Source organism: Tenrec ecaudatus, chromosome 2 (assembly GCF_050624435.1).
Source record: "Tenrec ecaudatus isolate mTenEca1 chromosome 2, mTenEca1.hap1, whole genome shotgun sequence".
Classification (NCBI taxonomy): domain Eukaryota; kingdom Metazoa; phylum Chordata; class Mammalia; order Afrosoricida; family Tenrecidae; genus Tenrec; species Tenrec ecaudatus.
Window position 1 is genome coordinate 135,939,732 of NC_134531.1, and position 72,089 is coordinate 136,011,820.

A 72,089-nucleotide genomic window follows, 5' to 3' on the forward strand; every position below is an offset into this window, starting at 1 on the left:
ACATCTTGTTAAGGTGACTCATTTATTTTCCAAATGTAAGTAGTTGGGTTCCGGTGCAATTCACCTAATCAAAAATAATCAGTTCTCAAAGAGACCATCTGAAGAAAAGTTTCTCAACTTTGGCACTTTTGACATTGGAGGGCAGCTGGTTCTTTCTTGGGTGAGGGGACAGGGCAGGGTGGGCTGTCCTTTGCATTGCAAGATATGAAATAACACCCACAGCCTCTACTTAGTAGATGTCAGTATGTCTCCAGCCATGGCCAGATGTCTCCTGGAAAACAAAGCCCTCCCCCCCTCAGTTAAGGGCCATCGATGTAAAGCAATTCAACCTACGGAGTCCTTGTTCAGGGTCATCAGCTGTTCTTGTTTCTGCAACTGGAAGTGCATTCTCTTATAAACCCCTTCACCAAAAACAGACATTTAGGCATGTCGGCTCCCTTGACCACAGCAATTTTGCAAGGCCTAGGCCTCCTAGAATGGTGGCCAAATTGCTGTGCCCACAAATTGTCTGGTGGTATAAACCCATCTTTTCCATCCCAGCAATCAATGAAGCCAGTGGACAGCTTGCTTTTCTCCCTGTGGTGCCATGGACACCCCATGCAAACCACATCTGGCTTTGTTTCTTGGGTCGACACTGCCCTGCTTGTCTTCGTTTGTGGGTTTTCCAGTTCCTTTCAATTGAGTAATATTCCCATTTTCTAGAGAGATGCTTTTTCCGGTAAAACATCTCTTTGATATATAATGTGTTACCATTTAGGATTTTATTTTGGTTGATTCGGGGCTTTTTCAAACACCTGCGTCTTTTTTAGCCCTGACATATATTCTTCCCGAGAGGACAAAAGGGTGTTTTTAAATAGTCTCAAGATTCCCTGAGGTTCTTTTGATTTACCTTTTTAGGTAGTCCTCTCATTTTTTTCCTTGCCCAAATACCTGCAATTGATACCCAATGCTTCTTCTGAATTTGAATTAGACCATGATAGAGTTCTTGTTTCCCTCTTTCATCAAAATGGCCAGTCAAATTGTACATGAGTCTAGTAGGCGAGAATGATTTGTAGCAAACAGCTACAGGTAAGGGCCGAGTTCCCTGCATTCAGGACTCACCTGGGCTGGTGAGACAAGCAACCGAAACGCCACCGCAAAGGAGGAGAGGAAGCAAGGAAATGAGCAAGCTGGCGCCACAGAAAAACCAAGGCTGCGCGCATGCTCTCCAGCCAGCATCCCCTGGTGCTGGACGCCGGCCACTGCACGGGTCCCTCTGCCTCTGCATGAACTGCTGGCTAGCTACTGTCTTTATTTTTTTTTTTAATCATTGGGGGCTCGTACAATTCTTATCACAATCCATACATACATCCATTGTCTGTCAAGCACATTTGTACATTTGTTGCCCTCATCATTCTCAAAACATTTGCTTTCTACTTGAGCCCTTGGTATCAGCTCCTCATTTCCCCCCTCTCTTTCCACTTCCCCCTCCCTCATGAACCCTTGATAATTTATAAATCATGATTATTTTGTCATAGCTTACACTCTCCGACGTCTCCCTTCACCCACTTTTCTGTTGCCCATCCCCCAGGGAGGAGGCTATATGGAGATCCTGGTGCTGGGTTCCCCCTTCCCTCTACTCTCCCAATGAAAATTGTTTTTTGATTCCGCAATCCAATACACCTTTTTCCCCTAACACTGATTGCAAGCCCACAGTGTTACCGCACTCCTTCCACCTCCTCATGGCGGCCTGCTTCCGGTCATCCTCTTTCTTCTCCACCCCAGCCTCCTAAGCTTTATCCCTGGGGAAACGCTGTCCTTTTGTCTCAGGTGGCTGGCTGCTCCAGAGCAGGGGTCGGCACATTTTTGAGACAGAAGAGTCAAACCTGTCCTTCACCACAACTTAAAAATCATTTGAGAGTCATAAATATTTTTTCTCATTAAACTTTGTTTTAAAGGGTCTCAAAATTCTGTGACAAATTTTTGGTCAAGTTATTTTCCATTTAAAAAGTCCTGATTTTTAAAAGGAGTAACTGCCGCACAAAAAAGAAACAAATGGTCCGCAAACATTCTTTTCCTTCTGAAAGCTTTACGATGCAGTGTCGTCAGCAACCAGTCTTTTCCTGTGAAACGTGAATGGCCAATTGAGACAAACAGTGCTGAGACCGTTCTTCCACCCCTGATTAAGACTGGAGTGGCAGGTGTGAGGGGTAATATTCATTTCGCCTTCTGAGCCTTCTGGGCAGACTCGGTGACCTTGCCAGCTCCAGCAGCCTTTTTGTCCACTGCCTTGATGACACCCACAGCAACTGTTTGTCCGCTGTCTCATACAGCAAAATGACCCAGAGGAGGATAGTCAGAGAAGCTTTCCACACACAGGGCTTGCCAGGCACCATGTCAACAATGGCAGCATCACCAGACTGCAAGAACTTGGGGCCATCTTCCAACTTCTTGCCAGAACAGCGATCAATCTTCTCTTTGAGCTCAGCAAACTTGCAAGCAATGTGAGCAGGGGGACAATCCAGCACAGGTGCATCTCCAGCACCGATTTGGCCTGGATGGTTCAGGATGATCACCTGAGCAGTGAAACCAGCTGCTTCCATTGGTGGGTCATTTTTGCTGTCACCAGCCACATTGCCACAGCGAACATCTTTGAGAGATGTTCTTGACATGGAAGCCTACATTGTCCCCAGGCAGAGCTTCACTCAAAGCTTCATGGTGCATTTCAACCAACTTCACTTCAGTGGTGACATTGATTGAGCAAAGGTGACCACCATGCCAGGTTTCAGAACCCCAGTTTCCACTCTGCCCACAGGGACAGTGCCGAGACCACCAATCCTGTACACGTCCTGCAGAGGCAGCCGCAGGGGCTTGTCAGTTGGGCGAGTTGATGGCAGGATGCAATCCAGAGTTTCAAGTAGTGCAGTTTCACTGGCATTGCCATCCTTACGGGTAACTTTCCACCCCTTGAACCAAGGCATGTGAGCACTTGGTTCCAGCATGTGGTCACCACGCCACCTAGAAAGTGGCACAAATGCTCCTGTGTCAGGGGTGTAACCAATTTCTCAATGTAGCTGCTGACTCCCTTAACAACTTCCTCCTATCTCTTCTGGTTGTAGAGTGGCTCAGGAGAATCCATTTTGTTAACACCAGCAGTGAGCTGTTTCACACCCAGTGTGTAAGCTAGAAGGGGTGCTCGCGGGTCTGCGAGAGACGAGCTTCCAATTCACCCACACCAGCAGCAACGACGAGGACAGCACGGTCAGCCTGCGATGCTCCTGTCATCATGCCTGTGTCTGGGGGCATCGACGATGGTCGCTTTGTACTTGCTGGTCTCAAATACCCACAGGGAGGTACCAATGGTGATGCCACGCTCCCGTTCAGCTTTCGGCTTACCCAAGACTCAGGCAGACTTGAAGGAGCCCTTCCGCATCTCAGCAGCTTCCTTCTCGAATTTTTCGATGGTTCTTTTGTCGATCCCACCACATATGTCGATCAGGTGACCAGTTGTGGTGGACTTGCCAGAATCGACATGTGCAATGATATGGGTCTTTTCCTTTCCCGTTCTGGCTTAGGTCTGGGGGATGGTTTTCACCGACACCTATATTCTGGTGGCAAGCCTATTGCAAAAAAAGCCATAAATATATTTTTACAAATAAATAAAAGCACCATTATCTGAATAATATCCTTTCTTTTTGTTCCATTTTCTTTCAGAGCCATGCGTACTGACTGAAAGAGCCTCATATGGCTCTAGAGCCTCACTTTGCCGACTCCCTCCCTAATGGATGCGTGCTTCCCGGTGGCGGTGCTCACTCTCCAGGCTTGTCTCTCAGTTGGCTGCAGGATGAGCCACAGGCTCGTGTTCAAGTACCATAGAGAGTCTCTAGGGCTCCATCAGTTTCTATCAGACCAGGAAACCTGGTCTTATGATTTACAGTTTTGTTTCCATATTTTTCTCCCAATTTGGACTAATTGTTTTTTAGCAGCTTTGATTTTTTTCACTCTTTTTTGCTCCAAGTAGAGAGGGGCCAGGAGTTTCCCATTAAATGGCCACTTACAAGCTTCTAAGACTGCAGGATCTGTTCACCAAAACAAGATGACTAACCTTGTCTTTGTGAACCATGAACTAACTCTGATGGACCCTGAGCCTCCATGTCCAGTGATTCGTTCCCTCAAGATGTCTGGTTGTAACCCAGAGAAGAGATTGGTGTTAGAGCTTAAATGCTGAAGACTCGGTTTGCAAAAGGCTGCAGATGGCAGTGAACGCCCCAAACCCATTCGCAGGGCCCACCACGTGGATTAAGCCTCTTTTGAATCCCCTCTGACTGCGGAGCAGGGATGGGAAAGCCCTTGTTGTCAGACAGAGCACAGTGCAGGGTGGATTACTGCAGTTACAGTCATTGAGATCCCTTTTGATCCGATGTAAAATTATTCCAGTTTTCAATATTGTCCACTCAGTTTTCAATTGAGGTTTTTCTCCATTTCGGTTTGTCATTGTTGTTGAGCCGTCTGTTTGTATTTTGTCTTGGTTTTGTATGTTTTTGAGTATATGAACCCCAGATTAGGTAAACCTATAAAGAAAACAACTGGATTAATGGATTCAAAGGGACACGACAGAGGAGGCTGGTGGGGACAGGGGAGCTAACGACAATGAGGACAAGGAAGTAGACGTGTCCTGGAATTGATTGTGTGACGGCTGCACAGTTCTTATGAATGTGACTGGATGATGGAAAGTATGGTACATGAATTTTATGTCAGGGAAACTGTTAAAAATCAACTAATTGGGGGACAAAAGCTACACTAAAGAAAAAGAAAGACGCTTGGCTGTGGGTGAGAAGTTTTCATAACTGTGTCTCCTGTATGCTCTACTACAGTCATGTAAACATTTGCAGCTCATACAAATACATAGATAGAAATATCCTGTCAAGCACGTGCATACCCATGGGTGCAAGCCCATTCACCTTCCCACGCCTTCCCACTCATAGACAAATATTGTTATTGTTTTATTGCAACGTTGTACTGGCCAGTGCCTTTAATACCGCTGTAGCAGTGGCATTCACCCTACAATCTTGTCTTGTCTATTTGACTGAAAGAGGAGGCACAAGGGTAAGTTCAGTTCCCGGCTTACAGGGTGGCTAAGGACCATGGTCTCAGGGTTCCACCGGTCTTCATCAGACAGGTCAGCCTCACCTTTACATGATTTTGAGTTCATGTGTCCCTCCCAATGTCTTCCTTTGCTTTGATCATTTTGTGTTGACCTCCCTTCTTGTATAGTACCATTCCCTCCACCCAAATTACTCTATGTCTAGCCTCCAGGTCATGATTTCCCTCCTACCCTTAGTAACTTTCAAGAATGTTTCTTTAAGTGTGTAAATCTTAATTTGGCTTTTTTTTTTGAAAGATCATTTTATTGGAGGCTCTTACAACTCTTGTTGCAATTCACACAACAATTGTATCAGATATATTAGTACATATATTGCCATCATTCTTTTCTAGACATTTACTTCTTTTGAGCCCTTGGGATCAGCTCCTCTTTTCTTATCATTATATTAGGGGCTCATACAACTCTTATCACAACCCATACATACATCAATTGTGTAAAGCACATTTGTACTTTCATTGCCCTCATCATTCTCAAAACATTTGCTCTCCACTTAAGCCCCTGGCATTAGCCCCTCATTTTTCCACTCTCCCCTCCCTCATGAACCCTGGATAATTTATAAATTATTATTTTGTCATATCTTGCCCTGTACAACATCTCCCTGGGGGACAAAAGGAGGTTATATATAGAGCCTTGTAATCAGTTCCCCCTTTCTATCCCACCCTCCCAGTATCACCACTCATCATATTGGGAATGAGACGGAGTATGGAGTAAAGACCCAAAGACCATCTGTAGGCAATTGGATATCCCCTTACGGAAGGGTCGCAGGGAAGAGATGAGCCAGACAGGGTGCAGTATAGCAACGATGAAACATACAACTTTCCTCTAGTTCCTAAATGCTTCCTCCCCTCCCCCACCCCCCACCCCCACTATCATGGTCCCAGTTCTACCTTACAAATCTGGCTAGACCAGAGGATGTACACTGGTACAGATAGGAACTGGAAACACAGGGAATCCAGGGCGGATGATTTCTTCAGGATCGTTGGTGAGAGTGGCAATGAACTTGACTTCTTATAGTAATAATCCCATAAAATATTTATCCTTTTGTGATTAATTTAATTCAACAGAATGTCCTCCAGGTTCATCCCTGCTTTGAGCTGTCACGCACTCATGGCTATTCTGTGGCATTGGTAGTATTCCATTGTGCACATAAACCATAGTTTGTTGATCTGTTCTTCCATCGATGGACCCATACGTTGTTTCCATCTTTTTGCTCTTGCAAACAGCGCTGCTAGGAACAAAACATTCCCCTCACCCAAATTAGTATGTGTCGACCTTCATGCTTCTCTTATAAAATGTGGGTGCTTATGATGTCACTATGTGCTAGGGATTATCCATTACCCAGGCTGAGGCAGGAAGGTTAGCCCTATGCCTTTCCAGAATAAGGCAAATCTAATCCCAGAATCCTATCCGAAGGGTCTGCTTCCTAAGGGCCCTCTCAGTGCCAAAATTGTAGTCTCAAGGCGGGGAACGTGGCTTGGTGTATCTATAGGGCTTACCTTTAAACCAATCGAGACGTGTGGGAAACACAGGATGGAGGAAGCCAGCTAGCCGCTGTTCTCAGCCATGGTCAAAGGAATAGGCACAGAAGTCACCAGAGCCCAATGGGAGGGAGAATAAGGTAGAAAAGAACACAGCCCTTGGAAGGAAAGAGCCAGAAGAATGATGAGACTAACCTCACTCTCTCCCTTCCTATCTCTAGTTGGCATATTCATTAAGCCTTACTCTGACAGTAATCAAACCAATCTGTTTCCTAGGACAGAATATAAGGTGAGTATGCTAATTTCAGATGAATAGTGTCAGGAGAAAGGTGACGTGCTTTTTACTCCTGTAAAGAGTTACAGTCTTGGAAATCCACAGGAATGGTCCTGCCCGTCCTACAGGGCTACTGGGAGTTGGGATTGACTCAATGGCTCATGAATGATGGAGGAGGCCTGGTGGCATAATGAGTTACATGGTAGGATGCTGACCGCAATGTCAGCAGTTCAAATCCACCAGCTGCAACTCTGAAGAAAGAAGAGGCTTTCTGCTCCTGTAAAGATTGACAGCCTCTGAGACCCAAAGGGACAGTTCTGCTCTACCCTACGTCGTCGTCACTGCAAGTCTGAAATTACTCAAAGGCAGTGAGGATGTGCAAACAGATGACATTCTGCCTACATATGTCCTAACCGTCTCCTTGCATCGACCCTTTCCTCCGCACCCCCACACAGCCATACTTCCCAGAAGCTAGACATCCTTTAAAATAAGATGTCCTTCCTGCTTAAAACCCTGCCAATCTTCCCTTTCCACGAAGAATTCTTAAATTGCCATCTGCAAACCTTGTCCTTTGAGGTTCCCTCCACAGAAACTGGGTCACACCCGTCTCTGACCTTCATCTTGTTCACTTTCTCCTTGTACTTTATGCTCCGGCGTACAGACCTTTGTCCGTTGCTAGGAAACACTCAAAATTTCTCCATCCTTCACAGTTCATGTTTCCATGCATCTATTTCTTTACAACCATCAAGTCTCAGCATACAGATCACCTCCACAAAGAAGCCTTTCCAGGCCTCCCAGTTGCAGTCATTGGCTATTTCCTTAATTAGTTACACGCCCATCTGTAGTTATTGTATGCACTCGCTTGTTCACATGCCTCCTACCTGTCTGACCTACTAGCATACCTACAAGACCAGCCCGCCATGTCATGCTCAGTCCTCTTAGTAGGGCCTCACGGAACAGAGGAAAAATCCAGGGTGCAGTGTGGCATGGATGGACCACATGACCAGCCTCCATTTCTTTAAGATTTCCTCCCCTTACTATCATGCTCCCTACACGATGTACCTCATTGGTCGTGTTAGACTTGTGTATGTTCTTTTGAACATTTAAGACCGCTCAGTACCAGGTAGTCAAGATAGATGACCTCTTAGAGACACTCACAGGAGTAAGGGTTCCCTGAAGGTACGGGAAGTAGGTGGGGGGGAGTGCCTAAGGGGAGACAGGCGAGTTAATAGATGAATGTATAGCCCCACCCAAGGGGATTGAAGAACAGAACTGTATGGGAAGGGAGGGGATATAATGGAATGAGTAAGTTATGTTAATAAAATATTATTCAAGAAAAAACAACTGAATAAATAAAAAATAAAACAACCTTTAAAAAATATTTTGTCCTGCTTACGACATACCAATGTCTAAGTCTGTGTGGTGCGCAACACTGCCATCAGTTTCCCTCACAGCTCCATTTCCCATAAAAATCTTTCAATAGATGCTATGAACATGTATGGGTGCCCAACTGAGCATATAAATGCAGAGGCCTGCACCACATGGTAATTCTAATAGTACCATGTCCTTGGATACCTCTAATGATGTGGTATCCAAGACTGTCGCTGAAAGCACTAATGTTGAATAGCCAACACAGGATGAATGAATATTTGGCAAAACTGATGGACGCACTGCAGAGGGGTGCTTGATGCCTTCAGAGCAGTGGGCATTTCCCAGAAGTCGAAGAAGTTTAGGACCAGTAACTTTTAGCTTTCCATGTAGTCTGGGCAAGGTAAAGGCAAACCTTGCACTCTTTCATCACGCTGGAAAGGTTCACCAACTATTCAGAGACTTGAGGCCCACAGAGTTGTAAGACTTCAAACACTCTTTGAGCAGAAATTTCTTGACTGGCCTCTCAGGCCTAGAATGTCTTTCAATCTCTTCATTCTGATTTGATTACCACTCGGTGTAAGCATTTGGGAAGAAAATAATGCCATCCCTGCTGTCAAAGTAATCCAAATCAGATGAAGAATTCTGAGAGTCTGCAAGGCCTACCTCTTTATTCCTTCTGCATTTACTAAACTATTCATCTAGTGGCCGGTCAACAAATGCATACTGGGAGCTGCTTTTCTTCAATGAGAGGTCCAGGGGCTAATACACAGCTTCAATTTTAATGGGAACATTATAAACACATACACATAACAAGGTTATATATGAGTACATGTCACATGATGAGAATCAATGAATATTATTGATTCCACCAACAGAGAGGTGATTGCAAATGGAGAAGTCAAGGAATATTTGACTGGGGGGAAAATGACATCCAATCTCAACGTGGAAAGGTGGTTAATATATGAACACCAAGCAAAGTCCAAACAGATAAACAAGAGGAGTACTAAACCACGAGGGCACCCCAGACCTGCTGTAGGGGATCCTGACATGGGAAAATGTAGGATAATATGGGAAGTATATGTTGGAACCAAACTGTGGAAATCCTTGAATGCTCCTTTGGAGTTTCCCTGTCTAAAAAGACTGGGAAGTTCTTGATGTTCTTGAGCAGAAGAATAATGGAATCTTAATGTCTTTGACCTAGAGATACCTTCCGAAACCAAGTGCTCTCAGAGGATACCACTGAAATGGTGGCTGGCTCCTTTAGAGAACGAAGAGCCTAGAGGGGAAGAGATGAAAATCAGAAGATAAGAGAACCAGAATGATGACTCCAGAGGCCAAAGGACATTCAGTGTGAGCAATGTTATGAAGTAAGACTTGCTAGGCTTTGATGCCTAGTCATGAGATAGAGCAAGGAGCAGGGAGTCTAAGACACCTCTGAAGTTTCAGCTCGAGGTGAACACAGCAGTGGTGTCACTCACCACCGGAGAAGTGCATTTCCAGGGGTACGAGTCAGGTAGATGACAATAGCAGATATGGCTAAGTTCAGCTGAGGTGAGCAGGATATTCAAGTCTGCATTTCCACCGACTGGAGTTGTATGAATGGAATTCAGGAGAGTTCAAAGCTAGGGGTGTGGATTTGGAAGCTATTTGTGTAGAAGGTTCTGCCAACATGAAACTATAGTCCCAGAACAGCCTCTGGCTTCTGAGAAGCCACAGATATTGTGACTCTGTTATGTGGACACACACGAAAATCGTTCCCTGTATTTTGTCATCCCAAGACAGAAACAGCAGGCAAAGTATAGGCTACAATTAGTACTTTTCCTTAGAAATCACACACACAAAAATTTTTTAAATAAAGTTAGTATATATAATATAGGACAAACAGACCTACTCTGATTTATCTTTGTAGCTCCTGTGCTTTGCACATAGTAGGTGGTCCATAGACTACTTGTTGCTTGAATCAAAAAGAAATCTAGCTTTTCAGATAATTAATACTTCTAAAATAGGCAATGAGAGGGTTTACTGTCCTAAGTACCTTATTTTGAGAAGATCTTTTTTAAGCCCACAGAGTTGGAGAAGAATCCCTGGCAGTTGTATTTTATTTCTAAAGAATTGAATAAGATAAAATGTTATTCCTTTTATACCTTATTTATTTATTAGTCATCGATTTGGGACCAAAAAATTTATCTTAAATCATTATTTTCATTCTTAAATCATCCATCATGGCACTTTGAGCTGTGTCATAAAATTGAGCATCTGGTTATATATTTTTTTTCTCTTTATCCACTAAACCATAGAATCAAATTTTAGAACTGGAAAATTTAAATGCTTATCCAAATACAATGGTAAAAATTCAGAATACTAACTTATTTCTTATCAGTAGACTTGATCTACTATATCTTATCTCCCAACTGCAATTTGGGCTCCATCAAACCTATATCCTTTGCTTGGTTGAAACCCTTCATACAAGCAAAGGGTTCAAAACCTGGTTGGTTTGTTTTTTTTTTAATCTATGTTGCTCAAATAAGGAACAGGAAGCCATTTTCTCTTTAATTAAATCAGGAAAATCCCAGGTAGGTGAAGGACTGGGAACTTTTCTGAAAGCTGCCAAAAGGATTCAAACCTACCAGCCACTTCTCAAGAGGAAGGTGTGTTTCTGTAAGGACTACCCTTGGGCAATGCTGTTCTGTCCTATTTAAAACAAACAAACAAACTCTGACATTTAGCGACCCCCACGTGGGTTTCCAAGACTGTAACTGCTTCCACAGTAGAAAACCCAGTCTTCTTTGTGCTTTCCTGGGAAGTTGCCGGTGTTTTCAAACAGCCAACCATATGGCTCTAGGCCAACATGTAACCAGGCTTCTTCACTCTGCCCTACAGGGTCATACAAAGAAGCTGCACACAAACACAACGGCATGCTGGGTAAAAATCGCGAGTCAGTGAAAATGAGAAAGAGCCTCCACAAGAGGAATTGACGCGGTGGTTATAAGAATTGACTGAGATGTAACAATTGTGAGAATGGGACTTGAAGGTCAACACTGACTGGAAGGCTCCTAACAACCACAACCATGCATATGTAGATGTGTTCGCTCACATGGTGCATCTGTGTGTACACACCGGGGTGTGTGCATATCCTTCTCGTCTAAGCAGACAGGCTAGAAGGCGGGCTGTAAAGAAGGCCGCAATAAGGCGTCTTCTATAGCTCCCTGTGGAAGGGTCCAAGCAGAGTCTGAGAACATGGGAGTCTGATCTGCATCCCTTTATAACGTCACTTCTGCCGCCATGTCAATTTGGTGATTCTCCCCCAAGACGGTAAGGTGACCAGATTTTAACATTGGTAAAGCGGGACACCATTGATAAAACTCATATCCTGGAGAAATGGCCACGTGACAGCCGAAAACCGTATACCCTAGCTTGTCGTGCATTCTTTCCAAAAATCGGGACTTTTTTAAAACGCCGTGGGACACGGGAAAAATCGTTAAAAATCAGGACTGAGTCGCACCACTAGAGCCAAGGGTGGTGCAGTGCTGGGTTTCTGGCTCGGATGAAGGCATCAGACAAAATAAAAGGCTGTTCTACAGAGTTAACAGTAAATCAGTCTTTCTGAGTAGGCTGAGCGCAAAAGCAAAGCGCTCAGAGGCCGTGAAAGTTCTTCAGGAAGGACTGGTAAACGTAATCATCACAACTGCAAAGAAAGCACAGGGCGTGGTTTCCTATTAAACTGCAGCATCCAGCGAGGTCCAGGCTGCAAACGTGGCAAACGTAGGGCTCATTTAATGGTGCTGCTCTGCCCCCGTGTGGGAGTTTTGAGACGTGCATGAGATCATGTTGCTCTGAATGGGCAATCAGCTAACAAATGCCTTTAATCAAAGAAGCAGGCAAAACGCAAATAAAAAAACATTTTCTGGGTTTGGTGTAACTAAATTTAAAAGAACAAATTATTAATAATTATAAAATAACAAGATATTAATAATTTAGAGGGGGGAATATTTTTTACTGTTAGCTTGCTCTTAATTCAGATACCTGTAAAGTTGAATTTAAGTGTTATTTTCCCAAGGTGAAATGCCCTTTTTCTGGTGCATAAGCATGACTATGGGCTTAAGTGTGAAAATCAGCATTGGTACTAATAGCAATTGATATTAACTGAGCGATTAATGTGTGCACGAGGCAAATATTAATTCACTTTATCTTTACAACAAAACCCACTAGCTTGGTACTCGTTTGTTATATTTTCAAAGTGCTTTGACCTGCATGCTTCCATCTGCTCGTACATAATGTTCGGAGGGAGTCAGGGAACCTGGGTGGACACAAGACTCACCACGTAGCTGAGGGAAGACCACTGTCACGTGAGCGATGCAGTCGCCCTTGGTGCTGTTGACACCGCCGCTTGTCCGTTTGCCGGGCTGGGGGGCCTGCGTGTTGCAGTGGCACTGGGAGGTATGTGACGGGCGTTTCAAATGTCTGCAGGGTCGCCCACTGTGAACAGGCTTCAGCGGAGCTTCCAGACTAAGAACAGGCAGCAAAGAAGGACTCAGCTCCCTGCTTCTGAGCAAGGAGCCACTGAAACCCGTCTGCGGGGCTTCCGCACATTACCAGATAGTGGAGGCCTAATGAACCTGACGCCGAACATTGTCAGAGAGCGCGCCAGGGCGCTGGCCCTCCGTCGGAGGGCGCTCCAACTGTGGCTGCGGAGAAACTGAGTTCTTGAGTAAGGTGAGCTGGGTGAAGCCAGTAGGAACGGACCCCACGGGATCTTCATTTGTTGATGGAGGACGGCTCAAGGTAATGAGAAACAGCTGCAAAAATCTGTTGATTGCCAGATCTTTGGAATGAGCAAAGTATGAACCTAGGGAAATTGAACACACTTCAGAAACAAAACAAACACATAAAGCTCGGTGTCCTAGGCATATGCAGGGACCGACTGTGGGGCAGACCAGCAATTGCTCGTTTGTAAATTCTGCAGTCAAGCTGAAGAAGATTCAAACCAGTACAAGTGCCAAGATCCCACCTGAATGTTAAGAACTTCTCAAGAGCAGCATTGACCAATTGAACACTAATGACAGACCAGATGAGCTGGGGGAGGGTGAGTCTGTCAGCCATGAAGAAAGCAAGAGGTCATTAAACAGAAAGAAAAGATCAACATGGATGTCAGAAGACACTCTGAAACTTATTCTTAATTGTAGAGTAGCCAACGTAAGAGTAGCCTCGGTATAGTGGTCACACGTTGGCTGTAATCCGAATGGCTGGTGGTTGGAAACCAGCAGCAGCTCCTCAGGAGAACGTGGGCTTCCTGCCCCCGTAAACAGTTACAGTCTTGGAAACCCAGCGCGGGTCACTGACAGCAGTGGCTCCGTGGAAGCAGGAGCTGCACTAAATGGAAGAAAGGATGGAGTCAATGAGCTGAATGGGAAATTTCAAAGGGCAGCTCAAACACAGAAAATCAGAATTTTGAATGAAAGACCTAGAGTTAGAAAGCCAAAAGGGAAGAACACACTCAGCATATCTTAATGTAAAGGAATTCAAGAAAATAAAATTCAAGCCTTGAATTGTAACATTAAGAGATTCTATAGGCAAAGCACCAAATGAGGCAAGAAACACCAAAAGAAGGTAGAAAGAATACACAGTCACCGTACCAAACAAACTAGTGGACAGCCTGACATTTCAGGAGGCAGCATATGAGCAAGTACCAGTGGTGCTGAAGGAAGAAGTCCAAGTTGCACTGAAAGCATTAACCAAAAACCAGGCTCCAGGAATTGATGGGATACCAATTGACACGTTTCAACAAGCTGATGAAGCATTGGAAGCACCCACTCTATGCCAAGAAATTTAGAAGATAGCTGACTGGAAGAGATCCATATTTGTACCCATTCCAAAGAAAGGGGACCCAACCGAATGCTCTAACTGTAAAGCGATATCATTGATATCACATGCAAGTAAAATTTCTGCTGAAGCTCATCCAACAACAGTTGCAGCAGTGCACTGACAGGGAGCTGCCAGAGGTTCAGGCAATTGTATCAAGAATGTGAGCACACAGTGATAAGATTTTTTGTTCTTGGATGCCAGCTACCTGGTCCCTTCAACACCTCATGATCACACAGGCTGGTGTGCTTCTTCCATGTGGGTTGTGTTGCTCCTGAACTAGATAGCCACTTGTTTACCTTCAAGCTTTTAAGACACCAGAGGTTATATCTTTTGACAGCCAGGCACCATCAGCTTTTCTCACCGCATTTGCTTATGCACACATTTGTCTTCAGCGATCGTGTTGGGAAGGTGAACATCATGGAATGCCAGGTTAATAGAACAAAGTGTTCTTGCATTGAGGGAGTACTTGAGGGGAGGCCCAATTTCTATCTGCTACCTTAATACTAAACCTATAAATATATTTACATAGATCTATTTCCCCATCATCATATATAAACATATTTACATATGCACATGCCTTTATTTAGACGTATATAAATGCCCTTTTGCCTCCTAGTTCTTTCCTCTATTTCCTTTTGCTTTCCTCTTGTCCCACTATCATGCTTAGCTTTCATTTGAGATTCAGTTATTGCTCTTGGTTACATTGCCCTTGATCAATCCCTACCAGGCCTCTTACACTCTCCTTGCCACTGATTTTGGGTCACTTATTGTTCCCTTGTTCCTGGGTTTGTTGACACCACTTCCTTTCTCCCACCTCCCTCTCCCGATGGGAAAAATTTTGAGCATTTCCAAGCTCCCCAAATATTCTAACAAATCATGCCAGATAATGTGGGAAACTAACACTGGGGGAAATATGACAAGGACCATATTCCCTAACATAACTGAGGGAATCTGGAAAGCGAGCATTCCATGGTAGGAAAGTCTCCATTTTTGTAAATTAGAGGTAAAATCCAAGTACATTATCATGCTTTAAATATTGTTCCCACAGATTGTCCCCCTCACAGCTATGCTGCCTTAAAGTGAGCACCTGGTTGATTCTATCTCCCTATAGAAGCAGATATCCTTTTACTATCTCTTCCCGCCATGTCACCAGCCCCCTTGTCCCTTCCCCCAATGCAGGTATTAGGTTTTCTCACCTGTGAGTTCGGGGGCCTTAAAGTAGGTACCACCCATCTTGTGATGCCTGTAACTACGGAATATGCATGCCTTGTGGCTACCTATAAATGCCCCAAGGTAACAAAGACTTTCTCTCTCCTCCCAGTTCCACATGGTCAATCAAGAGGAGCTGAGGTGAGCATGCTACCATAAAATGTGTCTGACTCCTTTATTTTACTCTCTTCTATCTTGCCTGTCCTCTGTGACTTTACTGTGATCTTTATATATTATCACCATACAGTTGCTCTTAGTGGCCCTTCAGTTGTTGAATGCTGGTTTCCTCTGACAAGATAACACATAAAGCCTAAAATAACACAGTAAAAGCAGGAAGGAGATATTGAACACACAATCTGTATGAAGAAGAGCAAAGCCCTCTTTAGTTTGTTAAAGAGCAAAGATGTAACTGTGAGGGCTAAGGCACTCCTGACTCAAGCCATATGCTTCGACCACTTCATATCCATGTGAAACATGTGTCCCCAGACCATGAATCAGGAGGACTGGAGAAAGTTTGAGGAATTGGATTCTGGCGCTGGTGGAACAGATTAAATATACCAAAGACTGCCAGAAGAACAAACAAATCTCTCTGGGGGGGAAATGACAGCCAGAATACCACTTAGAATTGTGAATGGCAAACTTCATTTCGCATATTTTGGAAATATTATCCACAAGACACACCAGTCCCCAGAAAAGGACATCGTGTTTGCTAGAATCGAGATTCAATGAAAAAGAGGGAGACACTCAACAAGATGGATTGACACAGCGGCTGCAACAATGAGCTCAAACAGAACGATTGTGAGGCTGGCACAGGGCCGGGCAATGCGTCCTACGGTGGGACTTGGGGTTGCTGGGAGTTGGAATGGACTCACGCTGTGGCCAGGTGCCATCAAGTCAGTGCCAACCCATCGTGACCCTCTGCACAGCAGAACAAAACGCTGCCTGGCCCTGCGCCATCCTTCCACATGTTCCTATGTTTGGAACCCACTGTTGCAGTCACAGTGTTGACCCATCTCATCGGGGGCCTTCTTCTTTTTCTCTGCCCCTCTATTTTACCAAGCATGATGTTTGTCTCTAGGGACCGGTCTCTCCTGACAAGATGTCCAAAGTCTGTAAGACCAAGTCTTCCGATCCTTGCCCTAAGGAACACTCTGGCCGTACGTCTTCCAAGACAGACTTGTGTGTCCAATCCACAGTTCGTGGTACTTGGATATTCTTTGGCAGCACCACAATTTATACGCATTGATTCCTCTAAGGTCTTCCCTATTCAAGGCCAACTCTCACGTGCATATGAGGTGAATGGCAAGACCATGTTTGGGTCAGGTGCACCTTCGTCCTCAAAGCAGCATCCTTGCTTTTCCATACCATGACGAGGTCTTGTGCAGCCTATTGACCCAATGCATCATGCCTTGTGATCTCTTGGTGGCTGGTTGTAATGAATGTACTGTATAGTCCCAGGGAGGAAGCTTGTGGCAACGCCCTCTCACTGTCCTGGGTGTGCACTGCTTCTTTGATCGCCTCGCTGCAAAACACTAAAGCTAGCTTCACTTGGGGCCTTCTTCATAAACGCAAAAATGCTGTAGTAGGTGAGAACATAGGGCTGACATAAAAGCAAAGGGTTGGACAGCAAACTTTCCAAAAGCAGGGAAGACCAACATTTCTCAAAATCGAATCAGCAAAAGGTATTACAACAGCACCTGACCATTGCCTATTTTCTATTTAAATAATAATGATTATTTCTTCCATGATATGTTAAGTGACTTTGATTTAAAATAAGTTAATTTGCTTGAAAGGAGTCCTGGGGGGGTAATGGTTATACATTGGGCTGCTAACCACAAGGTCAAGAGCTCGAAACCACCAGTCACTGTGGGGGAGAAAGATGAAGCTTTCTAGTCCTATAAAGAGTGACAGTCTCAGAAACCCAAAGGGGCAGTTCTTCCCTATCCTACAGTCACTGCGAGTCAGCATGGACTGGATGGTAATGAGCTTGAGTAGTTGAATTAGCATGAAGTTCCATCTGAAAATCCAAATTGAGTTATGTTACTTACACAAAGTTTGGGGGAGAATTGCCTTTGTCATTGATCTGACCTTAATTACATTCTACTCCTAATGCTTAGACATGTGTCGGAGGGCTCCCAAGGGGGCAACGGCAGAGTCCTGGCAAGCTCACGGCCATCAAGTCGTTCCTGACATGGCATCAGCCTTTTGCCTCTTTGGTTGTTGTTTGTTTTTGAGTTAGTCACTACGGGACTAAAATGATCTTCATGCATACTTTAGAACTTAACAGTGTTTCCCAAAGTGGGCAATACTGTGCCCCCTCCCCACTGGGGTGCGAGAGGGTTCCCCTCTGGATCATTCCAGAGGGGGCTTCAGAAACAGATGCCTACACTTTATCCTGGAATAGAGGCTACTGTACACAAATGCTTAATTGCCAGCAGAGCCCTGAGTGATTTTTTTTCTGAAAAGGAGGCAATAAGACAAATAAGTTTGGAAACCTAAACTTTAGAACCTTCAGTCTTATGATTAATTGCTTTTGAAAACTGGAGACGAAGTCCCATATGGTTGCCCCAGTAACTTTCTTAAAGTCATATATTTTATTTTATGTTTCCAAAAATTGTCAACTTCAGACCGGGTGCAATTCCACTCGGTGTACAGCTAGGATCAGTGGGGAGGTGTGGAAAGGGACAAATTCAAGAACAGGGTTCCATTTTCACAAGGACCTGACAGGAAACCATTCCAAAGTTGCTAGTGGTAATCACTTTTCAATTAAGCATCCTCTTTGCAAGAACTTCATTTGCAAGTCAATTGTTTGAAAGTTGTCGTGGACGTTTCTATTAAAGAGTTCATGATATAGCATTTTTGTTTGTTCATTTACACATTGTTGAAACCATGCAAAAAGAGTCCTTGCCCGGGGGTCCCACATTTAAAGGATACAGCTCTATACCTTCTCTGGCTCCCCCTCTGCTGAGGTGTGGAGTTCACAGGGCCCTGGGGACATGCCCATGTAAGTCTGTTCTTTTCTGCACTTAGTTGTACATGGGTTGGGGGAGTGGCTGATGACAAGAAGATGGGTGGGATCTTGGCAATTAGAACCAAGAGGTGCTAAGTCTGCCCACACAAGCTTCCCATGATACAGGTCAGCCAGCCAAGGCAGGGACCTGGGGCTGAGCTAGGGGTCAGGTCACTTGGCAGCACCACATTCTAGCAGGAGTCCCAGAGAGCCCAAAAAATTCTAACCTGTCCTTCCAGGTCCTCATGAAGGTATATTATCAAGGAAGGAGACTAGACTAGAACAGAATGTTTTATTCAAACATTTGTTAGCTAGATTAAAAACAAACAAAATGGGCAAAATACACATACTGAACAATATACATTTGAAGCACTATGCCAAAAAAACCAAAAAAAAACTTACTGCCATTGAATCACAGAGACCCTATAGGACAGGGTAGAACAGCCCCCGTGGGTTTCTGAGACTGTAACTCTTTAGAGGAGTTAAAAGCCTCATTATCTGTTCATGGAGCAGCTGGTGGTTTCAAACTGCTAACCTTGTGGTTCACAGCCCAGTGTGCAACCAGGGCTCCTGTCAAAATGTGCTGGACCCAGGGACAATGTAATACAAATCAGTGCATGAGAAACCTGATTGACAGCGATTAGAAGATCGATGAGACGGTAGTGAAAACAACAACTCAAAGGCTGGGAAACAGTATCTGCATTCACACAGGAATGGAACTAAACACGGAAACGGAAATGAACAGTGATTTTAACGGCATGAAATCTAAACCTGAAAAAGAAAAAGGTTTTCTGAACCCAAACCAAAATAGAAAGCCATTTTTTCCCCTGCGTCACTATTTTCTATTCAAGGACCAATGTAAGCTGTAAACAAGACCACTGGACCTTTATGTTTGGTTTGCATCTGGTGCCCAGGCTGCTGAATCCCCCTCTGAAGCATGGCTGGTGAGGACACGTCCGTTGCCTGGGAGAGCAGCAGTGCACAGCCACAGCGAACGCGCAACCAAGATGCACTAGTAACTGTTAGCCATTGGAATACAAAAGGTGGAAACAAAGCAGAAGACTGGGAAATATGGCCGCGGTGATAGAAATAATATTGGAAATCACAGGATAAACTTTGCAAGACCAGCTACTTCTTCATTGTAAATGTCTATTTTCAGCAACACAAATAGATTTCTCCAAATGGAATACACGGAAATCCAATTGACTACATCTATGAGGAAACTTCAATCCCAGCAGCTAAAACCAGGGAAGGAGCCAACGGTGAAACAGACAATTGCTAATATGTAAGTTCAGGTGGAAGTTGAGGAAAATAAAAATCCATGCACAAGAGCCAAACATGACCTTGTGTATGCCTACCCAAACTTCAAAACCATCTTAACGAACAGATTTACTGCACTAAGCGCTCGTGACAGAAAACCTGAGGAGCTGCGGGGTGCCGTCCGGAGCATCAAACATGAAGAAAGCAAAAGGCCATTAAAATGACAGGAAGGAAGGAAAGAATCTAAGTGGGTGTCAGAAGATACTCTGGCTCTTGCTCTTCATCGTGGAGTTGCTGAGGCCTATGGCAGAAATTGTGAAATCAAAAAGCTGAACAGAAGATTTCAAAGGGCATCTTGAGAAGACAAAGTAAAATACTACAATGAAATGTTCAAATACCTATGGTTAGAAAATTAAAAATGAACACACTCAGCATGTCTTAAACTGAAAGAACTGAAAAAAAAATCAAACTTCAAGCTTGCAGTGCGGAAAGAATCTATGGGCAAAACATTGAATAATGTAGAAAGTATCACAAGAAGATGGAAAAATAGAATCACTGAACCAAAAAGAACTAGTCAACATTCCACCGATGAGAAACTTGAGCGACAGCAATTAAAAGATTGACAGAAAATAATAATCAAATTTTAAATTATTTAAAAGATTATTAGGGTGCAGTGTTGGAGTGAAAATAACAATTAAAAGATAGGGGAACATATTTGTGTATCATATAAGGAACTTGTAACCAGAACATACAAAGAACTCTTACAACTCTATAGTAAAAAGAAAATCCTATTTTTAACTGGACAAAAGAACTACCTAGGCCAAAGAAGTCCAACAGCACATTGTGTTGCGCAAGTTTGCTGTATAAGACCTCTTTAAAATGTTGCACATCAAGGCTGTACCTTTGAGGACTAAGATGCACCTGTCCCAACCCATGGTATTTTCAATCCCCTCATAGGTAGATGAACATTGGACAATGAATCAGGAAGCCCGCAGAAGAATTAACACGTTTGAATTATGATATGGGTGAGAAGTATTAACAGTACATAAAGCTCGCCCTGTGGTCCGTGGATCTGTCTTCAACAGTGTTTGAACGGAACAGATCCAGGGACTCCCTGCCTCCAACCTCCGACCACTCGCCAGCTACCTTTCCTGGCGTCACCTCCTGGACCATGTTCTTGGCCATCCCCTCTTATCACTTTTATTTTGTGTGCGGTGACCTCCAAAACCGACCCTTCATGAGCTCTCAGATCCGTGAGAATTATTCCGCCGAAGCTGAGGCCGGTGTCCACCGTCTGGTCAACCTGCGTCTGCGGGCCCTTTACACCTACCTCTCCCTGGACTTCTTTTTCAACTGCAACGATGTGGCCTTGGAGGGCAGGGGACACTTCTGCCGAGAGCTGGCGAAGAAGCAGTGCGAGGGGGCTGAGAGTCGCTTGAGAAGCCATCCCCAGATGAGCAGGGTCGAACCCTGGACACCTTGGGGGCTTGCCCTGGCCCTGGAGAAAAAAACTCAACCAGGCCCTTCGGAACCTGCAAGATGTGGGGTCCACTCACACTGACCCCCAGCTCTGTGACTTTCTGGAGAACCACTTCCTGGACCAGGAGATGAAACTCCTCAAGAAGAGGGGTGACCACCTGACCCACCTCCTGCCAGCCTGCATACTGTCCGCGATGGAAGCACCTGATGTGAAAGTAGTCTGTGGCAGGTCAGAGGATAACTGAGGTCAGGCTAATTGCTCCCAGAACGAGTAATTTCAGGCCCAGAGGGCAGTGGGTGGCAGAGTGGCCAGTTATAAAAGGATTTCTTGCCCATCCAGAGTTGGCCAAGGACCTGGAACTTTGTGTTCTGCTGCTGCAATGAGGCAGAGTTCATGCTGCTCCGGACAGGAGGGTGGTGCACCCAATGCCTGCTCCCCAAGACAATAACTCTGACCACAAGAGGAGTAGGGCTGCACAGGGTGGTGTGTCTCCCGCCTCTGATGAGCCTGAGGACTGGCCCCACTTCTGGCCACCAGGAAGGGGTTGGAAACAGAGGTCACCGCAACCTTGCTCATCACCAGTCTCACATAGCAGGCCAGTCTCAACTGAATGCTGCTTGCAGAGCTCAAGATGGCCACACCACAGCGGGCTAGCCAGAAATCCACACCTCTACCTCCTCCCTCAGTGGCTCTGCTCAGCTTATTCTCCTAGTTAGTATTCGAGCCACTCCTCTACCCATTCCTCTGGAGCTCAGGGTTGCAGAATTATCATCTGCCTCTGCTCCATTCGGGCTCTTTTGTTGTTGTTACAGAGGGTTGTGTAGTATGTCTGCCTGGTTTACCTTCTTGACAGAAGTCTTACTTGAACCTTTAAAAGCCCCCTCATATATCAATAAGTTTTGATGGTGTACAAAGAATTGAGAGGGGAAAAAGTACTCTTGAACTTTGGAAAGAAAATCATTCTTAATATCCCATTATGTAAAATTGTTGTGGTAGTTTTAGGTACTTGAGTTATTCATTCCAGTGTTGAGAGGACTTTCTCAGGCTTGAAATTCATCTTATGAAACAACAGGGAAAGCTTAAAAGAAAAACTATAAGAAGACACTTTTTTAATCAGACATAATTATGGGTTTATTGTAATGGTGTTTTCATAATAAATGATACAATTATGTGTTAATTAAAGCTATATTTGTAATAAAAATTTTGGTTTATGTAATGTTATAGCAATTCATCTTAGAGATGGAGTAAAATTAAAATATTAAATATTTTATTGTATTTTGCCTTGTGTGTTGATAAATTAGGTGTGACAACACACTTTGTATTTCTATTATTTTATGAATATATTCTTACCAATTTTATATGACTATTAGATGTAAGTGGTAAAACACTAACTACATAGAACTTGAATTTGTTTTCAATGTTTTTTAATATTAAGTTGGAATCTTCCTATGAAATAAGTATTTAGAACCATCAGTTTAATTTTGTGCAGTATGTTAGGAGTATTTTTATAACAATACTACTGTAAAAGTGCCACCACTTGTCAGTCTTTCTGTCACACTGTAATGGTTGATGTATTTCTGTGATCATGAAAGCTGTTTCCCAACAAATGATCCTTGAACTAATTACAAGCTTTTCTTTCTTGATGTGTTTTGTTTTGTTCTTTGTCAGTGGTTTGTTTTTGTTGTTTTGTTGTCTGGTTGTACACTGTTGCTTTGTTTTCCTCTGTCTTATTTTCGTGCAGGCTGGATGAACTATCTGGAGGAAAAACAATGGGACCGACAGTTCCGGGGGGACTTGGGATAGGGGGAGGTGGGGGGGGTAAGAAAGTGGTGTTAACAAACACAGGAACAAGGGAACAACATGGACCCAAAATGGTAGTGAGGTGGGGGGGGAGTGGCAGGCTTGGTAGGGAATGATCAAGGGTAAGGTTATGTAAAGAAGAGGTATAGCTGTAACCCAGGTGGGGACAGAGCATGGCAGTAGGGCAGGAGGAAAGTCAAGGGAGATGGAGGAAAGAGCTAGGAGTCAAAGGGCATTTATAGAGGTCTAGACAAAGACATGTACATGCAAATATATATATGAGGATGGGGAAATAGATCTATGTGTCTATATTTATAGGTTTAGTATTAAGGTGGCGGAAGGACCTTGGGCCTCTACTAAAGCACTCCCTCAATGCACGAAAGTATCTTCTATTAAATTGGCACTCTATGATGCTCACCCTCCCGACACAACTGCTGGAGCCAAAGCGGGTGAACAAGTAAATGTAGTGAAGAAAGCTGATGGTGCCTGGCTATCAAAAGAGATAGTGTTTGGGATCTTAAAGGCTTGAAGATAAACAAGCGGCCATCTAGCTCAGAAGCAACAAAGCCCACATGGAAGAACACACCAGCCTGTGTGATCGCGTGGTCCTGAAGGGATCAGTTATCAGGCATCAAAGAACAAAAAATCATATCATTGGCTGCATACCTCCATGATACGATCGCCGAAGACAAACGGGTGCATAAGCAAATGTGGTGAAGAAAGCTGATGGTGCCCTGCTATCAAAAGAGATAGTGTCTGGGGTCTTAAAGGCTTGAAGGTGAACAAGCGGCCATCTAGCTCAGAAGCAATAAAGTCCACATGGAAGAAGCACATCAGCCTGTGCGATCACGAGGTGCCAAAGGGATCAGGTATAAGGCATCATGCAAATATATATATATATACCATAGTGAATGAAGGAGGAAGTGCAGAGTGGAGACCCAAAGCCCATTTGTCGGCCACTGGAGATCCCCTCATAGAGGGGTTTAGGAAAGGAGATGGGTCAGTCAGGGTGCGATGTAGTACCAATGAAGAACACAGCTTTCCCCCAGATCCTGGATGCTTCCCCCCAACTACCATGATCTGAATTCTACCTTGCAGGACTGGATAGGACAGAGGTTGTACACTGGTGCATATGGAAGCTGGAGGCACAGGGAATACAGGGTGGATGATACCTTCAGGACCAGGGGTGTGAGGAGCGATGCTGGGAGAGTAGAGGGTGAGTGGGTTGGAAAGGGGAAACCGATTACAAGGATCCACATGTGACCTCCTCCCTGGGAGATGGATGGCAGAGAAGGGGGGGAAGGGAGACTCCGGATAGGGCAAGATATGACAAAATAACAATCTGTGGATTATCAAGGGCTCATGAGGGAGGGGGAAGCAGGGAAGGAGGGGAAAAAAAGAGGACCTGATGCAGAGGGCTTAAGTGGAGAGCAAATGCTTTGAAAATGATTAGGGCAAAGAATGTATGGGTGTGCTTTATATAATTAATGTATGTATATGTATGGATTGTGATAAGAGTTGTATGAACCCCTAATAAAATGTAAAAAAAAAAGAAAGAAAAAACAAAAAAAAAATGAAAGCTATTTCACTGGTATTTCAAACACTAGCAGGGTCGACCAAGGTGAAGAAGTTTCAATAGAGCTTCTAGACTAACAACAGACTATGGAGAAGGAGGAAGCTGTCCACGTCAGAGGAATTAGCCAAGGAAAAACATGGATAGAATTGAAACATTGTCAGATACTGAAAACCTCAAGAACAGAAGCAGAACATTGAGCCCCTCAGTCAGAAGGTCCTCAAAATATGCCTAAGGAAAAGATACCTTCTCAGATAATAACATGAATGGAGTAAGCCTGTGGGAGTAAAGCCTTCAGGACCTATATTTGCTGATGGGCACAAGCCAAAATGAGAAGAAACAGCTGCAAACATCAATTAATAATCTGAACTGGTCAGAGGGAACACCAAAAAGAGACTTTGGGGGTCAAGGCGTGGCACCCCATCAAACTCAATTGGAAAGCACTCCTAAGGGTCAACAACAGACCTTGAACTATTTACAGGCTTTTCTTTCTTTCTTTCTTTTCACATTTTATTAGGGGCTCATACAACTCTTATCACAATCCATACATATACATACATCAATTGTATAAAGCACATCCATACATTCTTTGCCCTAATCATTTTTAAAGCATTTGCTCTCCACTTAAGCCCTTTGCATCAGGTCCTCTTTTTTTCCCCCGCCCTCCCTCATGAGCCTTTGATAATTAATGAGTTTAAATAGACCTGTAATGGCCATTTTGAATTAAAAATCATATGGTTTACTATCCTGGGAAAGGGACAGTCAAGAGGATTGATGTAGCATTCATCATCACAAAGAACATTTCAAGGTCTATCTTGAAATACAATGCTATCTGTGATAGGATATCTATCTGCATACAAGGAACTGAAGTCAATGTAACTATTATCAAATTTATGCACCAAACACTAAAGCTAGGGATGAAAAAAGTTGAAGGGTTTTACCAATATCTTCTGTCTGAAACTGATCAAACGTGCAATCAAAATAGATTGATAACTATTTGCAATTGGAGTGCAAAAGTTGGAAACAAAGAGGAAGGAACCATAGCTAGAAAATACTGTCTGGTGATAGTAACAATGTTGGAAATCATATAATAGAATTTTTCAAGGCTAACAACTTCATCATAAATCCTTTTTTTTAACACAAAAGGCGTTATACATGTGGACTTCCCTATGTGGAACAGACAGAAATGAAATTGACTATATCTGTGGGAAGAAACAATGGATAAGCTCAATATTAGTAGTTAAAACCAGGCCAACTGACTGTGGAACAGACCGTCAATTGTTCAGATATATGTTCAGGCTAAACCTGAAGAAAATTCAAACAAATCCACTGAGGTAGTTAGTTTATTGTGCCAACCTAGCCAATGAACACGTGGGGTTAATTGAAGGGTGGAGGGATAAATGGCTCAGTGAGCCTTGCCTTTCTCGTTCTTAACTTTCTTGCTTTGTGATGGTCAGACCAGGGTGCAGCTACCTTAACCAGTTCCTGCTTCAACTGACAAGGCTCACTTCCTGCAAGACATCCCCGAGGAGAAGCCGCATGGACTTACTCCAATGCAGCCCTGAGTGCTGGAACAGCTGTGTGGAAACCCCTGCCAGCGATGAGATGCTTACACATTCACTGACTGGGCTTTCCTCCTGCAGTCGGCATCATTGCGTGTGTTTTGTGAGATGAAGGAGAACATTGTGGATTAGTATCATACATATGGGTTAATGTTGGACCAGTGGTGAGAGTGGCGATACTGGGAGCGTAGAGGGAGGGTGGGTTGGAAAGGGGGAACTGATTACAAGGATCTACATGTGACCTCCTCCCTGGGGGACGGACAACAGAAAAGTGAGTGAAGGAAGACTTCGGACAGGGCAAGATATGACAAAATAATAATTTATAAATTATCAAGGGTTCATGAGGGAGGGGAGAAAATGAGGAGCTAATGCCAGGGGCTTAAGTGAAGAGCAAATGTTTTGAGAATGATGATGGCAATGAATGTACAAATGTGCTTTTCAAAATTGATGGATGTATGAATTGTAATAAGAATTGTAAGAGCCCCTAATAAAATGATTTAAATTAAAAAAAGAAAGAAAGAAAAATTAAAGCCAGAATGCTCCTTAGAAGCAAGGATGTCGAGACTTGGTCTCATGTCCTTTGGACATGTTACCAGGAGAGAGAAGTCTCTGAAGAAGGAGCCCATGCATGGTGAAGCAGAGGATCAGTGACAAGGAGGAAATCCCTTGACAGGATAAGGTGACACCGTGGCTGCAACAATGGGCTGAATTATGAGGATGGTTCAGGACATCACAGAGGGTGATTTCATTCTGCTGTCCCTCGGGTTGCTATGAGTAGGGACAGACTTTATGACCCCTAACAACAGCTGCAGTGAATATACAGCATATTTCAGAGAAAATTTGAAATCATTTTATTAAGGACTCATACAACTCTTATCGAGAATTTTTTAAAGAACACCTTTTACATATTTTTCTTTGTATTAAAATGTTTTAAGACAGCGACTAAAATTGAATACCATTGTCACTTTAGATTTAACTACTAATGAATGTTTAAAAAAAGAAATAGTTTAATTCTAATGCCTTCAAAACTAATTACAAAATTAGGATGAACAAAATACTATTTATAAAAATGCACACTCCTAAAGGCCAACAAATGATCCTTGAGCTAACTACCCAAAAAAAGTAGTATATTTTCTATCTAAGAAATTAATTTGGAAGCCATATTTTTTTCTTTAGATTAAATTTCTCCAGGTATCCATTTGCAGAATAAAATTTGAGATCAGAGAGTAAAATCCAGGTTCAGACCAGTTCAGTCATGGTCAATGAAGTAAACCAAAGTAGGACTAAGTTTTTTAATTTTTAGTGAGCCAAACAATAACCGGGACAGCAAAAATTACTGTTTGAAGCCCTGAGATAGATATTTCTCCCAAGAAGATATTTAAATGGCCAGAAGTACCTTGTGAAAAGATGGCAACATCATTAGTAACCAGGAAACTGCAAATCAAAATCAACAGATACAATGTCACATCCTCTGGTTATAATAAAATAGACAGATAATAACAAATGTTGGTGAAGAGATCAAGAAATTAGAACTGTCATAATTTCTGATGGAAGTATAAAATCGTTCAACCACTTTGTAAAGAATCTGGGAGTTCCTCAAGTGTCAGTGATGCAGCAGCTCTGCTCCTGTGTTGGTGTATTAGGTACAGTAGCGCACTTCGTATTTCTACTCCTTAGTGAATATAGTCTTACCAACTTTATGTGACCATATGGGGTCATCAAGAGTCAGCATGGACTCAATGAGAGTGAGTTTGGTTTTTGTTTTGTTTTGTTCCAATTAGGTGTAAGCAAAAAAACACTGCCTTCATCAAAATTAAGTTTGTTTTAAATGTATTTTATATTATTAAGTATATTTTATATTATTGAGAATATCCTACTAAAGCAGTATTTGAAATCTTCAATTTACTATTTATACAGTAATTTATGCAGCAATTCAACTGAGTTATAAAGCCAAAAAGAGCCCTGGTGGGCTCAGTGATTAAAAATCCAGCTGATAATGGAATGAAGGTCAGCAGTTCACACTATGGCTGTGAACGGATTCTTTTCCGTTAGAACCCGTGCTGAAAACTTCCACCCCAGCTATACTGAACCAGAACCTACATTTTAACAAGATCCCAGGTGATTCTTGTAGATACCCAGGTATTGTGTATATTTTCTTATTTACATGTAAGAATAGAAGAATCATCTTGAAGATCTTGTTGAATTAGATATTTCACCAGCACCACAATTCAAATGCCAAACTGGAATGAACTGGTTCAAAGCCTTTGCTTCAACTCACCACCTGTTCCAGGGAAGAAAGATATGGCCATCTGATTCCATAAATTCCAAGACTCACTGCAATATAGTCAGTCCTGACTTGTAGTGGCCCTATAGAACAGAGGAGAACTGCCCCCTGTGCGTTTCTGAGACTGTAGAAAGCCTCATCTCTTTCCTAAGTGGCTTGTGGTTTGTGAACTAATAACCTATGGTTATCAACCCAACATGTTCTAACTCGCTGCCATCAAGTCAATGCTGACTCATAGAGACCCTCTGCGGGTTTCTGAGGCTGTAACTATTTATGAGAGTCTTTCTCCCGTGGAGCTGGTGGTGGTTTTGAACATACAACCACTACATCACCAGGGCTAAGATTACAATCGTGGAAGCCAATGGGCAGCTCTATCTATCCTATAGAGTCACTGCAAGTCAGAATCAACTCAACAGCAATGAGTTTATCAGTATATGCCTAAAATAAAATATATGCACAAATAAAAATATATGCACACACACACTAAAAAATCTTGTACATAAATGTTCATAGCAACATTTTTCATCATGGTTGTCAACTGTCGTCCAGTCAATGCCCCTGTGTATAACAGAATGAAACACTGCCGAGTCCCGTGCCATCTCCAACCGTTGCTATGTTCGAGGCCATTGTTGCAGTCTGTCAATCCTTCTTGTCAAGGGCCTTTCTCTTCTCTGTGGCCCCTTTACTTAAATATGTACAAGGAAGTCTGACCATCCTTGTCGCTAAGGAGCACTCTAGTCATACTTCTACCAAGACAGATTGGTTTGTCCTTTTGGTAGGGCATGGTACTTCACCAGCAGCACAATTCAAATGCATCGATCCCTCTTCGGTCTTCCTTAGTCGATGTCCAATTTTCACATGCATATGAAGCAATTGGAATATCATGGCTTAGGTTAGGTGCACCTTAGTCCTCAAAGAAACTTCTTTGCTTTTCAACACTTTCTTGTTGAACAATATTATAAGCAGATTTAATTAATGCAATGTATCCATTGATCTCTTGATCCCTGCTTCCACGAGCATTGATTGTAGATCCAAGCAAGACAACATACTTGACCATTTCAATCTTTTTTCCATTTATCATGATGTTATCTATTGGTCCAGTTATGAGGATTTTGGTCTTCGGTACGTTGAGTTGTAATCCATATAAAGGCTGAAATCCTTGACCTTCATCAGCAACTGCTTCAACCTCCTCATCTTCCACAAACAAGGTTGTGTCATCTGCATATTGCAGGATGCTAATAAGGCTTCCTCCAATCCTGATGCCACATTCTTCTTCATATAATCAATCCGCTTCTCTGTTTACTTGCTCATTAGATCCCACAGATTACCTAAAATTTCAAATTATACCAATTAGGTAAGGCGGTTCTCAAGGGTATTGACGGTGATGCTGAAGCAAATAGGTAGGGACTACTTGACCTGGAAGGAGCACTGGTGCCACGGGTAAAGCATTGGGCTGCTAACTGACAGATCAGCAGTTCAAACCCAATAGCCCCTCCGATGGAGAGAGATGAGGCAGCTAATTCTCCTATAAATGACACTTTTGGAAACCCTATGAGACAATAATATTCTGTCCTATAGAGTCTCTGTGGATTTTTTTTCTTAATAAGGCCAAATCATATTAATTCATGAAGAATTCCCTAATTGATGCTTACTGAACAGGAAACAATGTCTATTCCCTAAGGAGAAACAAGACATTGGCAGCTAAATGGAGGGAATCTCAAGATACATTTATTCATTAAATAAGTGATGTAAAAAAAAGAAATCTACACACATTGTGCAATACAAAAGGAGGCTTCAAAAACTTCATAGAGAAAGTCCATTATCATTTGATTCCATTTTTCCATGAACTTTTTGAAGCCCCCTCGTATTAGCAAAAGAAGTAAAGGAATAGACTTTTATTTTTTTATTTAAAATATTTTTTTAATTTTCATATATATGTCAGCTTAAAAGTATATCTAGATTCATGCTACAATCCCTGAGTAGAATTATGTATGCTGAAGACAAATGGTGCAAAAGCAAATGTGGTGAAGAAGGCTGATGGTGTCCTCCTGTTACAAGATATAGCATCTGGGGTCTTAAAGACTGGAAGTTAGACAAGCGGCCATCCAGCAGGAAATCAACAAAGCCCCCATGGATGAAGCACACCAGCCTGTGTGATCACCAGGTGTAGACAGGATCAGGTATCAGGCATCAGAAGACCCCAAACAACAATCATATCGATGAGAACGAGGGGGGCCAGAGTGGAGAGACAAAGCCAATCTGTAGATAATTAGACATCCCCTCACAGAAGGGTCACAAGGAAGGAAGGAGCCAGCCAGCGTGTAGTATAGCACTGACGAAACATACAACATTCCTCTAGTTCTTTAATGCTGCCTCCCCACCTACACACACACACACACACACACACACTATCATGACCCAAGTTCTACCTTACAAATCCGGCTAGACCAGAGTATGTACACTGGTGCAGATAAGAGCTCTTGACACACAGAATTCAGGACAGAGAAACCTCTCAGGAACAATGGAAGAAGTGATGCCATGAGGGTAGGGGGAATGTGGGGAAGAAAGGGCAAACCAATTGTAATGATCAACGTATAACCCTGTGCACACACCCCTGAGGGGAACAAACAACAGAAACATGGGTGAAGGGAAACAGTGGATGGTGTAAGATTTGAATATAATAATCATTTATAATTTGTCAAGGATTCACAAGGGGGGAGAATCGGGGAGGGAGGGAAAAAAGAGGAGCTGATGCCAAGGGCTCAAGTAGAAAGAAAATGTCTTGAAAAGGATGATAGCAACATATGTACAAATATGCCTGATACATTTGATGTATGGATTGTTATAAGAGCTGTATGAGCCCCCAATAAAATGATTTATTTTTTTTAAAAAAACATTGTCTTTGAATAAATTCCAACTCAGGGGACTTGGTGTGTGACAGAGGAGAACCACTCCGTATGGGTGTTCTTAGCTATCACCTTACGGAAGCTATCACCTTCACCGGAGCTGCCTTCCATGTGCCACTAAGTAGCGCCAAACTGCCAACCTTCGGATTAATGATTGAGCACAGAATGTTTCAGGCTGCCTAGGAAACATGGAGCTGGGAGGAGAAACACCACGAGCTCTTGAGTCCAGTCAGACCGGAGAGAAGAGAGAGCACTGCTCCCAGGGCCTCCAGGGCTGTAGTCTTCACGAAGGGTCGCTCTCCTGTGGGGGAACAGGTGAGCTGAAGCGGCCAGCCTCTCGGTCAGCGGCTGAGTGCATAGCCACACGCTGCCAGCCCTCGCCCTGGAGCTGGTCTAATGGCTCGCAGTAGCCAGCTCTTCCATTTTCAGCAATATTGCAAACCAGTTGCTAAATGCAACCATTATTAACACTTAAAATAGATGAACTTACATTTATATACATTACATTATAAACAATGGCAATGCAATCTCAATTACCTGGCTTTGACAGATACCAAAGATGTTACATTAGGGGGAAACTGGGAGATGGATACATGAAATCTTACTGTACAATCTTAGCAATTTTGTGAGCCTACAAAATAAAAAATGTTTTTTAAGACAATAAATACCCCAAGTGTATCATTTCTTAATTATTCTAATCCAGTTTTCCTATTATTTGATTGAGGTTATTTACATCTACTGTATATTTTTGGTAGAAATACTACACACAAGCTACCCAGTCCCACGTTCAGTGACATCATGCTGGTAGCTTGAAGCCAACCAAGGTGCAAGTATTCATGGCACAGAAATCAATAAATGCTACAGATTTGGGCGGTTTTTCCCCTTCTTTCCCACCACCCTCCCTGCCACCACCGCCCCTTCCCCACTAACAGATTGACCGGCATCCTTGTGATCCAGATGCCCTCTGGATTCAAATCAGGGCAGCGTGAAAGCCGTGTGCTTGGGAAGGAATGAAATGAACACATGTGGGCTAACCTCACGCAATTGCTTGAAAACTCCAAAGTTGAGGGATTATTGTCTAAGCAGTATCCTATTGTTGAGAAAAGACCAAAGGGTGAGTCTTTTGTTGGAGGGATTGGACGTAGTGGAGAGTTTTCTTGGCTGCGTTTTCTCTAGCTTAGCGTTCCCCACCCTGGAACTCATCCCTCTCTATCTCCTAAGTCCATCGAACCTGAAGCAGACGGGGGTCTGGCCTTGCCCCATTGGCTGACTTGAGATGAAGACGGCTCCCTTTATGGATCTATGACTATGACAGGACCTGGGAACAATTTTTTTTAACTCTTTTAAGAGGATTTTGAGCAATTAAGGAGAAACTCTGAACAGGTCCTGTTTCTGAATTCCTAAGCTAAGCATATCTTTACCACGAGAACCAGCCAAGACCATGAAAACAGAAGGAACCCCAGTTCCACTCTAGACCTCAGCCCCTGGCTAAAACGAAGGAGGAAAAGAGTTTGGGGGCATAGGTTCCAGAATTTCAGACTTTGATATTTTAACTCAGAAGAGCAAGAGTATTTTACTTTTGTTTTTACTTCTTTGGACTTAACTTGCAAAGCGGGTTCATTGAACTTCTATTTCTACCTGAAAATTTGATAACGAGGGAGGGTTTCTATTCACCTTGAAGGTAGTTCTATATTTTGAGATTGTATTATTATATTAAGATTTTCATTCTTTCTCATAAGCTGTGTTGGACAATGCAACTGGACATAATTTGGGATGGAAAGTAGAGTCAAGAATTGTCAGCCTTTGAATGCAATGGTCATTTGGTTGATTTAATAACTATATTTTCTAGCCTCCTGGGGTCAAACGCCAATCTCCCATGAACAATTCCAGAATGACAGCATGGTGGCCAGAAGAGAAGTGGTTGGTTTCGGGGTGAGGGTATAGGGAGAGCAGACTTTTCATAGCAGTAACAGACCGACCTGCCACACCTACAAAAGATCCACACTCCTAGTGGACCATAGGCTTAGTAGCTTAATCAATGGATTTAACCAAGTTTAGGATAAATTCCTTCACTCCACTCTTGGTTTCCATGAGGCGGGCTTTTTCATAAACACACTCTTCTCACTCTATCCCAAAACAGATGCGATGATTTCTCTGATTGCTAAATCTGTGGAGACTGACTGCTGATGTGATTGTCAGTTCTGCAAGCCAGTCACCCAGAGGAAATGCACATTTCCTGCTCCTTCCCGAGTCCCTTCATCCCTCCTGGGTTAAAGCTGATGAATTCTGGGGTTGAGTATTAGCTATAGACCTGGAGCACATGCTTAATCAAAACTCACCTTTATTAATCATGAAAGTGTACTCAAAAGTTTGAGCTCCATACTTACTCATTGTCTTATTATCGTAATTTGTCCAACCTCAGGCCTGTGGGGTCCTCTTGGAGACCTCAATGCATAGTGAATCACAGTTTCCAAAATGGGGTGTTATTCATTAGAATTTCTAATGAATGACTAACAAAAACTCTAAATAAAATACATTTCCAATGAGTCAATGCCAACTCTCAGCTCCCCTATAGGCCAGGGTGGACTGCCCTGTGGGTTTCGGCGGCTGTACCTCGTTACCAGAGTGGAAAGCCCATCTCACTCCAAGGAGAAGTGGAAGCTCGGCAACACCAGAGCCCCTCCTCGCCGCCCTCGCTCGAGCCGATGCCGACTCGTCGCTCTTACAAAATCCTCAGCACATCAAATGGCTCCATCTTGAAGACACAGATACAGTGTCCCAATATTTTTAAAAGACTGCATCCTCCATTCAGCAACACAGTCTCCGATATCCATCTTCTTCCCTTGAATTAATTTATATCCACATTGGATGGAGTAAAAGTAATACAAACTGCAAAAAGCCTGCTAAATGCAAAACCTGCTCAATAACTTCCAGCAGGAAGAAGAGTCACTTCTCTGTCTTCTTTTTTTATTTTTGCTAATAAGCCATTTTATTTGCGTCCATGGGTCACACAATTATATTCATTTCAGAATCAGCTATAGAATTGGGGTACACACGTGGCTGTTAGAGCAGCCGCAGCTTATATGTACATGGCATGTAGGATGCACCGCCTAGGCTCTGCACATGCAGACTGACAGATCAATGTCACTTTCCAGACTCTTCCATGGATAAGAACAATTGAATGCGGCACTTCCTGAGCTTCCGAAAAGAAAGGAAATGCAGTTCTTTTTTCACCGTAGCAGATGTTTTTAAAACCACAGCATTAATAGAAATACAGAAGACCTCTTGAAGTAGAAACTAATTTATTTTCTTTAATAACAAAAAATGTGTTCCATTAAAAAAAAAGCTTTATTGAATAGTTTGTCAAAAGCCTGACGCTTTCCTGAACACAACCTCTCTGATGAGGCTAAATGGGAATCTCTAAGGTGGCGTGGCACGATACAATTCAAGAGGGATACACAGTTGCTCTCGAAAGGAAGGTTCTTATCAGTCTTTGAACTGTTGAACTTGATGGGACTGCTGCTGGCATCCACAGCAGAGCAGACACATCATAGAAAGAGGAACTAAGAGGAAGAACAGTGACAACGTATCTTGTGATATAGCTTCAAAATGCTGGAAGACAATGCAGATCATTCAGCAATTATTTATTTTAAAACAACATATCCAGAGCAAGAACAAAGGGGTGGTGCTGGCAGATGATGAGTGTCCCAAGTGCTGCCACAACAACCCCAATGTATTTTCCCTAAAAAATTAATAAAAATCCCAACTAGGTTCTACACTTGATCTTAGCCAAAAGGCTGAGAAGCAATTCCAACTAGGTTCTTTGCAGAAATGGAAAAGCTGATCCTGAAATTCATATACAAATGCAAGGACCTAGAATAGCCAAATGTGAAAAAGAACAAAGGAAACTCAGACTTCCCAATTTCAAAGCATATTGGAAAGCCATGGTAATCAAAACAACGTTGTACTGATAGACAGATATACCACTGGAATAGAACTCAGAGTCAACTGATTTTTTTTCACAAGGGTACTAAGACAATTAAAGGAAGAGTAGTAGTCTTTTTAATAAATGGTGCTGGGACAATGGATTTCTACATGGGAAGAATAAAGTGGAACCCCAACCTCCCGCCATATACAAAAATTAACTCAAGATGAACCAAAGTCCTAAATATAAGAGTTTTCTTAGAAAATGAAGGTGTAAATTCTTGGGAGTGTGTGTTAGGCAATGATTCCTTATAAGCAAGATATTAGAAATACAAATCAGAAAATAAAAACTAAATAAACTGGACACTATCAAACTTTTTAAAATTTGTGTTTCAAGAGACCTTTTCATCAGGAATTCACAGAATGGGACAAATCTTGTAAACAGTATATCTGAGAAGGAACTTGTATCTAGAATATACAGAAAATTATTCAAACCAAAAATTTTAAACATTGTAATGACTGCTATTAATTGAATTGTATTGTATCATATATATATATACACATACTGTAAATCCTAACCTCTATGCTTATGGTCACAATAATGCCATTTGGGAATGTGAGGGGGGAATTCTGTTTGTTAAAGCCATCCACTTTTGCTACTTCTATTTTAGCAACATTAGATAGCTAAGGCAATGGGCAAAAACATTTCTCCCAAGAAAATAGGCAAAGGGCCAATATGCAAATGAAAAATGTTCCACATCATGAACCATCAGGGAAATGCAAATCAAATCCAACCCAAGACACCACACCCCATACCCATTATGATGGCTAAACTAAAAGCAGTAACAACCAGCACGGTGAGGGTGTCGAGACATGGGACCCTCTCTTCTCCTGGTATAGAAAATGGTGCGGTCTGCCGGTATCTGAGCTGGCCCTGACTGAAGTTTCATCCTGGTGCTGCTGCTACCAGGACCTCCGCCCTGGATACCCCACCCCCGTCCGCATGGTCAAGTATGGTGAGAGCAGAGTAAGGAGATGAGTTACTGCTGGGGAGCTTCAGTGCTCGTCATGGGGAGAGAAAGCTATTGCCAACAACTGATGCTCAGAGACTTCTACACCTGCTGAATGTTCTCTAGGAACAGAAGTCTACATGTCAGCCCAAGGCCTGCAGCGTAAGACAAATTGAGTCTGCTCATGATAATTGCTTCAGAAGGACTGCAAGACAAAGGGGTCTTGAAGGAAAGGGCTTTGGTCTAACTTACTTCATTGGCTTTAACATGGAAACATTTTCTCTAGCTGTGAATTTACTGGACAGGTTTCTGTCCAAACTGAAGCAGATAGCTGGAACAATGTGTGGTACAGAATTGATGAATGGTCTTCCTTTTCATCAATCAAGGGTACGTTAGGAAAAGGAGCTTCTATTTGGCCATGAAATCAATAGAAAAGAGGATAAGTCCACTGGCAAATGAAATAATTTGTCTTAAACAAACCCGTATAGGTGTGTGGTTTTAGAGAAAATGGGAAAGATTTTATTGGGAAAATGTGTTGGAAAGTCAAAATTACTACTGCCTTCCAGTTTCTGCAATTCCACTATTCATTCCTTCAAGAGACCTTGTCATTCAAAAGAGATACAATCTTAATTTCCAATGACTAGAAGCTCGTGCCAATGTAAGGATCGTATTTTCTAAAGCAAGGCCGTCTGTGTTGGCATTATCTATCACTGCTCTGAAGATTTATGCACAGAAGTGTGTGCAAGTCACATGAGAAGGACGCCTGCAGAAACATTCCAGGATAAAGGACAGAGAGCTGACCACCTGGCAAGACCTCATCCAAGTAGTTAACTAAATATTCATCAAAGGAGTGTTCACACCAACTGCCTGAAAATTGAAATTAAAAGTCCATAAATCAGTAGGCAACTAAATCTGCCACCTAAAAATTCTTGAAATGATTTCTTAATTGAAGTATTATAATAATAAAACACTCTTCTGTTTAAAATGTGAAACCTCAAAACATCACAACTAGATTAGCATTAAGGCTATCAAATTTGGATTAAGCGACAGTGAAATGGTATCTATATAGAATTCATCTATGAAGCATATAAATCAAAGCTAAGAACATAAATGTAACATTTAATGATAAACCTAGGGAAGTAAACTGTAAATCTTCATTTCTAACACGGACCTATATTGAATGCAATACAGGTGGTACTGAAGCAGTAACCTATGTAATTTAATCTAAGTCATCTTAAATGTGTTTACTAAATTGTGAGATGTACATCAATGCCAATATTTTACAAATTTACTTTTAAGATATAACAAGGATTACTACACTCGCTTTTTCTTCTCACTGCCAAGTTGTTTCCAACTCACAGCGACTATGGACAGAGTAGAACTGTCCCTGCGTGTTTCCAAGACTGTAAATCCTTAGGGGAAGAGAGAGCCTCCTCTTTCTTCAGGCAGTGCAAATGACCTCTGGCACCCATAACGGAAATAATACATAATCTAGATATGTAGACTTCATTGCTACCTGGAAATTACATTAACATTTGAGAACATTTTATATAAAGCAAAAATAGATAGTATATAATTTTGACATATAATTTCTAGTTTATTTTTCCTAGAAAACAATATATTTGAACCCAGGATAATTTTTTTTCATGTAGAATCTAATCCCACTGAGAAAAATTAATTTTTTTTGTATTAATAACTCAAAACAAATTATCATTCTGAAAGCTTTCTTTATCCCATGAAAGCAAGTTCAAACTAGAATTAACATTCCACAAGATTTGCTGAGAATTCTTTGTATAAAACAACCATTGCATCTATGTTAGACAGGGTTCTCTAGGGAAACAAAACCAGGACGCTTTTGATTTTATATATATTTATATAGATAGATATACAACATAAGAAATAAATAGCTAACTAGTCTATAGAGCAGTACAAATGGCTCAGTGCAACTCCCTTCTGTGAGACAGCTAATACACTGGCAGCCCTTCCAGTCTTGAGGGCCACCAGGTACAAGTCAAAGAAGCAGACAGCTGAGTCTTCTGTAGAGCAATACAGGCAGTCTGGTCACAGGCAGCGAACAGTAGGGCAGGTCACCAACAGTCAGCCAGAGCACAGGTTCTGACAGTACCCAGCTCAAGTGATGTACACACCAGCTGTGTGACAAAGCACGTCTCGAAAGGAACCTCAAACTATAGCAACACAGTCCACAGGTGAGGTGTCCCACAGGTAGTGTAGCTTGCAAGTTGAGGCAGAGAACAAGCTAAAGCTGTCACACACTGGTCTGATGAACAAAGGGCAAGAGGCAAGAAAGGTGAGGCTCACTGAGCTCTTTATCTCCATGCCCTTCAATTAATCCTGCATGTGTTCATTGGCAAGGTTGGCACAATAAACCTACCTATCACAGCACCTAATTTAGAATGTTCTTTAAAAAGAACTTTCATTAAATGCCTCAAATGTGCCAAAATAGTCTTTAGAAATGTAAGTAGGTACCTTAATAATTAGAGATAGTGTTTTGGATTTCCTATGTAAGCCAGTGAATATAAGGAGATTTACACAATTAAAGAGTTGTAAACAGATACTCACTGCATTGTAAAGACTGAGACCATTTAGAATGACTATACCCAATTCAGATTTACTTTTGATATCATGTTATGGATATTTATGGATCAATGTGCATTGAAAAACAAGTCCAAGAAACACAGTGCTTTTACATACCTTTTGTAAACTAAAATTCATGGTTAATTTTTAATTTTCCCAAATAGCTGATACATTTCAGTACTCTGCATGAGTACATCAGTGTAAATTCTGAGTTGGGAGGGTGTGCTCACTAGATATTATGTCAACTTAAACCCGTGTGAAAGTGCAGGGGTAAAGTCCCACCTAGCAGTGAGATCACAGCCTGATGATGCGTCCTTGTGGGGTGGTCTTTTTTATAAGAGAGACGGGGTGAATCAAGAAGGGAGAATGCTTGGATAAACAATCTGGAGGAGAAAATAATGGGGCCAATGGTTCCAGGGGGACATGGGAGAGGGGGAGGTAGGGAAAAGGAAGTGGTGTTAACAAATTCAGGGACAAGGGAACAGGTGATCCAAAATCGGGGGTGAGTAGGGTGTAAGAGATCTGGTAGGGCTTGAGCCTGGTAGGGTGTAAGAGTACCTAGTAGGGTACTATAACCAAGAGGAAATGCTGAAACCCAAATGAAGGCTGAGCATGATAGTGGGACAAGAGGAAAGTAAATGGACATAGATGAAATAACTAGGAGGTAGACGGCATTTATAGAGGTCTAAATAGAGGTATGTACATATGGAAATATACTTATTTTTGATGATGGTTTAGTATTAAGGTAGCAGATGGACATTGGGCCTCCACTCAAGTACTCCTTCAATGTAAGAACACATTGTTCTATTAAACTGGCATTCCTGACACAATCTCTGAAGACAAATGGGTGCATAAGCAAATGTAGTAAAGAAAGCTAATGGTACCCAGCTATCAAAAGATATAGCATCTGGGGTCTTAAAGGCTTGAAGGTAAACAAGTGGCCATCTAGCTCAGAAGCAACAAAGTCCACATAGAAGAAGCACACCAGCCTGTGCGATCAGGAGGTGTCAAAGAGATCAGGTATCAGGCATCAAGAAACAAAAACATCATATCATTGTGAATGAGGGGGAGTGTGGAGTGGGGACCCAAGACCCATCTCTAGGCAATTGAAGAGCACCTTACATAAGGGTTGAGGGAGGAGACTAGCCAGTCAGGGTGCAGTATAGCAATGATGAAACATACAACTTTCCTCTAGTTCCTAAAGGCTCCCTCACCTTCACTACCATGATCCCCATTCTACCTTACAAATCTGGCTAGACCAGAGGATGTACACTGGTACAGATAGGAACTGGAAACACAGGGAATCCAGGACAGATGAACCTCTCAGGAGTAGTGGTAAGAGTGATGATACAGGGAGGGTGGAGGGAAGGTGGGGTAGAAAGGAGGAACCGATTACAAGGGTCTTTGTATAGCCTCCTCTCTGGATGATGGACAACAAAATAGTGGGTGAAGGGAGACATCGGTGTAGGAGGCCATAGTCTGGTCCAGGTGTTTCTTGGTGGGTGACTATTTAGTCCCCTGTGCCTCTGTTTACCTTGCAGCTAAAAGCATTGTGAGATAACTCAGTTATTTACAACCTCTTTAAGACTCTATGGAACCCTGCATGTCATTGTGTTTATCTTAGAATATAGTGCTGTTATTATTCAAGTGTTTAGACAGTGTCACTAGTTAAGTAATGTTTACATAGCTAAAAGGTTCAAAATGTTTTTTAAATTTAGTGCTTTAATGTTTACTTTGTAATCATTCCCTTGTAAGAAGAGGATAAAAACCAAGCTTTGAATATACTCGGTGCTTCAGTCCATCACACTGCTGTCCTCCCAATCCCATGCTTTGTATATGTCTCTTTCTTTTCCTTTCATCCGCACACCTCATTTCAGACACAGCTTGATGCGGGATAGCTGGTCTAATCACCCACATTACATCGGGCAGTGTAAGATATGACAAAATAATAATAATTTATAAATTATCAAGGCTTTATGAGGGAGGGTGGAGCGGGGTGGGAGGGGAAAATGAGGAGCTGGTACCAAGGGCTCAAGTAGAAAGCAAATGTTTTGAGAATGATGGTGGCAACAGATGTACAAATTTGCTTGACACAACAGATGGATAGATGGATTGTGATAAGCATTATGCAAGCCACCAAAAAAGTTATTTTTTTAAGTTGGAAACAAAGAGGAGAGAACAGTCATTGGAAATGGAATAGTAAATGGTGATAGAAACAATGCTGGAGGACACATGATCAAAATTTGGAAGACCAACAGCATCTTCATGGTAAATACCCTTTTCAAGCACACAACAGGTGGACGTGTGGACATACGCACTTCTCCAGATGGAATACACAGAACGCAAGTTGACTTCATCTGTGGGAAGGGGTAATAGAGATGTTCAATAGCAACCACTGTTCATATGCCAGTTCAGTATGAAGCTGAAAAACAATAAAAACACATCCAAGAGAGTCAAAATGTGAGCCAGAGTCTATCCCCCCTGAATGCTAAGAACATCTCAAGAACAGATTGGCCACTTCGGACACTGAATGAGAGAAGACCTAATGAGCTGTGGGAGGACATCAAGAGCCTCTTACATGAAGAAAACAAAATATTACTAAAGACGGGAAAGAAGAGAAAGGTCAAAGTGGGTGTCAGAAGAGACTCTGAAATTCGTTCTTAAGAGTAGAGAAACTAAGGTACATGGAAGACTCTCTACTATAACTTAGCAAGGAGGTTTTACAACAACAACAACAAAACCCCATCAATCCAGGAATGTGTTTGGGGCTAGCACTGAATCCTAGCTCCAATGTATGAACAGCTAGTTCTTACATCACAGTCCTGCTCCATACGCACCCTCAGGAAGGGAACACAGAAGATAAGGGTGCTACAGCAAAGTGTGGTGAAGAAATTAGACGGTGCCGGCTATCAGATAAAATAGTCTCCGGGCTCTTACAGGCTCGTTTCCAAACAAGCAGCCATCTAAATGAGATGTTGTGGCAGTTACATAATCTACTGTCAGCTTGAGGAAGGGGTGGAATCTAGCCTGTCTATTAGGTTGCAGCTTGAATGACCTCATTTGGAGCCCCTAAGGAGATAAATAGCTCACAGAGAGCCAGAGTTTTGTCTCCCTGCAAGAGATTCCTGTTGACAAGACACATGAAGCTACACTGATGGAACCAGAGCCCTGGGGCAGGAGGAGCCATGTGGAGACCTATGCCAGCTCAGAAATGCTTCCATCACCACTGGATCCACAAGACTTTCCACTCACTGGCCGGTGATCTTCCTGCATTTGGCATTATTGCATGGCTGTGTGAATCTGAAGAGGAATTTATAGACTGGTATCAGACATATGGCCTAATATTGGTCTTAGGGACTTTATCTGGACTGGGCTGGGATGTTTTCTTAATATACGATTACTCTTTATATAAAGTTCTTTCTTACACACACACACACACACACACATACACACACACACACACAAGACACTGGGAACTTCCTTTTTCTTGCCCTTCACCTTCTTGCTTGCTGGGACTCTGTGCCTGCCTCCAGAGTTGATGCCATGGGAGCTTCCTGTGTCTTGCCATATTCCCACCCACATTGGATCCACTCAATTGCACCCACTAGCCTATGTCTCCCTGCTTCCCACGCCATCTTTCTGCATCATTGGCCTGAAGCAACGTGTCTGAGGAGGACTCTGGCGAGCATCAGACCCCTGGACTTTAGTTGGACTGTGCTGGGACACTTTCTTCATATAAATTACTCCTTGATATAAAGTTCTTTCTTATACATATATGCGTGTCACTGGTTTTGCTTCTCTAGACAACCCAGCCCAACACAGAGGGTAACCTAACAAACTACCAATGTATTTTGGGTATTAAAGGGTAGACCTTTCAACAATATTCTTGAAATACATAAAAAAGAAAATGACACAGCCACTTTTGAAAACAATCTAACAGTTCCCTAAATGGTTAATACAGAGATATGATTTGCACAATTCTACTCCTACCCAAGAGAAATGGAAACATATGTTCACAGAATAACTTGTTCATAATTCATAAGAGCCAGAAAGTGGAAGCAACTCAAATGTGCATCCACTAGTAATTGGATAAATAAAATATGACCTATTCATAGACTAGAATATTAGTCAGCTATTAAAAGAATACATTACTATTATATACTACAACATGAATAAATCCAGAAACATGCTAAGTGAAAGAGCTAAACACAAAAGATCACAAATCATGTGATTCTGTTCATATGAAATGTTCACAATAGGTAAATTCACAGAGAAATAAAATCAGTCAATGGTGGCCTAGGGCTGGGGCTGGAGAAGGAAGGTAAGGGAGAATGACTACCGGTGTGCTTTGGGAGCGCTGAAAACATTCTAAAATCGATTTTGTGACATTGGTCACAGCGCTCTGAATATGTAATGGGTTAATTGTATGGATGAGAATTAAATCTCAGTGAAGCTGTTGTTTTAACAGATGCAGGACACGTTTTCCTACTCCATAATAAAAACAGAGCATTTGCAATGAGCCTTCTCCTTTCCTTTAGTGTGGCTCACAGATGCCACAGGCTCCCATGACATCTGTCTACTGTACATGTTTTGCTGGCGATTCTGTCTCATGTTTCCTAAGAATCTCTTTATTTAAATTTTAAACCTCTCTTAAGATCACCTGGACAGCAAAAGCAATAATGCTAAATTCACTTAAGAGCTTAGTTCATGTCAAATAATCTGGAGTTTTAATAATGACTTCTTTTGTGGCCTGTGGTAAAGTCTTCCCACATCATATAATAAACTTATTATATTTGGAAATAATCAAATTTTAGCAACTTCTAGACACACCCATAGATTATTGTTAAAATTGTATTGGGAACGTTGAATGAAAAATTCTTCTTTTTTAATCATTTTATTGGGACTCATATAACTCTTATCACAATCCATACATACATCAGTTGAGTAAAGCACCCTATACATTCATTGCCCTCATCATTCTCAAAATTCGCCTTCCACTTGGGTTCCTGGAATTAGCTCATTTTCCTTTTTTCCCTCCCCCTCCCTCCCCACTTCCCCCCTCCCTCATGAACCCTTAATAATTTATAAATTATTATTTTATCTTATCTTACACTGCCCGGCATCTCCCTTCACCCACTTTCCTGTTGCCCATCCCCCAGAGAGGAGGTTTTATGTAGATCCCCGAGATCGGTTCCCCCTTCCTATCCCCCCTTCCCTCCCAGTATCGCCACTCTTACCAAAGCCAGTGGAGGGAGGGGATGGGAGGACTGGTAGGGAGTGACCAAGGGCAAGGTAACTGAGAGGAATTACTGAAACCAGAATGAAGGCTGAACATGGTAGTGGGACAGGGGGAAAGCATAAGGAAATAGAGGAAAGGAGTAGGAGGCAAAGGGCATACATAGAAACCTAAATACAGACATGTACATATGTAAATATATTTATGATTATGGGGGAAATAGACCTATGTGCATATATTTATAGGTTCAGTAGTAGGGTAGCAGGTGGACATTGGGCCTCCTTGCGCACGCCCCCTCAATACAATAGCACCTTGCTCAGCTAAACGGTCATTCCATGATACCCACCTTCCCGACATCATCACTGAAGACAGACGTGTGCACAAGCAAACATGGTGAAGAAAGCTGATGGTGCCCGCCTATCAAAAAGATATAGTGTCTGGGGTCTTAAAGGCTTGAAGGCAAACAAGCGGCCATCTAGCTTGGAAGCAACAAAGCACACAAGCCTAAGTGAACACGAGGTGTTGAAGGGATCAGGTAGCAGACACCAAAAAACAAAAACCATCATTGTGTGATCACCTTCCCCACATAAACACTGAAGATGAATGTGTGCATGAGTAAGTGTGGTGAAGAAGACTGATGGTGCCCAGCTATTGAGAGATATAGCGTCTGGGGACTTAAAGGCCATCTAGCCCAGAAGCAACAAAGCCCACATGGAAGTAGCACATCAACATGTGTGATCATGAAGGGCCCAGGGGACCAGGTTTCAAGCAACAAAGGCGCGGCAGGTGGGGGGGTGGCGGCAGGAATCTTATCATTGTGAATGAGGAGAGTGCATGATGGGGAACCAATGTCCATCTGTAGACAGTTGGACATCCCTTGCAGAGGGGTAGTGGGGAGGAGATGAGTCACTCAGGGTTCAGTGTAGCAATAATGAAACTCACAACCTTCCTCTAGTTCCTAAACGCTTCCTCCCTCCCAACTATCATGATCCCAAGTCTACCTTGCAAACCTGTTTAGACCAGAGGATGTATAACAGTACAGTTGGGATCTGGAAACACAGGGAATCTAGGACAGATGAATTTCTCAGGACCAACGGTGAAAAATTCTTTAGATAATCCATGCCAAGAGCTTCATCTCTAAAATGAAGCCAACCAGATTAGAATCCCAGCTTTACCTTTTCTGCATGCCCCGACCTATACCATCCGAACTATGGTTTTCTCAGCAGAAAAATGACAGTAACAGTGTCCTCATAGAGTTAGAATGAAGTGTAAATGAAATAACAGACACAAAAGTGTCTATCCCAATGCATGGACCATATCAAATGCCAAACCCAGTGACTCCCCTTCACCTGCTAGTAACCATTATCCCGGTCTCCTCCCCGTTTAGTCTCATTCACTCTCATTTATACAGATTCAAAAGCTTGGGGTATTTTTTTCCCTCATGCATTAAGACCATTACTGTGGTGGTTACATAATCTCCTGTCAACTTGTGAAGGGGTGGAGTCTAGCCTGTCAATCAGGTCTTAGCTTAATGACCTCATTTGGAGGTGCCACGGGGATAAATAACTCACTCGAGGCCAGATACAGACAGACCCTCTGCTTCACCTTGGCTGCAGACAAGACACTGGAGGAACCACATGGAGACCCACGCCAATGCCCATATGATTCCACCACCACTGGACCCACAAGACCTTCCACCCACTGGCCTGTGATCTTCTTGCACTTGGCATCATTGCATGTGTTGCGTGAGTCTGAAGAAGAATTTATAGACTGGTAACGGACATATGGGCTAATATCAGATTTATGGACTCAACCTGGACTGGGCTGTTTTCTTAATGTACAATTGCTCTTTAATATAAAGGTCTCTCACACATATATTAGTGTCTCTGGATTTGTTTCTCTAGTCTACCTGGACTAACACAATTACTAATATTTCTGATGTTCACCTTGTCCCAAACTTGGCCACATGATTCTTCAACCCAGTTCTGTGTCCTTTACACATAACTAATGCATCCTTCAGCACTTCCACGTCCTAGTTTGGAGACACAAAATGTCCTAAGTTATCCCTGTACCTGTCTTGCCCATAACCTGGAATCATTCATAAGCCTGAAAAATACATTATTTAGGAACCAAGATCTGAATGTTACCAAAAAAACATGGTATTTACTACTAGTGGGCCTTCACAGTAGCTAGAGCTAGGATTACTAGACATCGTCAGTGTTTACTGATACCCCCACCTCCATGCAGCTCTTTCTCATTTCTTTCCATTCTTTTTTTTAATACATTTTATTAGGGACACATACAACTCTTATCACAATCCATACATACATCAATTGTATAAAACACATCTGTACATTCTTTGCCCTCATCATTTTCAAAGCATTTGCTTTCCACTTAAGGCCTTTGCATCAAGTCCTCTTTTTTCCCCTCCCTCCCCGCTCTCCCCTCCCTCATGAACCCTTGATAATTTATAAATTATTATTTTGTCATATCTTGCCCTGTCCGACGTCTCCCTTCACCCCCTTTTCTGTTGTCCGTCCCCCGGGGAGGAGGCCACATGTAGATCCTTGTAATTGTTTCCCCCTTTCCAACCCACACTCCCTCTACTCTCCCAGTATCACCCCTCACACCCCTGGTCCTGAAGGTATCATCTGCCTTGGATTCCCTGTGCCTCCAGCTCCTACCTGCACCAGAGTACATCCTCCACTCTGTCCAGACTTGCAAGGTAGAATTCAGATCATGGTAGTTGGGGGGGGGGGGTAGCATTCAGGAACTGGAGGAAAGCTGTATTCTTCATCGGTGCTACATCGCACCCTGACTGACTCATCTCCTCCCCTAGACCCCTCTGCAAGGGGATCTCCAGTGGCCAACAAATTGGCTTTGGTTCTCCACTCTGCACTTCCCCCTTCATTCACTATGGTAAGATATTTTTGTTCTGGTGATGCCTTATACCTGATCCCTTCGACACCTCATGATCGCACAGGCTCGTGTGCTTCTTCCATGTGGGCTTTGTTGCTTCTGAGCTAGATGGCTGCTTGTTTACATTCAAGCCTTAAGGACCCCATACACTATCTCTTTTGATAGCCGGGCACCATCAGCTTTCTTCGCCACATTTGCTTATGCACCCATTTGTCCTCGGCGATCGTATCATGGAGGTGTGCAGCCAATGATATGATTTTTGTTCTTTGATCCCTGATAACTGATCCCTTCGGAACCACGTGATCACACAGGCTGGTGTGTTCTTCCATGTGGGCTTTGTTGCTTCTGAGCTAGATGGCTGCTTGTTTATCTTCAAGCCTTCAAGACACCAGACGCTATCTCTTTTGATACCCGAGCACCATCAGCTTTCTTCACTACATTTGCTTGTTCACCAGCTTTGGTTTCAGCGGTTGTGTCAGGAGGGTGAGCATCACAGAATGCCAATTTAATAGAAGAAAGTAGTCATGCATTGAGGGAGTGCTTCTGCCACCTTAATACTAAGTCTATAAATATAGACACATGGGTCTATTTCCCCATCCTCATATATATATTTGCATATGTACATGTCTTTGTCTAGACCTCTATAAATGCCCTTTGCCTCCAAGCTCTTTCCTCTATTTCCCTTGATTTTCCTCCTGTCCCACTATCATGCTCCATCCCCACCTGGGTTACAGCTATACCTCTTCATTACCTTACCCTTGATCTTTCTCTACCAGGCCTGCCACACCCACCTCACCACCAATTTGGATCCCTTGCTGTTCCCTTGTCCCTGGGTTTGTTAACACCACTTCCTTACCCCCAACCTCCCCCTATCCCATGTCCCCCCGGAACTGTCAGTCCCGTTGTTTTTCCTCCTTATAGTTCATCCAGCCTATCTTATTTAGACAGACCTGTGGAGATAATAACATGCACAAAAACAAGACAGAGGAAAACAAAGCAACAGTATACAACAAAACAACAACAAAAAACGATGACAAAAAACAAAACACAACAAGAAAGAAAGGCTTGAAGTTAGTTCAAGGATTATTTGTTGGCCTTTAAGAGTGTTATCTCCTCTCTCCCACATGAAACAAAGCCCTCTTGGGGATCTCTGAAGGGAGCAAAAGGCAGATAAGAAAACATAGATCCAGGAATGGGTTTTGGGCTAAATCCTAGGCCCAATTTAAGAAAAATTAGTTCTTAACCTAACTATCATGACCCTGCTCAATACTCGCCCTCAGGAAGGAACACAGAAGATAAAGGTGCTATAACAAAGTGTAGTAAAAAAAAAATTAAATAGTGCCTAGTTATCTGATAAAATAGTATCTGGTGTTTTAAAAGCTTGTTTCTAAACAAGCAGCCATCTAAGTCGGATATCAACTAAAACCCATATGGAAGAAGCACCCCAGCCCTAGGGTCACTGCCAACATCAGTGACAGAAGGATTGTAAATTATATAATCTGAAGCGAAAGGAGGGATTAGTACCAGAGCCTAAACTTCGAGACTCTGGTTCACAGAGGGCCATGGGTCACAGTGGAAGCCCAGGGTACATTTGTGAGATCTACACAGGAAATGAGCCTCTGGTGATTTCCCCCTTTCCATAATACTAGGAAGAAATGAATTATCAAACACAATGCACTGGAGAGATGACTAAAGGAGATCAGAATGATAAACCTGACTCAAACAGTTAAATTCTTGTCAATTGATTCCACCCCTCTGAAGCACATGGGGCCTGATCTGGTTTTCAACATTTTCTGTTTGGGGTTTGCTTTTTGTTTTGTTTTCATACCGGGTTTATCTCGGATGCATTTTGTCATTGGGAATAACCCTCTTGAACTGTGGTTATATGCTGTTCTGGTTTTCAGTCTATGAAACCCAGGCTTGATGAACCTATAGAGAGAGACAGCAAGTAGAATAAAGGTTCTTGGGGGAGTACAGAGGGTGTGCAGGTAAAGGAAAGCTGATGTCAAGGAGGTCAAGAAGGAAGGGAATGTTTGAAACGGATTGTGGCAGCAATTGTATAATAGTGCTTGATAAGATGAAACTGGGGAATGACGTGATATCTGTATTGGCTCCCAACAAAAGGATTTTGAAAAAAAACAACCTCTTGGTTCCCCCTCATATCAATACCTTCACTCATTTGAGCTGTTCTACAACACGCACAAAAATAGGTGCACAGTTACCACCTCACCGAAAAGGTCACAAGGAAAGATTCCCCTGGCTTCATGCCCACCAGGCCAAAACCAAGCTCGGGTCTCCACTCCCTCACCCCTCTACACCATCCCTGGCAAAAATAACGCCACCTATTAATTTCCATAAATAAGATGTAATGAGTGCCTCACCGATTAACTGGAAGGAGCAGGGATGAAGAGGCCATGCAGGTAGTACCACCGGCAAAAATCCCAGCAGGGAACCAGTCGGTTGGGACGGCGCTGCTCTGCACACAGGAGCCGCAGCCTGCACTGTGCCATTCCAGGCATTCCACGCGGGACCCGGCTGGCAGCACAGACACTGCTGGCCTGCCAACTGCAGGCTGCTGCCATTGACACCACACAGAAGGCTCCACTGTGCCTGCCTCTTTGTGCCACTCGTTTCCAATTCAACATCCCAGGTGAGTGCATCTGATTGGCAAAGCTTAAATCAAGGGCCTCCAGTCCAGCTGGCAGAGGAGCTAGAACAGTGGGTGGCCGTTCATCCCAACTTCTCTCTTTGGAGGGGAAAAAAAACAAGTCCACTGCCATCCAGCTGATTTCTGATTCATACCGAACGTAGAGGACAAGGTAGAACTGTCCCTTTAGGTTTAAAGATGTTAAATCTTTACAAGAGTGGACAGCCTCATCTTCCTAAGGAGTAACTGATAGGTTTGAATTGCTGTCTGCTTAGCCACTCAATGCAAAACCCACTCACCACCAGAGGAGGCAGGGAATCCTTAAATAGGATGAAGGTGTGAGTGTCAGAAATAAAAAAAAAAAAACCATACACTGCTCAGAGTAAATTCAATAAATGGATATATAGTCACTTGTTCTCAATGCTATAACTAATGAATAGAACACAGTATCTGGCTCATCTCAGACAACAAATGAATAGCAATTGCTATCAATACTATCACAATCAAGATCATGGTCATAATTATTAAAATTACATAATGTGATCATCATTTGGTCATAGTTATTACAATAAACAATGAGCAAGAAGTAAATGAGATAACAAAAGTCCCACGTAATTTCTGCAAAGTTAGATGACAGAGAGGACTAGATGGGTCTCTCTTGATACCATGATAATCTATATGACACTCTAGGATTTAGATGCAGGAGCTCTGGTGGCACAGTGGGTTATGTATTGTGGTGCTAACCACAAGGTCAGCAGTTTAAAACCACCAGCCATGGGAGAAAAATGAGGCTTTCTACTCCTATAAAGATTTAGTCTCAGAAACCCAGGGCCAGGGCTTTTCTGTTCTGTCTTACAGGGTTGCTATGACTCGATGACTGTGAGCTTTTGTGGTAGTTATATAATCTGTTGTCAATTTGAAAGGATTAAGAGTGAAGGAATGGAGTTTAACCGGTCAATCAGGTCATAGTTTGATGACCTCATTTGGAGGCAGTAAGGAGATAAATAGCTCAATGGGGATAGGACACATGCTCAGTCCCTGCGAGACATTCTTGTTGATAAGCTACATGGAAGCAGGCTGATGGCAGCCACAGGCTTAGAGCTGGAGAAGCCACTTGGAGACCCCTGCCAGCGCTGAGATGCTTACAGCACCACAGGATCCACAAGACTTTCCACCCACTCACCTGTGATCATCCTGCATTCGGCATCATTGCATGTGTTTTGTGAGTTTGAAGAGGACTTTATAGATTGGTATCAGACATATGGGTTAATATAGGACTGATGGGCTTAATTTGGACCGGGCTGGGATGCTTTCTCAATATTCAATTTCTCTTGTATATAAAGCTCTTTCTTATACACATATGAGTGTTTTTTATACACATATGGGTGTTTCTCTAGTCCACCTGGACTAACACAACTTTTACTGTTTGTGATTTTTTATTGTTGTTCTTCTGGTGGGGTTGGGAGGGTATTTTTCTTGAGGGGGGTGTTGTTATTGTTGCTTGAAGAATTAGAGAGGGAAGATATAACTCTAAATGGACTAAAATTAAGAATCTCCCGCCATGGTGGTTTAGAGGCTCAAAGGAGAAAACAGTATGGGAAAACATAAAGAGGTATATTTCTTGTGTGTTTGAATGATAGTCCCTGTTGAATAAAAGATCCCTGGTGCTGCTGTTGAGTAACTATTGCATTACTAACCACAAAGTCAGTGGTTCAAAATCACAAGTCAGTCTATGGGAGAAATGTGAGGCTGTTTCGCTCTTGTAAAGATTTACAGCCTCAGAAACCCTATATTGGGTCATTCTGAATCAGAATCAATTAACAGCCGTGGGTTTTGGGTTTAGTACACCAGTCAAGCAAGATAGCTTCCAAGGGCCTGACACACCACAGTCCCTTTCTAAATGGTCGCTATAGGTTGCCTCACCACAGCAAAAGCCAATCAGCCATATAAAGCCTATCTAGAGGCACTATGCCTCCAGGTTTATGCCTTAGGAACCCGTCTTCTTTGTTGTTGTTCTTGTTGTTGTGTTTTCCTGTCTTCTTTCTTAGGAAGTATGGACCAGGGCTTCGGACTACTTCACAACATTTCATTCATGGTAGGTGCACTTAAATTGGAACAGATACAAATTCGTAGTGTGAGTACAGGAATTATAGCCAGAATGGGGAGAAATTGCAGGTCAAAGCCTTGGAATGAGGCTATTCCTGTATTATTATATATTTTTAATGTTTGTGTATCTGCAAGCATTCAATGGTTTTGATGCATAAAAAGGTACACTATCTGCTAGAGCAATGCTGTGAGTTATTTAACATAGCTCTGCTAGCCACAGCATTTGTTACTCCACGGAATGGCCTTTGTGTTCCTAATAGGCCTGGAGAAGGTGGGTTAACCCTGTAATTGCATCCTAGGCTTCAGCTGGAAGTGATTGTCAACAGAGCTGTGATTGCCATCCTGCTGGATATAAAAGCAGCCACCTCGGAAACAGGGAGAGTTCACTACAAGCAAGAGGGAAGATGCAGGAGGGCAGCATGTCCTTTGGACCCTGAGATTTGTGTGCACTGAACTTCCATGATTTGGGAGTTTTGACAACAGAGGAGCAACAACTGCAGAGTCACACGCCAGAGCATCAGACAGCGCGTGGACGTCCCAGCCCATGGAGGACATAGAGCTGAGTGCTTGGGGGCAGGCAGGAGGCTGGCTTGTGGAATTGGGTGCTTCTGGGCACTTAGTTGGGAAACTGGATTTGCTGACCCACGGAGCTGGAGCTGAGTGCCTGTGAGTTGAGGCTTACACTGGGGAGACACACCCTTTGGGCATTTATTGGCAGCCTTAAAAGCTTTGTCCAAGCAGGGCAGAGGCCAGGCCAAAAGACTCAGGGCCAGACAGAGGGCTGCTTGCGGGCACAGCAGAGAAGAAACTATCCTGAGCATTTCTTACCTGAATTGTAACCTGTTACCTTTCCTAACAAACCCCATAATCATGAGCATCATCTGTGGATTGTGTGTGGCCATAGCAAATTATTGTCAAACCCAGCCAGAGAATAGAGTGCCATGGGAGGAAGAGTTAGTGCCAGAAGAGGCTGAAAAGAATGAAGGATGGAGGTCTGTCTGCATTCTGCCTTGAGAAAACTCAGTCTTGGCATCTGGAGGTGAGAGGTGGCTTCCATGACATCTCCTCAACTACAGACTGCAGGGGCCCTCAAACTACAGCCCGCAGGCCACATGCGGCCCACCGAGGACATTTATCCGGCCCGCCGGGTGTTTTTGCCCCATTTTGTTTTTTACTTCAAAATAAGATATGTGTGCAGTGTACATAGGAATTTGTTCATAGTTATTTTTTTAACTATAGTCTGGCCTCCAATGGGTCTGAGAGACAGTGAACTGGACCCCTGTTTGAAAAGTTTGAGAACCCCACTAGGGCAAACAACTGACTAATGTTAGAGAAGAGCCAGACCTGTTTCACGTAAATTCAACTTAAATACAGATTGAGGAGCAGAAGTCATTTGTGATTATGGTATGTCACAACTCATGCAAACGGTCATTTTTAAAGGGTAAATATTGTATTTAAATTATCCCTCAATAATCCTAACTAAAAAAAAAACCATGAAACCATCCAAGCTTTCAGGTAATTTTCAAGCAAAGATCAGCAAACCCATATTCAATATAAAACACTGTTTCTAGGATAATTGCAAGATAATATCAAATAAAATGAGTTAATAGAAACATCAAATTTTACTGTTTCTGAACTTACAGACTGATTAACACTGAATTTCATCTCGTAGGCAACCATCTTTATAGTCAGTGAACTGTTCACCACAATATCAGCGGCTCAAACCATAAACATGTTACACCTTGGAAGCCCACAGGGGAAGTTGGAATCAACTTGATGGAAACATTTGGTTTTCAGTCTATATACAGCAATTACTATTAGTTGGCACTATCAAATACTTTGCTTTACAATTAAAGGACCGATGTACAAGTTGAATCAGTTGTAACATACAGTATCATTGAGGGGGGAAAAAAACCTATTTTTTTGTTTTAACTGAAATCTTTAAGTGAAACCTCATGCTGTAAGAAAGGAACTCCTAAAAATTCCTGATGGGGGGTCAAGACCAGTGCCTCTTGGATTTGACTCAATGTTAAACAAAAAAACCCCAAATTCATGGTGACTCTATAGGACAGGGTAGAACTGTGCTTGTGGGTTTCCACGACTGTAACTCTTTACAGGAGTAGAAAGCCTCATCCTTCTCCCATGGAATGGCTGGTGGCTTTGAATGGCTGCCCTTGTGGTTAACAGCCCAGCATGTAACCATCTACCACCAAGGTTCCTATTGTCTCAGTGTTAGAGATGAGAAACTAGAGTCTAATTGTGATGACTTGGGACAGCCTTTTCAGCACTTGAGCAAAGTAAAAGCGCCTTCAAGTCAATTCTGACTCCTAACAATCTTATAGGACAGGGTAGAACTTCCCCTGTGGGTTTCCTAGACTGTAATTTTTTTTTATTGCAAGTACAATATATCTTTATTGCAGAAAATTGAAAACATACTAATAAATAAAAAGAAAAATTCAATACAATTCTATCAACTAGTGCTAACAAAAGCAAACACACATTACATCCTTCCTTACGTAGACCTGTGTATTTTTATTGGCATATACTTCATATAGTATCATTCGATCATCACCACAATCACATACCGAGCATTTTCTTCTCCTAGTCATTGTTGTTAGCTCCCCATGACCCCTCATCCCCCTACCATGCCCCTAGGCAATCATCAGTCCAGTTCCAGTCTCTACCTCTCCTGGATTTCATATCAGAGAATCATACACAATGCAAACAAGAAGCAAACACTACATCACTATGGCTCCTGGGGGCAAAGTATAAGCCCAAGGGAATAGCATTCATCAATTCCTCACACATCCCACCCAACCGAAAAGAGTACAGTCATATGGCCCCACATAGCTGGAAGGATTCATAGAAACAATCTAGCTGTGTGCTAAGGAGAAAAGAAAATGGGATGCGTTATGTTACTGTGTAACAAATCATCCCAAAACTTAGTGGCTTCAAACAAGAATCTCTTTCTGTGGACTAGGAATTTAAGGGCATAGGCTAGGTGGTTCTGTCTTGGGGTCTCACATCGGGTTGCAGTCAGATGTTGGGCGCCAGGCAGCCATTGAAGGCTTGACTGGGCCCAGGCTCTACTTCCATGGTGGTTGTACACATCGTGGCTAGTATGGTTGCTGTCGGCCAGAGGTCTGTTCCTCTAAAGTGAGCCTTTTCCAGTGAGCTGTGCTTGAGTGACTTCAGGCATAGCAGCTAGCTTTCCCCAAAGCTTACACGCCAAGAGTCCAAGAGGTACAGTGCCCTTTATGACCTAGCTTTAGATGTCAATCTCAGCCACTTCCACCACACTGTTGATCCAAGCCCAGATTCTATCTGGGAAACTGCACAAGGGTGAAGGATCACGGTGGATTATTTTAGAGACACAAGGTCAACTGTATCACTGGCTCAGGTCTCCAAGATAGAGATCATGCAGTCGTCTACCTAATTGATTAGCATAGGTTGACTAAATTAGGAGAAAAGACAAAGGGGAATTAAACAGAATTTAAATTTAATTTTTTTTACAAAACAACCTTATCGCCTTCAAAGTACTCTCCATTACACTTAATACATTTGTCAAATCTGTAATTCCATTCTTGGAAACACTTTCAAACTCATGTTTGGATGGCTGTCAGTGACAGCACCTCCCTCGTGTTTTTCTCCACCTCTTCTACGTGGTCTATTAGTTGTCCTTTCGGGTCCCTCTTCATTCACAGGAAACAAAAAGAAGTTACAGAGTGAGGTCAGGTGAGTAAGATCCATGGGGCAAGAGATGCGTGCTGTTTTTTGCCAAAAACTGGTGCACTGACATGGCTGTGTGAGCAGGTGTGTTGTGGTGGCAAGCCTTTCCCTGGTCTGCCACAAATCAGGTCTTTTTTGTCTTACACTGTAATGCTACCTTTTCCGAACCTCTAAATAGAAAGCTCGATTAACAGTCTAACCTGGTAAAATCAACTCCAAATGCACTACTGAAAGTTCACATTTTCATCCATCCATGAAGTTGACGGGCGTTCAGAACAAGGTTTGTTATCGCTATTTCAACTTATCTGGAACAAGAAAACCACTCATACACTTGAGTTTTTGTCATAGTGCTGTCCTTGTAAACTGTGTTCAACATCACACTTTCTGCACCATTTTTCCTGAGCAGGAAACAAAATTTCACAGCTGCATGCTGTTCTCTTAAATCGGCCATCACAGAAAAAAAAACAAGATTCGAGTGAAACTGCTTTAGATTCACTGTAACCGGAGAACGTTCCCAGGTGGTGCCACTGGGTGCACTAACTCAGAGAGTTGCTTGATGCTTGCCTACAAGCACATAAAAACGTTTACTCTTTAGAAGACCAGGAAACTGGGTGAAAGTTGCTCAAGCCAGCTGAGTTAGAGAAACATGTGCCTTCCATCATACAGATCATGGATGTATTTTAAAAAGGCAACAGACCAACAGGTATTTTACAGAGAGAACGGGGCCCCACAAACCCCTGCACAGCAGGGCTGGGAACAGGCGAGGTGAGCTCAGGACTGGTGTCTGCGAGCGGATGCGCGGCGGATGGGCGTGGTGTTCTTGGGTGTCTCATCTTCTGTCATCTCGGCAGAAAGCTCTTCCTCACTGGACTCATCACTTGAGAAGACAATTTTGGGTTTCCTTTTAGACGCCCGCGGCTGGGTGTTTGGATGGCGACGGCCAGTACGGCGGGTGTTGGGCGTCACAAAGTCATTGTCGGAAGCAGCAGAGGCCACGCGCTGGCATCTAGAGACGACAGAGTGTTTCTTGGTGGCTGATGGGGCACTCTGGCTCCCACCCTGGCCAACCTCAAGTTCTTCTACTGCCTCCAAGCCCCGCGTGTGACAGGCGCGCAGCTTCTGCTCAAATTCATCTATCAAAGTCTTGCCCTCAGGCTTGGCCCCCCGCCGCAGCTTGCCCACAATCAACAAGAACGCACTGAAGATAGCGGGGTCCGACAGCTTATCCCCAAAGCAATCAAAATTGTCAAGCATCTTCCGCAGGCCTCGTTCTGTGAGGGGCAGCTGAGACACGCTATAGGCCAGGTCCCGGTATTGCCTCTCAGTTCCGGCAGTGCGGAAGCGCTGACACAGCTTCTCCACCAGGCTCTGTCTGCATGTCCTTGGTGATATAGGAGAGGAGCTGCTTCATGATGGTGTGGAACGGCTCCTCCTCCACCCCACCCTCTGGGTCCGACAGGCGGCTGATGATGTCCGGCAGGAGGTTGTAGATTGCGTTGCCCTTGTGGGAGAGCTCATTGAAGAAGTTCTTGGCCAGGGCCGCGATCTGAGGCTCGGGGTCGGTGAGCAGCACAGCCATCTCGCTCACCTGGCCCTTCACCTTCACCATGTCCTTCAGGATCAGGTGGGTCATCACCAGCCCTGCTCTTTTCCGCACTTGCTGAGCCGGATCTCAGAGGCGAGCGTAGAGGTGAGGCGTCCAGGGGTCCACCAGGTTGGGAAATCAGATAGCCAGATCCCCAGCGGCAACCATGAGGTTGGAGCGGACAATGGGGAGAGCAGACTTCAGCAGGGTGAACAGAAGCCGAAGCTGGAATTATGCTGGGTAGGTTCTCAAGAAAGGCACAAACCTCTCTTATGACTCACCTCCTTATTGTGGCACAAATAAATCCCTATAAAATTCCTCTCCAAATCCCTACAAAGTACCTCCCTAGATCTTTCCCCAAATTAAAGCCATGAAGATACTAAGAGGAAAATAATTATTTTTAATGTTTGGGGCAAGGAAAGAATTTCTTAAACTACCTATATATTGTAATGCATTACTTGTAAAAATATTTTAAACCCATAAGCAAAAGAGACCATGAACTTAGGAAAAATTACTTGAAACATAAATCCTACCCCACAAAAAAAATATTTTTTAATCACTGAAAACAAAAGTATTAAAAGAAAAACAGGGAATTTCCAATTTAGTGTATCACCAAAACCAAAAGCCTATTGACTTCAAGTAACTCCACCTGCTGATCACCCTCAAAGCAGAGCAGTACTTACTGTTCCAAAGGATTTCCAAGGCTGTTCTGGTGGCACTGTGGGTTAAGCATTAGGTTGCTAACCAAAAGTCAGTAGTTCAAACCCAACTGCTCCAAAGCAGAAAGATGAGGCTGTCTGTCTGCTCCTATAAAGAGTCACAGCCTTACATAGGGTCTCTTAAGAGTTGCTTGCAATGAGTGATCTTTACAGAGCGATCTTTACTGACACATCTTTCTTCCAAAGGGCAACTGCTGAGTTTGAACCACCAACTTTTCCACTCTCAAGCACTTAACCATTGCACCACCAACATTCCTTAAACATGTCAAAACCCTTCTAGAATGTTTTTAGCAATTAAATAAAAATGTAAGATAAGACACAAAAAGTATCAAACATTAGAAGTAGAAAGTAAATGAGTAAGGTGATACTAATTTCATAGATAGGAGACAATGAAAGATAAATGCTCCCATGTAAGAAAGTCAAGCAGCAAAACTACTTGTCCTGCAGAAACTTAAGACTGGGGTGCATGGTATGACCAAATCTAGGTCTGGATGTCAGTCTGCATGAGAAAGCACCCTCTTCAGACTCTGCTTCTGAGGTACGCAATACCCTTCATAACCAGACCAGAAAACCCTGACTTGGAAACTCCACTAAGCAAACTGGACTTTACCTTAAATACCTCTGAAGCAGAACTAAGAAACTGAAATAATCCCTTAATTTTAAGATTAAATGCCCTAGCGGGAGAACCAGATGATTGTTATCCCAAGGTTGGGGGATTGGTGGTAGTTGGACTGTGTGTGGGTTTGGACCAATTGCTATGAGCCTGGCCTAAGAATGGCATAGAGAACATAGAGAAACCATAGTTACATAGAACAAATGAATGGACTTTGAGCCCTCACTTTATCTTATCCCTAATACAAGAACTAGTTTTTGTGACATGGGTCTGCTCAGTACTCGCCCTCACAAGATCACTTAAGATATAAGTACCATCGCAAAGTGTTGTAAAAGAATCAGATGATGCCTGGCTATCATAAAAAATAGAATCTGGGGTCTTCTAGGCTTGTCTCAAAACAAGCAGCCATCTAAGTAGATCAGCCAAGTCAACTGGGAAGCACACTAGCCTGTGTGACCCAAAGATTATAAGACCCAAACCTGGAGGAGGGTATGGTACCAGTGCTTAAATTCTAAACATCCACTTGGTGAAACACTATGAATGATAGTAGTAACCCAAAATCCATTTGCCAGGTCCCTAAATAGATTATGCCTTGGGGGAGTCCCCAGTAACTAGGAATATGAACAGCCCTAATGTCAAAGTCCCCATAGTTGCAATAGAAAACTTAAATGATAAGATTATACTACTAAGATTAACCTTTTACACTGGGGTGTTTATTTATATAGCATTAACTCCTAGGGATATAGTAGATGTTGCATGTTTGGGCTTTGAACAGGGGAGTGACGGGGCTTCAACTTTGAAAGATTACTACAGGCAGTCATGTGAAAAATAGACTGGAGTGGGATAAATCGGAGACTAAGAAATCTATCAGGAGATCCTTCATCCTTGAGATGAGAAGTCACAGGGAAACCCACAAAAAATGGACAAAATATACGTGCGCTGTCTGTGTGCTCACGGGCCCCGCTACTGCGGGTTTAAGTCTGGGCAGCTGAGGAATGCGGTTAGCAAGATGAACAAAGATCGTGATGAGACTAGCAATTAACCAAACGCTGACTGAAACTACAGAGGGTGCCTCAAAGAACTGCTAGGAGCTAAATTACTTGAATGTGGCTGGATCAATTGGATCCATGGTGCAAAGAGTTAAAGAAAACACTAAAACACGTTATTGTTGACTTGGAGGCTGAAATCGCTCCGAGAGGCTGAGCCCTGGTACCTGACAGTGTAAAGGAGCCCCTACAGAAAGTAAGAGCATTCATTGCTCAGTGTGCCAGCCTCCAAGATTGAATTGCATCATGGTATTATGTGGTTTTTGAATGTGAAACTTGCCATACATTAGAAATCAGTTCCCAAAATAAGATCCTTTTTTATGAGGTAGTTGTCAGTAATGATGTACACGTTGTATGGATTTCTTTCCTGGAATGTTAAATATCTCACGAACGAAAAAAAAATTGGAGAACTGTAATAATTTAGTATGAAAAAAAAAATCAGACCCTGAGATTCCCTCCACAACTCCAAAGAGCCAGATACAAACACAAGTTAAATGTTTTTGCTACTGTGCACAAAGCACAACCACAAATGAGTTTCAATTTGGAAAGTGAATTCTAAGTAAAATGTTTTCAAGTCTTTTTAATAAACAGAGTTGAAGAGCAAAGAGATAGACCAGTGCACAGACACCATGGCAGCAAAGGCTGTGACACTACGACTCCCGTCCCTTCCGTGTCACCCCAGTAGTCCAGGGGACATGTGGGCTAGTCGCAGAACACCGTTTCTGAACCCGAAGGTATCACTTTTTGGATCGGTCATATGATGTACGCCTATCTTCTGAGAAAAAGAGAATACCGGGTTAGAAAATCTTCTTCTGGATTAATAGTTTCATGATTTCTGCTGGACACGATGTTTCAATAGCTAAAGCTGTTTATGCAATGTCACTTTTGTCTCCAAGAACAGTCCCACCATTGTAACAATGTCACAGTGAAGCTTCATTGAGGGGGGAAATGAATAGTCCAAATAATTAAGAACTCCACCCTCCAAAGACAATCCATAAATGAAATGCAGATCCAGAGACCATGAACCATTCAATAATGTCTTTTATTACATATGGGGGTCTGCCCCCCCCAGTATTCCCTTAATCTCTCCATACACAGGCAAATTTAAGGGTACTGTTGAATACATTTTAACTTGCTGACCTGATCATTGCCTAGAGAAGGGATACGTTTCCCTGAAAGCATGCTTAACCTGGAGGCCAACTCATCTGCCGACCACCGAGAACATGCAGATGGACGTGATAGACAGACTGTCCCCCATCCGAACCTTCATTCACCACCATTCGATATCCCTTGTTCAGGCCCAGGTCAGCTGCACATTTCTTGCCAACAATCATTAAATGTCCAAGGAGCTGGAGGGAAATAAAGAAAAAATTCTTAAGCATAATCAATTTAAGACTTCTGGCCATTAAACAATTAAATTAAAATACTGCCCAATACTTGGGAGATCTTTTAATCCTACTGAAGCATAAATTATACTAAACTCATTAAGATTGGATATTTAGTCACTGCTAAATGAAGCCAAGTTAAGAGCAACCAACAACTTTAGAAAACAAAATAGATACAAGATCTGCTTACCGTAATTAAAAATTTTTAATTATTAAATCATATTCCAAATGGTATTTAAGTTTTCTTAATGAATCTAGACAGTTTACTTTCAACAAAGCTAATTTTGTACACGTTAACTATAGTTTAGCTGTTGTGTCATACTCGACATCTTTTCCACTTAGAATCTAAAGCTGATAAAGCAATCTTTCTATAGTTTTTAGTAGGAGCCCTGGTAGTGCAGAGGTTACGAGTTGGGCTGCCATACACATGATTGGCGGTTCGAATTCACCACAGCTCCTCAGGAGAAAAACTCTTCCTTCTACTCCAGTAAATAGTCAGTCTCAGAAACCCACATGGAGTCACTGAGTCAGCATTGGCTTGATGACCACAAGTTTGGTGTGATATGATTATAGTGGCAAAAGGGAGACTATGGTCCTGTGTTTTTGCTCAGGAGCAACATACAAAGGGGCTTCAAAAAGTTCACAAAAAATACCATTATCTTTTTTTAGTTCCCGTTTTTTTTTTTCACAAAAACTTTAAAGCCTCCTAGTATATCACTCATGCTTACATTCAATAGCCAAGTCAACACACCCCTCTAAAGAAAATGTAGAGAATTTATTTAACAATTATGCAATCTACCAAAAGGAGCATTGTTGTTACTGTGGGCTGCCACCAATCCCAACTCATAGCAACCTTAAGTAAACCCAAATTTCCAATGCCCAGTGGCATCCTCTTTATCACTACATGGTCTAGTCCAGCATCACCCGTACTGTGCCAATCTCTCTCTCCAAGAGTATCCCACTCCTTGTTTGCTCTCTACTTCACCATACATGTGGTCTACCTCCTGCAACTCCTCCTCATGATGTATGGACTCACACCACGTACACCATACCATGAACAGCTGTGACCCTTACAGTTTTCATTGGCTAATTTCTGGAGACTGCCATGCTTTTTCCCTAACTGGTCTTAAGTTTGGAAGCTCCCCTGTAATCTCCATGGGTCACCATGCTGGTATTTGACATCTCACTGACCTCCTTTCTAGCATCAGAGTCACACCAGGCCCCCACAGTATGGCAAACTGACAGATGGTAGACAAGGATCATTTGGAAAAAATCTTAATTTAGGTTGGTACCCCCTAGCAAAACATTTTTAACCATATCAACAGCATTAATAGATGAAAGGTTATTGAACCCCTTCCTACATACTATCATGTTTCCACATTGAAGAAATAAGGGAAAATGAGTATCACTAACTAATCCTTGATTAAAACCTTTCCTGTTTAGGCATCTGATTTACTTGTTCGTTTAATAAGTATGCTTGCATAATTAAAAGAATTTTAACCTTTATACTTAAAATCAAGCAAAAGAACAATTTTGCAATAAAAATTTACTCACAAGTCTCACATCATCTCCTTCTGATCAAAAGGCTACCCCAGTTGAGGCAGAAAATCATCCCCAAAAGGACCCCAAAACCCCTTCGCTGCTGCCCCAAACGAAAGGAAGGCTAACTGAGGACTTGGGGGGGGGGGCTGGACAGTGTGCTAGTATTGCTTGCCAAATACTGTTTACCTTTATTTATTTCTTAGTGTGTCAAACTCACTGCCCTCAAGCCAATTCCAACCCATGGCAACCCTGTGGGCCAGGGAAGAACTGCCCTGTGGGTCTCTGAAGACCACACTTGACAGGAGTGGAAAGCCCGACCTTCTCCAGAAGCTTCCCACAACACTGGATGATCCTGCAGGAGCAGCAGAGCTCACCATCCTGGGCTGGTTGTTGGAAGCCATCAAGTCGATTCCAACTCATCGGGACTCAACGTGACAGAAAAGACCTGCTCACATAGGGCTGCCCAGGCGAGCATCGTTATGGGAGGAAATTGCTACGTCTTTCTCCCATGGCACTACTGCATGAACTTGAACCACCAGTCCTTCCGATAGGAGCTGAGCACTTAACCCCCAAGACTCCTCCGGAGCTTATTAAGGCAATAGAAATAAGCGAAATAAGTAAGTAAGTAAGTAAGAAGTGAAACGTCCCTCTCCTTTCCCTCTTTCCCTGCCATAGGAACCAGAACGCCCTCTCCTAAGAGCTTGTTGGAATGGTGGTGAGAGACTAACCCCTCCCTCACCACCTTCATTCTCTTGTCATGAGCATGCAGAAGCAGTGAATCAGTAGCTAAGGTTCTCTCTTTCCAACCCTTCTCTCTTTATTTTCTGCCTGAGAAGAAAGCTGGCAGCCCATAAGTAGATTTTGTGTTCCAATTAAGACAAGGTGCCTGTACACTGAGTCAAAAAGCAGGAACAGGATGGCCCAGCGTGATGCCAAGTATTGGCCACAGTGTCCTACAAGTACCCAGAAAGTACAGCAGATCCGGCAATGCCTGAGCTGGTCACAAATTTAATTATGGGTTAACAGTTTTAAAGGTGCTTTGTGGATCTTTCCTTGTAAAGAACGGTGACTCCCATGTTAAAGAGCCGACCTTAAAATTCCAATTTAGAAATTGGCTGAAAATGAACTTTCTATCTAGAGGCAAGAGCTGTGTTTGAATAAGAAGCCCTAACCTTAAAATACCATGATTTGTGCAACTATACTGAATGTTAAACATTAACATTCTGGAGGTTTAATATGTTCTTCCAGATAAGGTGGTATTTTACCATCAAACACACTCACCTTTGAACTCTATGACTTGAATTTAAAATTAATGCTCAAAAGTTTTTAAGTTTCAGGAGTAATTTCTCACTTAAAAGGGAACCTCTACCCCCTACCTTATAATTAAAATACTGCAAACTTTAAACATTCATTTTATTTTTTCTATTTATTCTTTTGTTGTAAAACACCATATACATATAACAATATAAAAGGAACAATTTAAAAGAATTATAAAGCAAGCATCCACATGCCTACCAGATCAAAACAGATCATTTACCTTTCCCCAGAAGCTTCCTGACTGAACCTCCTCACTCACTCTTTTCCACCTTTTCCCCACACTTCAGTTATCACAAATGCCTTTTCTCAGTTTTGGGTTTGTTGTTTTATTTTGTTAAGGAATCCTTCCCAACCCAAGGACAGAAATATTCTCTAACATTGGCTTCTAGAACTCTGTCTGTTGGGTATTTACTCCATCTGAAAGCATAAGCTCATCGTCCAATTTTATTTCTGGCTATGAATAGTAATTATCCCAACATTATTTATTAAAGTCTACCCTAAAATGATATATCTCGAATGCATAATTTACCTCAAAAATCTTCATGAGAAGGACAATATGCTACTGCCTACTAATTGGTCAGGACCTTGTTGCTTAGTACTGTGCTCTTTTGATATTTAAGTGTCCCATAAGACAATGTAAAGCAAAATTTGCCTTTTTTGCTTAAAATAAAGCAAATAAAAGTTGGAATGGGGTTAGTCACAAATTAATTCCCAATCTCTGTCCTATGAAGAGAAATAAAAAGGATCACAATATCCTTTTCCTTTGCTGGGGCAGTGTCCTACTTGAGCTAGCAGATTTCTTCAATACACTTTGCTTTAGCACCCATGTCGTCAGTCAGTCATCATCTCACTAGAGCAAGTATCTAGCAGGGACATAGCATCAGAACTCATCACACTTAGCTTGGAGGTTATGATTACGGGTGAGCTCAACGTTCTGGTAATCTATTTCACAAGCGTTCGCCCTTCTTCTGCAGAGCGATGTGATGCTCCTGCCTCTCTGGGTATTGTAAGACTTCGGGGCACCGGCCTTTGTCAAAATTAGCAGCCCTTCAGAGCTAACGACTCAGCAAATGAGAGAGGTTGTGCTCCAGTAGCACTCAGTCAGATGCTCTAGCCCAGGGGGCCTCACGCTTTTTAAACGGGGCCAGTTCCCTGTCCCTCAGACCCGCTGGAGGGCCAGACTCTAGTTTAAAATAAAACCATGAACAAATTCCTATGCACACTGCACATTATCTTATTTTGAAGTAAAAAAAACAAAGGGGGCAAAAACACACGGCCGGCCAGATAAATGTCCTCGGCGGCTGCCTGTGGCCTGCGGGCCGGCCGTAGTTTGAGCACACCTGGACTCTGGCCCTAGACCATGGACTGCCAGCCCTGCTATAATTTGTGAATATTGTAATCAAGTTTTGAGACACACTAAACATGTATGTTTGGAGAACTTAAAAGGTTAACTGTCAGTGATATAAATGGCCTGTGTGTCTCTTGGATAAAACTCAAACCAAACTAACGCCCTGCCATCAAGTCAATTTCAACAGCAACTAATAAGACAGGGCAGAACTGCCCCTGTGAGTTTCTGAGACTATAACTGTTTACAGGAGTACAAAGTTCCATCTTTTCCCATGGAGCAGTGGGTCATTTCAAACTGCAGACCTTTCTAAGTGCGGTCTAATGTGTAACCAACTACATTCCAAAGGCTCCTGATTTATTAGACTGTGGAGTTTCATAGATTAGTGACTCTTTTATGACTGTTTCCATACAAACCACCCTTAAAAGTCATTTTCTTTCTCAGAAATTCAATAGATTTCCCCCTCCAATTTAATAAGCATATACCAATTCCTGATCTTATGACGTACCAATATATTTGTCTGAATATATTTATCAAATTCAAACAATACATTTCATTTAGGTACTGATGGGTTTTCTGCTTTTCCTCACTCGTGAAAATGTCATAACACATTAGGGCAAAAATTAGTTTCCCAATTTCAAAAGCAAGACAATGGATAAACTGTGTTAAGAAATTTACTTACACTTTCATCATCATCTTCTGCGACAGAAATCTGGGAAATGTACTTCTTCGGTATCACCAGAAAATGTGTTGGTGCTTGTGGGGAAATGTCATGAAAAGCAAGGCACTAAGGAAAAAACAGTTTTAGTTAATCACTTGGCAGACTAAGCTTAACTTTCTTTATAAAAGAATTCGTTGAGCTCTAATTGCATGCAAGGCATTGTACTAGGTGCAAAGAGAACAATTAAATGTGACAACACATGGTCCCAGGGGCCTTTTCATGGACCGTGCAGTCCAGTGAGGACAAGTTCAAATAAAGATATAAGCACCAAAGGTCGTACCTGCTACAAAGAAAAGGGAAGTGTGAAACTAAAGAGTCTATCTGGAAAACCTGATTTAGATTGGCAGTGACACAGTGGGGTTACGTCTTGGGCTACAGCTCGCAGGGTCAACAGTTCTAATCTACCAGCCACTGTGCCAAGAGACAGATGTTTTCTGGTCTGTAAAGATTTATGAATCTATTGGAGTTGCGGGAGCAAGCACTGTATACAGGAGAGGATAGGGAGCCCTAGACCTGACTGTGATTACCCAACTCATTTTAAAAGCACTTTAACCATTAAAAAAAAGAAAGTATTCTAAAATTGCTTGGGGTAATGATTGCATATTTCTTGATATGATTGATAAGTATTGAATTGTATGTTATGTGGATTATGTGCCAATGAAACTGTTTTAAAAAAAGATTTACAAAGTCAGAATTCAACAGGGGCAGTAATACTCTGTCCCATAAGGTTACTAAGCATTGGAGTAACTGGGCCCTGTTTACAACCTAGTAAACCAGGGAAGGGGGCCAGGGATTTTCAGCTGCACCAGGTCTCCAAGTGATTCCACTCGTCAGCCTTGCTTGGGAACCTAGCGTTTAGCTTTGATAAGTTTTGCAATTACACACTCGTCTGATATTTCATCAGTACTTTATTCTTCCCACTTATTTAACTATTTAAGAAATACACCTATTCTCTTTTGTAGCTTTGAGGAGGAGTAGCATTTAGACAAATGAGTTACTACAGTGTGCACATAAACATTTTACATGCGTGTTTTTAAAATTGCCTTGCTCCCTGCTTAAGGGGAAAGCTGCTCGGTGGAACCAGTCTATGCTTACCTGTTTCAGATGTAAATATACTGGCTATGCTACACACAAAAATGCTACATTTGGACTGCTTCATGACCTTATACTTGGAGTTCGGGGATTCAAAACTCAGTACTTCAAGGATCATTGTAAAAGGCCGTAGCAAATGTTCTGAAATATGTTCTTCCTAAAACAACGGAAATTCCTCTAAACAATGGCAAATTTGCCTCTAAGAAACTGAAATGAGAATACATTTTGGCTCTCGGAACCAGAGTAGCACGGGTAATCCATATTTCTTCGGTTAATTTAAATTTGTGGTCTACAAAATGTTTCTATCTACATCATACACCCTCCTGTCCAATGTTATCTGAAATCTAAACCCATAAACACAACCGTCTACCAAATAGTTCATCTCAAAGTCACATCAAGTCCACCTTCCTAAAACTGAATTTCGTTTATAAGGAAATTAACAAAACCCGCAGGAGTCCGAGTCGGACCACGTGCAACCGTCGGGTATAAACCTGCTTCCTGTTGAAAGCGAAAGGAGCCATTCCTCTCGGCAAACGTGTCAACTCTTCAGCCGGAGGCCACCAGCCTCGGCCCGCGCCCAGGGCGCGGGAGATGGCGGAGACCGGGCCCTGGATCGGGTTTCTCCGGGTCAGGCAGAGGGCGGGCGAGATTGCGGCTCCCGGGCGCAGGCGAGGGCGGGCGACCCCGGCAGGGCCTCGGCGTGGCCCCGCGCGCGCAGGCCGGACACCGCGGGCGGCCTGGCCCGCGCCCGGGCTGATAACGAGTAACCGGAGCGCCGGCACGCGCCGGCAGGCGGCCTCCGCGGAGCCGCGGCCCTGCCCGCTGGCCGGGGGCCCGGCCCCGAGCCCACCTGCCGCGGCCTTCCCTCCCCCCCGCGCCCCCGCGGGGGGCTGCTCCGGCCGCGCGGGACGCGGCGCCCGCTGCTCACCCGGTCGTCCTCAAAAATGATCTTGGCTGGGATTTCTTTGCGGATGATCTTCCCGAAGATTGTGTCGCCGCCAGGCCGGGCCACCTGAGCCTTGGCGATCTCCTCGGCCATCTCGACCTCCGGGCGCGGCTGGGGAGGGAGGAGGCGCGAGGCGCGAGGCGCGAGCACGCAGACCAGCCTGCGCGGGGGTGGGGCGGGGGGGGGCGCCGCCCGAGCTCCTCCGCGCGTGCGCACTGGGAACCGGCCGGCGGCTGGCGGGGCCGCGCGGGAGCCCTCTGCCCGCTCTGCAGAGACCAGATTGCGAGACTCACCTTGGAGCCCCTCACTGACACCTTTTTATGCCCCCTTCCTGTTTCTTCCGCCCTTGCCCGCCCCTCCCTGTTTTAAAGTCTCCCGTTGTGTATAACGCCCCAAGGAATGGAGTTACTGATAAGTCCATTCTTCTCCTGCTTTATGGACGCGTGTAGAAAACGCTGAGTATTGTACTGCAAAATTTTATCATCTGAATGTGCTGACCACGTTTATTGGCGAAGACACCATACCAATTCCCTGGAATTAGGGCGCAATGAAATATCTTTGTGTTGATTTGCAGCGTTTTGCTTGTTGGCTGCAGAAGGCGTTGGTTGGCTCCAGCGCTTAACTCATCTTGCATCACTTTTTTCCCTTCCCTGACTGAAGGTTAAAATCACTTGGGAAGCTTTTTCAAATCCCCCATCCCCTGATCACACCCTACATCAATTGAATTGTCATCTCTGATTATGGGGTCTAGGCTTTGGTGGTTGTAACTAACCCTCCCCAAATGATTCCGATCCAAATGCAAAATCATTGTTCTGGAATTATTCCTAGCAGCAACTAAAGGAATGTCATATGCCCAAGCAACTTTCCTTGACCACTCCCCACCCCCTCCCCATATCTCTGCTCCCTTTTTAAGAGTCATTTCTTTAAACGGAGTGTCCACTCCTTTGCCATCATTCTTTTCCTAACCCATCTACCTCTTTTCAGGGTCAGAATAGACCAACACTTACAAAACCCTCTGGGCAAGTCCTGTTCTGATCCGGTACTATCTTTCTGAATCCTTTGGTTCCATTGATCATTCCCTTTTCAGCAAGTCGCTATTCTTCTGGTTTCCCCCCATCTCTTCTCAGCTCCTCCACCCCACCACCCTGGTCCAAGCCACTATCTCTTGAAGTAAGTCAAAAGTTTTACTACTAAGATTACAGTTTATACAAACAGTGGTTGACTCCATTAATACGTTTTAACATGTTTCTGCAATCAGTGGATGGCTGCAGACATGTACCTTCTCATTATGATGCTTTAAAAAATTCAGTCAAAACAAAGGCTTCTGAGGGGATCTTCAGAGCCAGTTAAATTCAAGACGGCGAAGTCAACTCAAAGTTATGGCAGGTGTTTTTATGGAATCCAAAGGGGGAAATCTTGATAGATTTTTCTCAGCAGGCACAGGACCATCATGGAGGCTTATTCTAAAGTTTTAAGAAAACTGAAAAGTGCATTGGTGAGAAAAAGACATAGAAAGTTGTATGGAAGAATTTTGTTTTGTTTTTTTCCATCATGACAATGCACCTGCTCATTCCTCAAGAGTAGCAAAGACTGTCCAAGGAGAATTTCATTGGGAAACCTTACTCCATCCATCCCACAGCCCTGATCATGCCAATTCAGACTTTTTTCCTTTGTCCAAAAACTCAATGAAGCACAGTTTGGGTTCCTGGAAGATGCCAAGATTGGCATCTTCATGTAAGTTAAAGAACCTAGAATTCTACAGAAAAGAGCTGGAAAGCTGGAAATACTACCTTCAGAAATGTATTCAACAAAACAGGGGCTGTGTCCAGAAACAATAGCTGCACAGCTGGGCATTTTAATAATGTTTTTTAATTTTATTTTTTTAACAATTTATTAGGGGCTCATACAACTCTTATCACAGTCCATACATATACATACATCAATTGTATAAAGCATATCTGTACATTCTTTTCCCTAATCATTTTCTTTTTTTTTCTCTTTTCTTTTTTTACATTTTATTAGGAACTCATACAACTCTTATCACAATCCATACATATACATACATCAATTGTATAAAGCACTTCCATACATTCCCTGCCCCAATCATTCTCAAAGAATTTGCTCTCCACTTAAGCCCTTTGCATCAGGTCCTCCTTTTTTTTCCCTCCCTCCCCGCTCCCCCCTGTTTTTTTTTTTATTTTAAAGACTGTGATAGCTAGGTTTATTGTGCCAAGCAGGCCAATAAACACGTGGGATTAATAAAGTTGCAGTTTAATTGAAGGGCAAGAAGATAAATGGCTCGGCAAGCCTCACCTTTCTGGCTCTTGCTCTCTGATGATCAGACCAGTGTGCAGCTGCCTTAGCTAGTTCTCTGCCTCAACTTGCAAGCTACACTACCTGTTGTGAGACATCCAACCCATGGACCGTGTTGCTATAGTTTAGGTTCCTTTGAGACCTGTTTCTCCACCTGGCTGGTGTATACATCATTTGAGCTGGGGACTGTCAGACCCTATTATCCAGCTGACTGTTAGTCACCTGTTCTGCTGTTTGCTGCCTGTGACCAGACTGCCTGTATTGCTCTACAGAAGACTCAGCTGTCTGCTTCCTTGACTTATACCCAGCAGCCCTTGTGAGTTGAAGAACTGACAGTGTATTAGCTGCCTTACAGAAGTGAGTTGAATTGAGCCATTGGTACTGCTCTGTGGACTAAGTAGCTGTTAATTTCTTCGTGTGTGTGTGTGTGTGTGTGTAATCATAAGTGTCTCGGTTTTGTTTCTCTAGAGAACCCTGTCTAACACAAAGACCCATAACAAAAAAATCATATCAATGTGAATGAGGGGGAGTGCAAAGTGGAGACCCAAAGCCCATCTATAGACAATTGAACATATCCTTGCCTAAGGGCCACAAAGAAGAGACAAGCCAGTCAGGGTGCAGCATAGCACTGATGAAACATACAACTTTGCTTTAGTTCTTTAATGCTTCCTCCCTCCTACTATCATGATCCCAATTCTACCTTGCAAATCTGGCTAGACCAGAGCATGTACACTGATACATATAAGAGCTGGAAACCCAGGGAATCCAGGACAGATAACTCCTGAGAATCAATAATGAGATTAATGATACCAGGAGGGTAAAGGGAAGGTGTGGGGAGAAAGGGGGAACTGATCACAGTGATCTAATATAGCCCCCTCCCAGGAGGATGGACAACAGAAAAGTGGATGAAGGGAGACATCGGTCAGTGTAAGACATGAAAAAATAATAATTTATTTTCAAGGATTCATGAAGGTGCGAGGCAGGTGGGGAAAATGAACTGATATCAAGGGCTCTAGTAGAAAGAAAATGTTTTGAAAATGATGATGGAAACATATAAATGTGTTTGACACAAAGAGCTCTACAAACCCCCAATAAAGATTTTTAAAAATGTTTCTAAGCCAAATAAAAATGTTTTCTTTGATTTTGCAGCACTGCATTTTTTTCAAGGATCATGTCCTGATCCTTGAAACCTATAAATGTTACCTTATACAACAAAGGAGACTTAAAATGGGGAGATTGTTGTATTTTATCTTAATATTCTCTAACTCTAGGTTATGAAATCCATTGCAATGGTTACACTGATTCATGATTAAAGAGTTTATTAAGGAAGTTCACAGGTTGTACTGCATGTGAGAAATGCTCAGGATACAGTTGTTTATCAGGACATGTTACAAAATTCTTTCGGGTTTGCTAATAAATACCGAAAGGGTCATACCGCTTCACTGTAAGTCTCAAACCCAAAGCATTCAGCTCAAGTTCCATGGATCAGCAAACCCAGCTTCCTGAATTAAGTGCCAGAGGCACCCCACTCCACAGCCCCAAAGCACTCAGTTTTACTTGTTCCATAGGCTGGGAAGTCACCGCTCAGATTCCTGTTCGGCTCCTCCTCTGCTGCTGCTCCTCTGATGCCATAGCTGTCGTGATTCAGGAGGGTCACTGCACAGGGACATCGAATCCAAAGGACACTCCACCCTGGTTCTTGATAGTAATGAAATCCCTCCTACTCCTCAGAGGGCTCATTTTATACACAGCAGGATGGTATTCCAAGAAATCCAGTTCACAAATGCTCATCGGTGAATCCTATCAGTATCTTCTCCCCTCTTCCCCACCTCCCCTCATCACCACCCCTACCCTTACTTACCTCATTACCAGATACATGCTGGGAAAGGTTGTTTGGTGGGAGTTAGAGGAGTTGGCTAAAAGAGTCACATGAAGTAGTTCACTGCTCCTGTAGTTATCCTAGATTATCTAGGTGGCTCCTATGTAATCACAAGGAGAGGGAGATAAATAAAGGTGAGAGAGATTTGAAGATCCCTCGCTTGCTGCTTTTGAAGATAAAAAGGAATGCAGTCAGCATTCTGGAAGTC

The 72,089-nt window shown here is 42.9% G+C and overlaps 1 protein-coding gene and 3 pseudogenes across 1 annotated transcript; 2 read left to right on the forward strand and 2 right to left on the reverse strand.

Annotated features, from left to right (window-relative positions):
* Window positions 1–20,778: 20,778 nt before the first annotated feature.
* Window positions 20,779–36,981, forward strand: LOC142440109 (cyclin-G1 pseudogene; annotated as a pseudogene).
* LOC142441870 (U2 spliceosomal RNA) lies at window positions 34,944–35,021 on the reverse strand (annotated as a pseudogene).
* Window positions 36,982–59,320: 22,339 nt separating the features above from the next.
* LOC142440110 (transcription and mRNA export factor ENY2 pseudogene) lies at window positions 59,321–59,579 on the forward strand (annotated as a pseudogene).
* Window positions 59,580–60,364: 785 nt separating this feature from the next.
* HINT1 (histidine triad nucleotide binding protein 1) lies at window positions 60,365–67,860 on the reverse strand. Its single transcript, XM_075541495.1, has 3 exons — window positions 67,672–67,860; window positions 65,613–65,717; window positions 60,365–60,690 (listed from the first exon to the last, which is right to left on the reverse strand). Exons 1-3 carry the CDS (start codon window positions 67,780–67,782, stop codon window positions 60,526–60,528), a joined length of 381 nt encoding a protein of 126 aa, XP_075397610.1. The 5' UTR covers window positions 67,783–67,860; the 3' UTR covers window positions 60,365–60,525.
* Between the last annotated feature and the right edge of the window lie 4,229 nt (window positions 67,861–72,089).

Coding starts and splice junctions, on each gene's coding strand:
- HINT1 (XM_075541495.1), bottom strand. CDS start 67,782: ATGGCCGAGGAGATCGCCAAGGCTCAGGTGGCCCGGCCTGGCGGCGAC. Junction 65,718..67,671: donor TCATTTTTGAGGACGACCGG/GTGAGCAGCGGG, acceptor TTTTTTCCTTAG/TGCCTTGCTTTTCATGACAT. Junction 60,691..65,612: donor CAGAAGATGATGATGAAAGT/GTAAGTAAATTT, acceptor ATTTCCCTCCAG/CTCCTTGGACATTTAATGAT.